The sequence below is a fragment of the Pagrus pagrus genome (genome assembly GCF_965226575.1).
Source record: "Pagrus pagrus genome assembly, chromosome: 16".
Lineage (NCBI taxonomy): Eukaryota > Metazoa > Chordata > Actinopteri > Spariformes > Sparidae > Pagrus > Pagrus pagrus.
The window spans coordinates 8876279-8931140 of record NC_140200.1 but is presented as its reverse complement, the minus strand read 5'-3'; the positions used below and the strand labels follow the sequence as shown (position 1 = coordinate 8931140).

The following is a 54862-nucleotide window of genomic DNA, read 5'->3' as shown; positions in this document are numbered from 1 at the left end:
AAGCTTTCTACAGCTGGAACATGAGCAGAACATTTTGATTTATTTGATCTTGTAGAAATATTTGACTTCTCTGACTGGGCTGACATTGAGCTTAATGCTCTACCTTCACTCTCCCCTTCAACAATTCTGTCCTCAGGATTGTCAACAACATCGTCCAAGGGAACTTCAGAAATTTTTGATCTTCTAGATGTTTTGGAAACATTTGACTTTGATGATTTTGCTGATTTTACTGACAAATTGCTTGGAGCTCTCTGTAATTGTTCCTCATGATTAGATATATTTTCTTCAGCTTGACCATCAAGTCCTTTTGACTTTGTAGATTTGGCAGAAATTGATGACTTTGCAGTTTTAGCTGACATGGCACTCTGTGCTCTATCTTGAGATTCATCTTCACCATCTGCTTCATCAGGAGCGCCATCACCTTTCCCAGAACAAACCTCAGACACATTTGATTTGATAGATTTTGCAGAAACATGGGACTTTGCTGATTTAGCTGACAAACCACTTGGTGCTCTCTCTGCAGACTTAATAGATATTTCAGAAATATGTGACTGGACTGATTTGGCCGACATGCAGCTTGGTGCTCTTTCTTCAGTTTGCTCGTTGTCATTTTCTTCATCAGGGCTCTCAAAGCTTTCTTCAGCTGGAACATGAGCAGAACATTTTGATTTATTTGATCTTGTAGACATATTTGACTCATCAGACTGATCTGACATTGAGCTTAATGCTCTACCTTCACTCTCCCCTTCAACAGTTCTGTCCTCAGGATTGTCGGCAGCATCGTCCAAGGGAACTTCAGAAATTTTTGATCTTCTAGATGTTTTAGAAACACTTGACTTTGCTGATTTTCCTGATCTGACTGACACATTGCTTGGAGCTCTCTCTAAATGTTCCTCATGATCAGATATATTTTCTTCAGCTTGACCATCAAGTCCTTTTGACTTTGTAGATTTGGCAGAAATTGACGACTTTGCAGTTTTATCTGACATGGCACTCTGTGCTCTGTCTTGAGATTCATCTTCACCATCTCCTTCATCAGGAGCGCCATCACCTTTCCCAGAACAAACCTCAGACACATTTGATTTGATAGATTTTGCAGAAACATGGGACTTTGCTGACTTAGCTGACAAACCACTTGGCGCTCTCTCTGCAGACTTAATAGATATTTCAGAGACACGTGACTGGACTGATTTGGCTGACATGCAGCTTGGTGCTCTTTCTTCAGTTTGTTCTTTGTCATTTTCTTCATCAGGGCTCTCAAAGCTTTCTTCAGCTGGAACATGAGCAGAACATTTTGATTTATTTGATCTTGTAGAAATATTTGACTTCTCTGACTGGGCTGACATTGAGCTTAATGCTCTACCTTCACTCTCCCCTTCAACAATTCTGTCCTCAGGATTGTCAACAACATCGTCCAAGGGAACTTCAGAAATTTTTGATCTTCTAGATGTTTTGGAAACATTTGACTTTGATGATTTTGCTGATTTTACTGACAAATTGCTTGGAGCTCTCTCTAAATGTTCCTCATGATCAGATATATTTTCTTCAGCTTGACCATTGAGTCCTTTTGACTTTGTAGATTTGGCAGAAATTGATGACTTTGCAGTTTTAGCTGACATGGCACTCTGTGCTCTATCTTGAGATTCATCTTCACCATCTGCTTCATCAGGAGCGCCATCACCTTTCCCAGAACAAACCTCAGACACATTTGATTTGATAGATTTTGCAGAAACATGGGACTTTGCTGATTTAGCTGACAAACCACTTGGTGCTCTCTCTGCAGACTTAATAGATATTTCAGAAATATGTGACTGGACTGATTTGGCCGACATGCAGCTTGGTGCTCTTTCTTCAGTTTGCTCGTTGTCATTTTCTTCATCAGGGCTCTCAAAGCTTTCTTCAGCTGGAACATGAGCAGAACATTTTGATTTATTTGATCTTGTAGACATATTTGACTCATCAGACTGATCTGACATTGAGCTTAATGCTCTACCTTCACTCTCCCCTTCAACAGTTCTGTCCTCAGGATTGTCAGCAGCATCGTCCAAGGGAACTTCAGAAATGTTTGATCTTCTAGATGTTTTGGAAACATTTGACTTTGCTGATTTTCCCGATCTGACTGACACATTGCTTGGAGCTCTCTCTAAATGTTCCTCATGATCAGATATATTTTCTTCAGCTTGACCATTGAGTCCTTTTGACTTTGTAGATCTGGCAGAAATAGTCGACTTTGCAGTTTTAGCTGACATGGCACTCTGTGCTCTGTCTTGAGATTCATCTTCACCATCTCCTTCATCAGGAGCGCCATCACCTTTCCCAGAACAAACCTCAGACACATTTGATTTGATAGATTTTTTAGACACATGGGACTTTGCTGATTTAGCTGACAAAGTGCTCGGCGCTCTCTCTGCAGACTTAATAGATATTTCAGAAACATGTGACTGGACTGATTTGGCTGACATGCAGCTTGGTGCTCTTTCTTCAGTTTGTTCTTCGTCATTTTCTTCATCAGGGCTCTCAAAGCTTTCTTCAGCTGGAACATGAGCAGAACATTTGGACTTCTTTGATCTTGTAGAAATATTTGACTTCTCTGACTGGGCTGACATTGAGCTTAATGCTCTACCTTCACTCTCCGCTTCAACAGTTCTGTCCTCAGGATTGTCACCAGCCTCGTCCAAGGGAACTTCAGAAGCTTTCGATCTTCTAGATGTTTTGGAAACATTTGACTTTGCTGACTTTGCTGATTTTACTGACAAATTGCTTGGAGCTCTCTCTACACGTTCCTCATGATCAGATATATTTTCTTCAGCTTGACCATTGAGTCCTTTTGACTTTGTAGATTTAGTAGAAATTGATGACTTTGCAGTTTTAGCTGACATGGCACTCTGTGCTCTGTCTTGAGATTCGTCTTCACCATCTCCTTCATCAGGAGCGCCATCACCTTTCAACTTAATAGATATTTCAGAGACACGTGACTGGACTGATTTGGCTGACATGCAGCTTGGTGCTCTTTCTTCAGTTTGGTCTTTGTCATTTTCTTCATCAGGGCTCTCAAAGCTTTCTTCAGCTGGAACATGAGCAGAACATTTGGACTTCTTTGACTCAACTGACTGTGCTGACATAGAGCTCACTGATCTGCCTTCAGTCTCCCCTTCAATATCAATGTCTTCAGGAGCATCACTGCAGTTTTCAGAAGGAATTGCAGAACCCCTGGATTTCTTAGATATTGCTGAAGCATTTGACTTTGCAGATTTAACAGATGTAGTTGACATATTACTTGGAGCTCGTTCTCTGTCATCTGTATGAGCTGCAATATTTTCTTCAGCATAAACATCACTGTGCTTTGACGTATTAGATTTGGCAGAAATATTTGAATGTGTTGATTTGACTGATTTGGCTGACACGTTTGAATGTGCTGATTTTACTGATAGCGCACTAGGTCCCCTCTCTGCCTCGTATTCAGTAATACTTTCTCTGTCTGAACCATCACAGCATTTGGACTTGCTTGATCTTGCTGAAATATTTGACTTGCAGGATTTATCTGACATGCAGCTCAAGGGTCTCTCACTGGTCTCCTGTTCAGCATCTTCTTCATCACAAATATCATCATGTTTGGGAAGAACTTGAGATGATTTTGTAGATAGTGCAGACGCATTTGACTTTGCAGACTTTGCTGACATTGCACTCGGTGCTCTTTCTGCAATCTCCCCTTCATCGTTGTTTTCCTCAAAGCCGCCTTTAGAGGCTTTTGACTTACTGGATATTGCAGATGATTTCGACTTTACTGATGTTACTGACATGGCACTAGATGCTCTCACTCCAGCTTCATCATGTGTGACTGAATGTTGCTCAGCCTCATCACTGCAGCTTGGTGCTCTGTTTTCAGTTTGCTCTCCATCATTAACATCCTCATGATTGTCTTCACTTTCTTTATTTGCAACTTCAGATGATTTTGATTTTCTAGATTTTGCAGATGTTTCAGATATATCTGACTTGATAGACCTAGCTGACAGTGCACTAGATGCTCTTTCACTTTCTTTATTTCCAGAGTTTAATTGTTCAGATTTTCTGGACCTTGCAGATGCATTTGACTTTGTTGATTTTACTGACATGATACTTGGAGCTCTCTCCACAGTTTCCACTGCCTCCTCCTCCTCACTGTCAGCTTTATTTGATGACACATCTGACAAAGCACTCGGTGTCCTCGCATCTGTATCCTGCACTTCCTCAGAAGTTTGTTGAACCTCAACATTAGAGGTTTTAGACTTTGCTGATCTTGTTGACATGGTGCTTGATGCCCTCTCTTGAGTATCTACCACAGCATTTTCTTCATCTTGAAGCTGAGATGCTTTTGAATGTGTGGATACAGCAGAGGTATTTGATTTGGATGACATGACACTTGGCACTCTCTCTTGATCTTCTCCTGCCTCTTCAGCTTCCTCAGATTTGTCCTCTGCATTTTCTTTGGGTGGAGCTTCAGAAGTTCTTGACTTTGCAGATTTTGCGGAAACATTTGACTTCACTGACATTGCGCTTTGTGCTCTCTGTCCAGTTTCATCCTCATTTTCTTCAGCTGGGTTTTGAATGCTCTCCGCTGCAAGTGCTTCAGATGCTCCTGATTTAGATTCTGCCGAGGCATTTGATGTAGCTGACATGGCACTGGGTGTCCTTTGTTCAGTTTCCTCCTCAGCTTGTTCTTTATCTATGCGAACAGAGACTCTTGATCCCTTTGATTTAACAGAGGCTTTGGATTTTGATGACATGGAACTTAATGCTCGTTCTTCATCAACATCCTCCTCCGATTTTTGTTGTTCAGCTGCCATTTCTGACTTCACTGATTTTTCAGATTTAGAGGATTTAATGGAGATGCCACTTAATGGTCTCTCTTGTGGTTTGTTGTCATCCTGTGTTTGTATTTCTTCTGCTGTAACATCTGCAACATCGGATTTCGATTTTGTCGAGGCATATGAATGAACTGACATGGCACTTCGGGATCTTTTCTCCTCTACATCTTCAGACTTATTTGACCTGCCAGAGGCATTTGATTTTACAGACATGGCACTTGATTGATCTCTTTGTATATCACCTTCTTCTTCAGCTTGGGCCTTGATTTGTCCTTTTGTATCATCCTCGGGATCATTAGACACACCACAATTACAAGTGTATGATTTTTTGGATTTTCTTGACTTGCTTGAGCTCCCTGAAGCATTGGATGCTCTGTCCGTAGGGCTCAGGGATAAGTTTTGCGCAGGTGATGCCGCATCCGACACTGCACTTGCAGCACTCGGTGGGACATCAGCCTCCTCATCATTTTGATCCTCCTCTTGGTCTGTTAATACCACAGAGGAAGCACCAGGATCAGATCCTGTGCATTCTTCTTGCTCTGGTGTTTGAGCAGTTTTGACGTTGACCTGATCATTTGGGGAACTGTCAACACACACTTCGCAGTTGTCCAGTGTGTAAGATTGCATATTGCACTTTGGTGAGCACGCCTCACTCCTGATGATGCAGTACTCTACAGTTTCAGCTGCCTCAACAGTCTGCTCCACACAACTCTCAAGCACTTGTTCTGTATGGTCGTCGCTTGATCTAGATATAGTTTTCCTTTCAACCACTGTTTTTCTGGAGAGCATTTTATGTGAGGACGCACTTGAGCTGGAAGTTTGAATGCAGCGCTTTGCTCCATGGGCCTCTGGGACATTTTTCCAGATGTCATAACCCTGGCATTGACTGCAGCAATGAGGACAGTGAGGCTCCTCTGTATGTCTTTGATTGCGCCGTGTGATGTAAGCCTCGTCTTGCTCACCAGCAGAGATGTTTTCAGATTCTGAAAAACTTTTATCACTAACTTGTGCAAAATAGGGGTTACTGTTTCCTTGGAGGTACTCAGTGGTATTGCCAGTCTTTCTTACTTTTGTTGACCAATGTAATGTTTCGTCATTTTGAAGCCGGAAGCGCACTTTCATTTCCATCGATAAACTGCCATCTTTATTAACCCGAACCCGTTTCTCTATATCATCATCTCTCAATCCATCACTGGTGCGAGGGCAGGAATCCACATTATCCAGGGAGTCTGTTCCATCCGGTACTGACTTGTCAGATGACAATGACTGCCTGGTATCTCTGGGGTCAGATTCCAGTTTTGGACTAATGCCACTCTTCTTTGTTGGTACTCCTTTACCATTGAGACACAAAAAATAAAAACAATAGATGTCATTGGTCTCTTGCTCATTATTATATGTACAATACAGTTATATTGTATTATCCAAATAAACTGTGCTTATCATGTGATTAATATAATTAAAATAATATAATTAATAAAAAAGTCTGTTTCAATAAAATGTTTGTCATACCCCCAACTCCTTCATTACACCCGCTGGGGCTTGACCTCACACTCAGCTTGGGAAGTTTGTCATCAGATGTTTTGCGAAAATTCTCCACGAAGGAGGGGTGAGAGGGCTCACGTCCTACACAAACAAGGAAACTGGGGCACTGCATAAGACTCTGAACATTGTCAATCTGAAACAGAAGAACAGGAAATATTAGTTAAGAGTGAGTCTGCTTACTGAATAAAGTGTATTGCACAATATAGGTAATAGGTGAAGGGATTGCAAGCATGTTTGATTTGAAGCAGTTTGGATTAAATCTCATTTAAATGCAGTAATTTGAAGTAGATGGGGAATTTAACTAGGCAGATTTCAGGCTATTTACTTATACTTACTTATTACTCAAATAGCAAGAAGTCTAACCTTTATGTTTTTTAATATTGTCATATATATTATTATATGATTAATATTGAAAGTATCCAGACAGTAACCAGTTTTAAAACTTAAATGTGTTGGTCAGATGTCTTTTTGTCATGAGGTTAGTAAATGTGTGTTCTTTTACTAAACCTATAGGACTATGCCAAATAGAAAATACTAATAGAGAAACATTTAGAAAATAAGTGTTATGGTGAAGATATTTAACTGGGTCTTGGCATTGTCCCCTGTTTGGTGCAGGTGGGTGCCCTTAATCCCTTCAGAAGAAAGCCGTGAGTCAAGAGTAATCCAGGATGATCTCAGGGAGACTTCACAAGATGACAGCGCATGCCTGCAATAGTGAGCTGTCATTTTCACTTGTAACAGCTATGGGTATTGCTCAAGCCTGCCGAGTGTGTTACAGTAGTAAACCAAATGGTTTAGATAAGAAAATACAGTGGTCTAAGCATTGTAATCCATTAACACAACAGCATTACTCTGATTTATTTTGCTACAACCTACATCTAAGATTTATTATGTGACAGAAACAAGAAATCTCCCTTTATACTTGGTAATAAGGTGCTAAAAAAAAAGTGGATGACTAACATGATGCAGGCGAATTATCATCATCATCATTACCACAGTCATCTCTCTCACAGGTGATTAGCCTGAATGCTAATCTAGGGGGTGAGTGTGTACTGACCTGTTTTCCCTAGCATCTCCTGACATGGGCCTAGTAAATGTAGCTTCTGAATTTTGTTTCCATACTGATAAGGCTTTGGGATTACACTTTTTTTTTTACAAATTGCTACTCATAAAGCACTTTAAAATGGCACTGAGTTGTTAAAAAATGTACTGTCACTATAATACTGTATCAAATCGACACCTATGTATAATTTCTATTGGATGTTTTTATTCTTTATGCGGTGAAGTTGTAAATCAAATACTGCTACTCCTATCTATTTAATTTATGTAAGTGTGCTTTTACATTTTCAAGACACTTGATATTGAATACTGCTGCTTCTATTCACTTCTGACAGCTTTGAAACTCAGAGAAGACATGTAGACTGAAATATTGAGAGTTGTTTTGATTTTATTTTGCTCATGAGCAGTCAGTTTTGATGAAAGTGCAGTTTTGAATCTTAAATCCACTGTTGGTAAAGACAGATGAATGGCTTCAACCGTGGTCACACAAAGCCCAGGTGAAGATAATTAATTGCCACTGTGGAAGACACATTTCTGAGACACCCCTGGTATCAAAGTAGAGGGAGTGGAGTTTCAACGTTGACCTGTTTTTCCTCTCTCAAAAATAGCTCTGATTTGACCAAGATTAATGGGGTTTGGGGAGAAACATACAATCTGTGTGTGTGTGTGTGTGTGTGTGTGTGTGTGTGTGTGTGTGTGTGTGTGTGTGAGGGAATATCCCTATTTCATTCCCTCATGCACACACTCTAAATACTTATCCCACTAGACTTTGATTGTAACAAACTAGTAAGCGCCAACTGAATTAAACAGATAATGTAGTGTTAAGTTGTTGTGTAAATGTTGAAGAATTGCACATATCTAGTTATAGTTTTTCTTCCTAAATGAAATTACCATGCTGCTCAAAGGAGCTAAAAAGAAACAGTCAAACACACATAAAACAGAATATTTGATTTAAATGCTAACAATATCAGGTATTGGGTGTCTCATTTGGATTTTAGTGTGATTTTAGAGCACAGAAGAGACTGTCCTGCTTCAGAAATGCTTTGGAATTTCAAAGTAAGTATTGTAAAAATGAAGAGTGGCACCTTTTTAAGAGGGTTTAACAATCAAATGTCATTATTCATATCATTTTTTTAAATATATTTTGTGTATTTTTTTCAAAATATGCCCAATAATACAATACAGATAAGGTATCTGTGTTAAATTGTTAAATTTGTCATAAAATAACTTTTTGAAATGTATGTTTGCAGTAGGGCTGACACTGGGATTCAGCAGGGAATCGGTCCTGTCACTAGAGGCCTCTCTTTCACTCTGCTTTTTAATCTCAGGCATGATTAAAAACACTGGAGGAGCACTTCACAGCAAAATACATTTTAGAGTACATTTTTAAAAGCCAAATTAATTACAAACGATACTCATAGTAAAACTGTTAATTTCAGTTTTGGCCATCCTTTTCAATCTATTAAAACACAAGGAAAGGAATGTACTATGGGTCAAGGACAGAAACTTCCTCTTGGAGAATAAAGTTTCCTGAACACATAAAATAAAGTATCATACAACCCATGTACTCCTAAAAGCTCTCTCTGCAGGTTATGTAAGACAATACGGGGGGGAAAAAAACACTTCAAATAAACTTCTAGTTCCAGGTGTTTATGAGCTCACCTTGCGGCCCTCCAGAGTGTACAACTTCCTGATGTGGTACTGCATGAGCTCCGAAACTTCCTCTAAGAAAAGCCCAAAACTGCGTAGACTCCTGCGGTGCAAGACGATGGTCTTCCTGAAAGAGGGGTCGCTATTCTTCACTAGCACCACCCTCTTATTGTGCCTGTGATGATGAACGTGGCGATTGTTGCCTGAATGTGCCACAGGGTGTTCTTCAGGCCTGATGGGTCTCCCGAGAACATACTGGTGTGGATGGTGGTGGTGATATGGTGCATGAGAGTGATACAAAGGCGTCTCTAACGCTTCCAGTGCCTGAGCGTGTCTATATTCCGAGCAAAGGTAGCATTCCTCCGGGGGTTCGTGATTAGCCACCATGCCATGTTGGGGGATCCTGGGGAGCCGGACGCTGTGATGCTTGTAGGAGAGAGGAGACTTGTGGGAGCCATCACCCCCTACAGCATTGAAGCACTGGAAGTTTCGTTTGTGGGAAGACATGTTGGTGGGTAGTCTCCCTGCTCTGGATGAAAGATGGTTTCAGCTGAGCAGAAGAAGAGGGCAGGTCAGCACTGGCAAACAGGTACAGGGGGCTGTCATGTTTCTCCTACGCTGCCTTGGGGAAGGTGTGGCACCACACGTCTGCATGGCTCCCATTCATCCCAGGCTGAAAAAAATAAATAAAACCAGAGTGATTAGTTAAATGTTAAAAAGAAATAAAAACATGACTGTTTCCTTGACATGCAACTCAGCTAACCTGCGTGCAAACAGAGACTTGCCCTTGCACTTTTACGCCCTTTTTAGCTATTCCTGGTAACCCAGCACGACTCCTTGGCATCTTCTTTAAACGACTTAAGCCTAAAGTAGTACCTGAACATGTTTGATGAGGGCTGACATAAAGCTCGTCTGAAAAAGAAAATACTTAAAAGGAGACACCATAATGGCAACGTCGGAACCCATAGGCTATTGTCTCATGATGATTTACCCTCTGGGGGTACTGCGGGTGTTTCGGGGCTTTCAGGGTAGCCTGTTGATATCTGGATAATGGATATTCAGGCTAGGACTTCCTCTTCCCTGCACCAGTTATCGTTTATAATGTGATTTGCCAACATAGTATCACAGCAACTTCAATGAATTTTTAATTGTTTTTGTGACTCTGTACGACTATCTTTTGTGCCTGTGCCACGTTTCTTTGAATGAAGGACACTACATTACTGAGCACTTTGGTTAAGGTTCATTACTAAGTAAGATCATTACTTAGGTTACATACAGGCTTGTGAAATAATGACGAAATGTAATCTTTAGGACTCGTGTACATGGAGAGATATTTTCAATGTTATAATCGTGCTAAGTGATGCAAAAAAAGGATAATGCGTGCACACACAACTTTACAAATTTATGTGATACTTGTTATACTTGGTTGGATAAGCAACTTGAAACTCAAAAAGGGGCGCAAGGCAGCTTTTTGGCCTATCTCGATGAACGGATACCTGCTTTTTTGATTTTTATAAGCTTATTAAAAGCCAAATTGTCTTCAGACAACAGCCGATGGATTCCGAGATGCATTGAGGCTAATTTGCACAGTTTTTACCTGCATGTAACCAAAGCCCAATAAAACCTGATTGGTTAATATTACTCTTCATTCATATGCAGATATCTATTTATAGAGATTACCTTTAAGGCTGTATTACTCAGTCAAAGGCAACTGGATTTGCTGTTTTATTCTTGAAGACAGTAAACACTGATCTCAGAATCTTCTTCTTCAGTACTTCTACACATCTTAAAGCCTGTATACCTATTATAGATTTTTATAGTTTACACTACTGTCATATTTAGGTTGACACAAAACAGACAGATGTATCCACACGAAGAATAGATGTATTCACTGTTAAGCAGCTGTTGCAAATATCTGCTACATATTAAAACAGGATACACACGACATGGTTGTTCCATACTGTGTGTTCAGACTGCTGAGAAGATCAAAGAGTACATGAAGACGGGGATAATGAGGATACAGCCACAAATAAATCCTCCAAGTGACTTTAAATAACGAGCTTAAGTCTCTGCTAGCAGTGAAAGTGGACACTGCCTCGGTGATTGTCACTGAAGAAAAGACAATGTTAACCAGCTTTTCCTGCAATCAATAATGCAAGGATTACCTATAAAAAGCAGCAATTTCTGCAATAAGCACAATGCATTCTTATGACAATACTAGGAGGTAAAGATAATTCATTGTTGCCTGATGGAAAGGGACACGAGCCCATTATGATATGCAAATAAAAATGAGTCAAATTCTGAGACTCAAAAATAGGCCAAGCTTGACTGACACATATAAAGAACAGGTTTGGCTGTTGTCCTTGTTGTTGTATTAGCAATATTATAGACAGTAAAGCAGCAAATGTTTGCTTTAGCTGAGCATCTTGGCAGAAAAAAGGAAAGTAATGGATTCCTGTAAATACTCTTACATGTCTTGTTGCAAGCCTCGGCCTTTAAGTCTCCAGGTTGAACCTAAAGTATACCCATTTATAGCCGACGAGCATTTTGAGTCACTGTAACTCGAGTAGAAAAGGTTGTCTGCCCTCTGTAATCCAGGATTATAAAGGTAAAATTCTATTTCAGCAAACTGAATTCAGAGATTTAAAACATTCTTCTGTCAATGATGTTACAATATCAATCATCATCTGTAACCATATGTATGTATAGCCACACTGGATGCTGACATAATCCATCATATGTTTCATTACTTCAGGAACAAGCCAAACCTTAAGATCAAATATAAAATAACAAAAATGCATAGCTACTGAGCAACAAATTCTTCTGTAAAAATATGACTTTAGAGATGCTTTCTTGCAGGAAGCCAGCAGATGGCAAGGGTGATAATAACAAAGGTATATTTGTATGTAAAGGTAAGTCAGTGTACTGTAAGGTTGCACAATGTAGTTATTTCAAAAACATGGCAGGGACAATTATTCTGCAAACTAGCTGCTGCTAAGCAAATGAATTGCCTCTTTCTACTCAGTGGATTACAATTGCAAAAACTATTTTCTTTACTCACCATGACCAGGAAACATATGTGGCCTTGGATCCCTAGAATAATGCTATTTATCCCTAAGGTGTCATGTTTGCCAACGGAGGCTCCTAAAAAAAAAGTTAAAACAAGGAAAATAAAAATCACATCCTGCACACAGGCCAGCCGGGGTTCATCAAGTTCAACATGGATTATTGCACCCTTTCTTTGTTCAAATAACAGAAACGACTACAAAAATTACTTAAATTCAAACACAATTTGATCTTTTGCAGGTGCAGTTTGCCGTGTCATTATGTCTGTTGTAAGTGCATGCCTCTGCTGCTATGCAAATAATACTTAATGCATTTGAGATAAAGCAGTCCAGCCACAATATGCAGACAAAGTATGAATACTCACATGATCCAAAATCAAATAAGAGCCAAAGTGAAAATAAATAGCTCCAAAGCCATAGCATGTAAGATGTAAACTCCCACAGAAGCACCCGAGCTGTTGCAAGCAGAGTAACAAGAAACCAGTTCAAAAGCCTCCCTCCAGAAGCGGGCCTACCTGCTAATCAGTTACATGGGAAGCTAAGGATAGAATGAAAAGCCTCGCTAATCACTCTGAGATTGGACTGAAATCTGCTGAGGCTTTGGACACATGACTCGGACTTCACCATTGCATAAAGGGAGTTAAACACGCTTTTAGAAAGCACTTGAAGGCTCAGTGGCAATCTATGACTAGGCATAATTGTTCCTTTCTTTATCTGCCACTTTTTGTCCCTGCAGTCATCTTAATGTGGCTGCAGTTATTGCTCTGTTTCGTCTTGAGCAAGATAGTACAACAGATACAAAATGTGAAATGATTCTTGTTAAAAATAAATGTTCTTGTGACATCGCCTTCAAAGCAAATTTGTGATATTGGATGATACAACAAATCACATTTTAGTTTTGCTTTCTTCATTTCCCAGAATTCCCAGACTTGCACAGCATCCACAAACCTCACCTGCTTTAGTTGGATGTTAGATTTACTGCTGCTGAAGACTGCAGCAGTAAATCTACTGCTTTTCATAGTGACAGCAGTAACAAGATAGCAACAGGTTACCGTCAAGAAAAAGCTAATTTAACTCGTCACTGTCAGGACACATGCTGTGACCTGAGTGGTGGGTTTGTCGCTTAACACTTGTCAAAAATGTCAGTGAGTTGAGCCCATTTCACACCAGCTCTCCTGTTTGCTGCGTCACGCCTTCTAACCATCAGCACCAAAACAAAGCAGACACAAATTTGTGTACATTTTAACAAACACCCGACAGAAGAGTTCTCTCAAGGGTCATTTCAAGATAAATGGGCGAAGATGTCATTGTTTAATTTATCTGTTTATTGCCCAGGGCACTTTAATCAGAAGCTAATTAGCCTACTTCAGCCCAGCTGCCTGGTTGGCGAAGTCTCACAGCTTGTGGTGACAGAGAAATGCTCCCAAGGCCCAAAACATCAGATCGTACATGTTTGACCTGCTATTACATGGAAAAGGTACAGTGTGTGGAAGTATTTTAGAGACTTTCCTCGTCTAAATGTCACCTGGGGTTGGCCTGCTCTGTTCAATGACAAAGGCCACAGAATATGTGAGCGGTTTCCCTTATCAGAGGCTCCCAGCCGGCATGCCGATCCCTCCCTGTGATACCACGAGTTTCAAGAAATGCTTCATCACAAGATAGCCCACTCCCACAAAGCCTACACACACACAGTGGGGCAAGCCCTCACACTGCCATCTGTCTTGAGTCTTAAGGAGCTTGGTGGGTCACAGTGGGGTGGGGTTGACTCGAGGTGGGCAGATTTATTGTGTCCTGACTCATGGGAGAAAACAGCAGAAAGACCCCCTGCTGAGTCACGACGGTGAGTGAGAGTGACTCAGAAGAACTGCTGAGGACGAGGTTTTGTCCTCTCCGCTTTGAGCTTTCCTGTGCGAGGAAGGCGCCTCTCCTCACTCCTCAGAGTCAGTCTGACTCATCAGGAAGAGGAGATTTATATTTTAATTAAATTAATTCTGAAACTATTATTTTTCCCATTTAAGGGAATCCACTGCCAGCCTCTCAGTGCTCAAAGTGCCACAAAGTAATCAATTCCCAGAACCTGTAGTCTACATTAAATTGAATTAAATATGATTAAAAGGCATTCCAGTCTGCTGTCAGCTGTCTAGCCTCTACCATGTGAAAGCAGTTTGGATCACAGTCGCAGCGGGACGCCTCGAAGCTCACCATCCGTCAAGCTCGCACGTGTGCACTGCTGCTCAGGCTTAGCACCCCCCCCCCTCCTTCTTGGCTGCAGTTAAAATATCAGGGCTAATTAGCGTGCAACCTGCTGTGCAGCAGGACTCCTGCGATGTTAAATCACAGTCCTCAGAAATCTTAACACCCAGGAAGCTGAAACCTTGATAAATGGTCCCAGTTAAAGGGTGAAACTTGGAGGTTTAAATCAAAGTTGAAGACTGAATACAAGATGTGATAAATGCTCTTATTTAAATGGTTCACCGATGGTAACAAACAAATACCAACATTGCTGTATGATTTGATGCATTGATACATTAATTTAGACAGCATCAAATTTTTCACATAACATGTAACAAGAGAAATACAGTTAATCTTCCACCATGAAATATTAAATAATTATTAAAATTATGGCACAGCAAAAAGAAAGAAATTGCAATTAAACACAAAAAATACAAAACATTTTTTTCTGATATCAGTGTTATGTATTTTTTCTGTAAGTTCAATGCAGGTGCAAGTATTTTAAAGCATCAAAAAGTAACTTCCTGGAGATTTTGTTGCTTTATACTTAATTTGAAATACTATTTAGGAAGAAAAAAACGTGCCACTAGAAAAACAAGGAAACCTCCCTGAATAGATCACTTGTCCCTGCATGATAAATAAGAGATGATGAAGATACGAGGAGATATAAAACTTTGTCTCCAGAGTTTAATCTATACGTTAAAGAGCCTGTGCCAATCTCATGATAATGACTGTCCAGACAGGCTTCACCTCTGCTTCGCACACTTTAACCTTTACCTGTCACACTGAGGGCACACTGAGGATCACAGGGAGGGAGTATAAATATAACTAAGAGAAGGAGCCTCCTACATTAGCAGGCCACGCTCTGGACAAATCCTGCTGTACTTCCAGGACACCTGTGAGAATGCTATTTTAAATGTCCTGTTGTAATTGTCCAATTGCAGCTTTGTTTGATTTCTTTCTTTCTAAGCAAATCTGTAAGTTTGGGCTTTAGCCAAGCAGAGGTAACAGATTTGGCAGCACCTCTCTAATTTAGTGTCATATATGTGATGTAATGAAGAGGCTACATCACAGTTTAACACACAGTTTTGCACCATTTGTTTAACTTCACCACATTTTCTGCTGCTCTCAAATAGCAAGAAGTGTAATAATTTTTATGTTTACTATCACTGATTGAAATGAATGATTTCAGACAGTGTCTGGCTGCATAATCACTGTCAATGAGCGTTCTCATTATTGCTCTGTCATTTAACTAAGTCTCCAAAAAAGGAGCTGCTAAAGAAAATGGTAGTAAGTAGTGGTTTTGAGCTTTTTTTAATTATTCATTTTATTGTTTATTATTTTTTTGTAATGTAATTATTTATGTATGTATGTATTTTTTGGAAAATTCTGTTTGCTGAAGTACAAAGTTTGTAGCCGTGCACACCACATTACTGTGAAAATAAGCTCCGTTTAAATGATCATCCACTTGTCCTCTTTCAACACAACACTGCTCCTATGTTGGGAAATAATAATATAGAGCCGATACTGTGCTTCTACTCATGTACATCAGCGATATAAAAACATCACGAGTGTAACTGTGAGACCAGATCCGATCAAAACATGCGAAAAAGAGATGTCTGTCAGAAGTGGGATTCGAACCCACGCCTCCAGGGGAGACTGCGACCTGAACGCAGCGCCTTAGACCGCTCGGCCATCCTGACGACGATGTTCGAGGTGTTATTACAATGTAACAAAGCACTACATGGCAAAGGCCATTACAACGTTAATATAGTGATAGTGAACAGTGCGTCTACCACACGACTGCGTATACATGTTATTGATGTCACTTTAGCTTAGGTGGCTAATAGCATAACACGCTCTGATGTAGCTACTTGTCTCATGAATCCACGTCGAGCATTCATTTCAAATCAGTCTCGGATATTTTTGTGCAAGTAGCAGGTCTAAAGTCCTCGACTCTGCATGTCAGGGACTTTCTGCTTCGCTGAGGAATAAACCGGAGTCGGAGGGAGCACATGTCGTGCCGAGCCTCATGAGCATGTTGAGGCTCCTGCTGCTGCAGTTCCTCTCAGGCCCACTAGATGCTAACTTCTGAAGAACTGCATCGAGCCACTGGAAGACTGCTCCAGTTTCTCCACAGTCCACAGCCAGGGAGGCGGTTTTAAATTGTGACAACATGGTCATCCCTGCAGCACTTTTATTGTGAAAGACAGGAGGCAAAGCTGCGAGTTAAAGACAAAAACACTAAGTTGACAACTAAGCTTGATTAAAAACATTTTCCCATGGAGAGTCAAGATAATGACATAAAAATGTATAATTATGAGATAAAAAATCAAAATGATGATATTATATTCTCTTAATTATTGTTTTTATGTCATAATTTCGACCTTCTATCCCATTATTATGTCTTTGTATGTAGTAATGGGTTTTTAAATCTAAGAATTTACTTTTCATCCCATAATTATGACTTTTTATCTCATAAAAATGACTTTTTATCTAAGAATTATGACTTATAATCTCATAATTATTCCTTTTAACTCATAGTACTGATTGTCAGTCTCATAATTGTGACTCTTTATCTAAAGATTATGACTTCCTCTCTCATAATTATGACTTTTTATCTGAGAATTATGTCTTTTTTATCAAATAATCTCAATTTTCTATCCCATAATTATGAATCTATCTTAATTCACAATGTTTTTTTTCTTTAATTGGCATAATGGCCCTCTATACAAACCAAACCAACTGCCTGTTTTAGAAATTACTGTAAATTTGAATAGGTCCAAAACTCGGGCAAATCTATTTGCAGCTGTAAGCATTTAGCAGATGTAGCCCATGTATGAATATGAGCAAAGTCAGAGCATAGTTGGACATATTCTGCAGAAAAACAAGACAAACAGACTGTTGAGATTTTGTTTTTTTGTTTTTTTGGGCCTTTATTTTGACAGAATAGCAGAGAGATGACAGAAACGGGGGTATGAAATCAGAGATGTCATAAGAGAAGACTTTGATAGATTATACGATTTGTAATGATTATATGGTTGTCTATCTATCTAGAGAATAACTGGTCCAAAAAAAGTCATGATTGATTTCCCATAGTTTAGCACGTGCTGATGATGGTTACATGGTAGTGCAGCCTACATATCTCATATTAATGTTTAATTTATATGTTTTAGAGGCACTCTCACTTGTAGAATCCCACACCTAAGCAGAAATCGGTCAGTTTATAAATGGCTTAAGGTAGCCCATAAGGTCATGGGCTATTGTAATTAATGAGTTTTTATAGATTCTTAGTTTTTAAAACACCTTGGGAAAAGTGCCCTGCGAAAGTGCTAACTGTGAAATATTTTGCAGAAGCAGAATTTACCCAACTACAGGGTCAAGTCTGAGTACAATGTGTGCTTAACAGAGTTGTAATTCTAGAAAATGGCTTCGTACGACTTCAAGCCTCCACTGATGTTTGGCCTTTTTTACAGTGGAGGGTTGAAGTGACAGAAATCTCTCATTGGTCTTAAGTTGAGACTTTTTGTTACTGCTGATGGTGCGTGAGTTCAGTCTTTGAGTGCCTACTTACACGACACAGTGGATACGTGACTGCAGCTGCCTGAGTTGCTTATCAGAGCTTTCAGCTATCACTTCTCTTAAGTATTCCGCCATCTGCAATAAACATAGACCTATCCAGCTCATATCCTGTTTTGAACCTGTCAACATGGTACTTTGGTTGAAGTGTCTGAACTCTGGGGACAACTGTGTGAGTCATTTCCATGTGTCTCATTTTTGATGTTGAGTCTTTAAGGAAACGGGGCTGAGCATCCAGCAGGAAGGGATTCCTTCAAGCTCAGACATCAACAACATCCCGAATATTACACCCATAACGTAAGGTTGGAGGAATGGGAGTGAGCGTGGAAATGATGCCAGAGTGGCCCGGTGCCAAGGTCAGTCAGGAGCTTACCCAGAAATTCTGAGTGTAAACAGTGTACATCAAGGCGACGGAAGTGCTGTGTGTCATGACTGACGTACTTTATTTCTGCATAAGCGCTGGTAAATGAGGCTTGTTGTTCCTGCGTGTAGGAACTTGCATCACTGATCAGTCATCATTACTTGACTGTTTTCAGGCCCCTGGGTGATGGAGACTTAATTATATTTTCAGCTTGAGTTGTAAACATTGATGAATAGTGCTGATTATTAAAAAATATATTAATTAAGGCTGCAGATAACATTTATTTGCACTATCCATCAGTCTGCAGATGATTTTTTTAGGTTAAGTGAGAATCATTTTGTCTGTAAAATCAGCAATCAGCACATTTTGAATGCGCACTGCTCTCATTACTCAAATGATTCATTTATTATCAAAGATGACCAGCTTAATTTCAGCTCTAATATTAGAAATAACCAAAATTCAAAACGAACTGCATGCCAGTATAGAAATTCTTTATGAGGCATTTCTGCTTTTCAGTGGCTCTTAACCAACCCAGTCAAAGGTTGGCAGGGGGGAGGGCAGCTTTAAGTGTCTGAGGCAGACATGTTTGTGAGTGGCATACTGACACACTGCAGATTTATGGATGTGACTGTATAGGCAACAGAACTTTAGGTTATGTACACATAATCAAGTAGATTCTTGATGGTATTTGTTTCTACAGGTGTTTGGAAAAAACTCCTGCATTAGATTTTTTTTTTCTCCTGCTCTAACTGTGTCAAAATAGGCAGGACTCTGAGGTCTGTGATTTTTAACAGGGGTTCAGACTAATAGAAGGGCGGGATTGAGAGAAAAAGAGGTCCGGTTCAGTGCCACATAAAATATCTTATTTTCTGTGATTTGATTGATTTGAATTCTCGTACATTTATTTCAATGATGTTATTTGAATTTGAAAAGTAATATTTGATATGCATCACAACCAAATCCCAAAGGCTTTTTTTCGATTCCCCTGTATGTCTGGTACATGTGGAGAAATTGACAATAAAAAACTTGAAACTTGAAACTTGAAACAATGCAAATCTACTTCACTGAATAATAGAGCGATTCAGCTCAATTCAACTCTTATGGGACTGATTACATCAGCTTTACAATCTGATATAACTGTTACATTATATCCACGCTCATTTTCTGAATGATATATGCTGAAATATTTCAAACTTAATGTCTCTCAGTGTGGCTCACGAGCTGTCATCAGGCAGCCTGCTGCTTTGCTTTGTCTATCCTCCACAGTAGCTGTTAAAAGGGACTCTCTCACACCGCTGAACTTATAACATCACTCATCTGAATCATTAGTGCGTCTGCTTTTCAGGATGCGCGCTGACTAAACTGTGTTGGTGCAGGATGACGGGGCCAGGGGCATGATGGCAGTGTGTGGGCCCACTAAAATGGAAAAGATGGGGAGTGACCTGAGATCAAAGACGTGCTACGATGTCCAAATTCGCTTAATGGCAGAAAGAAAACGAAAAGACAGCAGCTTCGCAAAAAGACGAACAATTTTAATTGTTCCAAACTTTGCGGGAATTAGCCATATCCACGTCTTGCCCTGGCCTTGAAAGCTGTCAGAAAATGAAAACATTGCATGAAATATTCCAATTATCTCAATGAAAACATGACTCAAAATATCTCTTCCAGTTATTCCCACAGTACATCACACACGTAAACAGATAAGGATGTTCTATCTCTTAAATGGAACAACCACATTGCAATTAGGAAGCACAATAGGAACATCCTCCTCCACATTGAGGTGAAGAGTTACACCACCCAGGGGAGAATCTGCAGCAGTCAAAAACAAGCCCGATAGCACTGCAGCATTCATAGACCAGTGCAAGCCATGCTATTAGAGAGAGAAGGAGAGAGAGCGGGATACCAATGCAGGCCAGGCTGTAAAAATAGGACATGCACTGCAATTTTGCATCACATGTTTGAAAAATAATAAATCTGTGCCATTCGTTTTGACTTTTTCCAGCTGTTTCTGCTTTGAGTGAAACATTTCAATACACAACCAGAAAGCTCTTATTAAAGCGAGGAGTTTACTGAAATGCATAGTTCTGGAAGCGAGCACATTTCTCAATCCTTTTTTGTACATTCTGCAGCAAAGCCTGTGCCGATTTGGTAATCAGGCCGCGCTTATGGGTAAATGGAAATCTAGCCTTCTCCTTCCCTGGGTTGGCAGCCATGTGCTGGCCTCCCTCTGTGCTTTTGCCGGTCGCCTGTATCTGCTTAGAACAGGTGCCGGATCCCGTTCAGCTGCAGCATTCACAGCACAGGTACGGGTGGGAGGCCCTTGGCCGCGCGTGCGGTCCCCCAAGTTTTCCAGGGGTCCCCATCTGTGTCCCCGCACATCCTCTGCCACATGGCACCTGTCCCTCGACGAGTCTGGTCCATTCTTCGTCCGGCGACGTACACGCCTGCCTGCCACCCCACACTCTGCCTGTTGTTGAGCCACAATGAGATGAAGAATAGCTGCACCCATAATCCCTTGCTGTGAGATGTGTGTGTGTGTGTTTTTTTCTTCCTTCTTTTCCTTCCTTTGGCCAGATTTAGGGCCAAGTACAAATTGTAAACAGGTTATTATGCTGCTGTAACACACTCCAACTGGAAATGCACTCCGACAACATTTAGTGTTTACTGATGTAAGTGTGTCTTTATCCGTCGCTCGGAGTCGTTTAATTTGGTGTAAAGTTCACTGCATTTACTGTGATGAGGACGTTGTAATTGGTTTTGTTGTTTTCTTTTTGCAGAGCCTAACAGTAAAGATGTGATTGTTCCCCTAAAATCACTATGAACGATAACTTTACTTCATTCGGCTGCATGTAAATGGTAATTAAGCGATCTACCATCCACAAGACAAAAGCTAACCCTTGAACACACCGTGACGTACAGTATCTATAGTATGTAGGTTTAAAGGGCATCTCACGCTCAGACAATGATATGCCTTAGTCACGTAGTTCAAATCAGCCACTTCCTCCTGACCTACAGTTAATACGCATAGACCTTCATATAGCCCGAACGGTCGACCTCCACATGTGACGTGATTGGACGCTCCCTCTCCGGCTACACAATGGACGCTGGACCAACCAGACAGTCAGCCTCCTCCGAGCCCCCGGAGGACACGATATTTAAAGTGATCACTGCTCACCTCGGTCCCGGCAGATGGATAATACTTTACACAGCTGTGAGATCTCCGCGCCCCATCCACACACACAAACACACAGAGTCGTACGCTGTTACCTTGACAGTCGGTGTTGAGTTCGACCGCCGAGTTGTTTGTTTGCTCAGGGAAGTGACATGACGGCAGAGGAGGAAATAGGAAACATAACAGACTACCTGACAGACTCATTCCACGGGCTTGACCTGAGACTGGAACTGAGCCAGTCAGCAATCAGAGAGAAATAACAAGAGGAGGCTCTTTTGTTTGTTCAGCCTTTATCCTTGTATTCGCTAAATATTGTAAATCTTGTGATCCTGCAAATGTGTGAAAGATTCAATTAGTCAAATTAAAGAGATGATGCCCTCCCTTTTCACATAAGACGGGCGTTACAGACAATTCCTCCAAGTGCATGTGTGTATAAAGTGTAACGTTGACAACAACGTCACGCCAGTGTTTGTTTCCTCTCTTGCTGATTAATTGCTGCTGAAACAGCAGCGATGGCTGTCTCAGGTTTTCAGCAGAAGGCTCTGACTAAAGGTTACCATGACGATGAGTCAACTTCTAGAGAGGAAAAGATTGAGGCTGATTCATGAAAACGTCACAGGATCCGCGATTCTCTTTAAATACTCCTGTAGAGCTCCTCTGGGAGAGTGGTGAACCGGTCAATGATTGGTAGTTTTTCATTGGAAACAGTTTGGACGTCAAATGTTGATAAGTAAAGGTTGATCACAGCAGAACCATTGAAGTAATCTCAGTAGGAAATGAATTATATTATACCCGGACTGTGAGAAGTCAATGTGTAAATATGTTCCACATATTTGATCCATCGTCCATCTCTGAACTTTGTTGATTTTGAATTGTGCAGATCATCTGAAAGGTGCACTGTGAAGCTTCGAGAGGGAAATTTAGAGGAGAAAGAGAGAGAAGGAGAGAAGAGAAGGAATCCGTCATGATTGATTTTCATGACTGAATAAATTGAGTAAACAAACTGTCCCCAAAAGACAGCACAATTTCATACTGTTTTACTTTGTTTATATTTGCAGGACCCTTCTAAGTAGTAACATTTGTAGCTTTAAACAGCATTCTCTGAGGACAGCTTGTTTATTTAGTTGTGGAATAAATACTAATGATAACATAATAATAAAATATTATTAATATTGTAAATGTTAACTTCTGAGTTTTCATTTCTTTTCCAAAACTACACAGTGTCCCTCTAAGGACTTTGTGTTTCTTCGTGGTTTTTCAAAATAAACCATTAAACAAATTTTGGATTATGTAAAAAATGAAATAAAGAAAAACAGAGTTTTTCTTAGCTTTTTAAGAGTTGACATTTTGGAGATTTTGAGCATTTTTAACAATTTCTTGACATTGTGAAGACTGATCGTGAAATAATCAGCAGATTAATCAGTAATGAAAATAATTGGTAGCTTCAGCCCAAGTGGCCATAATGAGTTTCTGAGACATCTGGATGTGAAATACTAGTAGGATATCAAAAGAAATGGAAATGATATGAGTCGTCTGCAATGCTCAGGTGCCTGTGTGTATAAGTCTAACATGATGATGCTTTGTTGACGCTCTTTGTCGACGAGTCTTTGTCCTTGTCCGTGCTCCAGTGTCCTACCCTGAGGTGATTGTTGACACATTACAGGGCGTTTTTACCAAGGGAGTCTACAACAGCACCCTGACCTGACCCTGATGACTCCGGGGTTGATGCGGCCCCAAAGACTATGTTCTCACCCTGCATGCCTGGGGCACCACCCTCCCAAAATACGGTCGCACTCAAATGGACCCTCTGCAGAGTTTTGAACCCCTGCAGGCACAGAGGGTAATGATCTAACCCCGAAGAAATGAGCACAACGTCCGCCAGCTGCAGACACTGGTACTTGATGAATGTTGTCGTTCAGGTCAGTTTAATCACATTCGCAGCAAGTTGTGTCAAAAGCAAAGGATCGTGGTTGAATATTTGTACTGAGATGTTATGTTTGGCGCCTCGTGTTATTGTTTTGTGGTTTCAGAAGCAAAAAAGGGCTGTGTGCATGTTTGTGGTGCGTCTGTGGTCAAGGTACGACAGGCCAGGTTGACAAAGCCTCTCTTGAAAAATGGCGGGTGAGTAAAGACGGGTAAGTAAGATGCTAATCAGCACGGCAGTGTTTCCTCCCGCTCGCTGAACAGCGGGTTCCCTTCCCTCTCTCTGGCTCTTTAATGCAGGGCCCAGCCAGGCCCAAACATCCTGACGGAGAGAGGCTTTTCCCTTATCAGTCAGGAAACACCGCTCCTCCGCCACATCCTCTTTACAAGAAGCACGACTCAACCGTTCCCAAAAAATGCAGGAAGACCAGCCAGACTCCAGGATTTGTCAAAAGCCCCCTGAATTCCTTTTATCGAAAAAGAAAAATTCAAGAGAACAGAGCGGGTGAGAGGGGAAGAGGAGGGGGAGAAAGAGAGAGAGAAAAATGAGGAGGGTGTAAAACAGTCAACGAGGCCCTGGGATTTATTTTTTTATTTATTTTTGCACAGATTACGAAAGGTCTGCATCAGCAAGATAGAACAGGGGGTGAGGGGGGTGGGGTCCGGAGTGCCTAAGAATGGCACCCAGAATAAGACTCCGGGAAAACAAAAGGACGGTGGAGATGGAGGCGGGCGGCGACGGCTGTGCCTGTTTTACACTAATCCTCTGAACCGGGATGAAATGAAAGCGAGAGGAGACGGATGGAGAAGGACGATGTGATGGAGGGTGGAAAAAGCAGCAAGCAGGGGAGTGGGTGTCAGAATGGGCCAATTGCAGTACAGCAACTAGACAGAGCCCAAAGTAGAAGAAGGGACAAGTAACACACACCATTTTCATCCAATTTGTGTGTGAAAACTTATAGTGTGAAATAACTCGAAAATTGTTTTTATTCATGAATATGATTGTATTAATTTGGTGCTGTGTATGGAAATGATAATGGTGCTCCTGCGTGATGCCTTTAAGTGTATCAGTTATTCCCAATATCTCCAATTTAGGTGTAAGAATGAAATAATACAAAGTAATTCCTCTGCATTTATATAAAAAATGAACTTTATTTTAAATTATTGTCTTTCACAAACCTAAATCAGCATACAGTTATAGTTACCATTATTATTTTCCATCGTAGAGGTTATGATTATATATTATTAAGTACTTGAGAGGAAGTATAAACGCCTTTTTTCTTCATGATACACCGTTTTGTTAAATTGCATAAGAAATGTCCAACGGAAACCTCATTCAATTACAACTACTGAGGTAAGACTCCCAAACTAATGAGAGCGAGAACATGTATGATACAAACATTCGAATGGGAAAGCGTCGATAATAGCATTACAGTTAGCATTTATGCGAAACATCAAAGGATTTAAATTAGCTTCTAATGAGCATCTGTACACGCCGCGGCGGCGACAGTTACTGGTGACATTTACAAGTGGACGACAAGTCTTTTTACGATTGTTCTCTGACAACTGGAGGTGGCATACTATAGTATTTTGTGTCTGCATCCCTGAGTTGTCCATCTCCCCTTTCTTCAAATTCCTCCGATTGGCTCTTTGTCTTTTCCTCGGCTCCGGACAATCATATTGCTCAGTAATCAGTTCAGGTTTCAATCATGGCGGGAGGAAGTTGCTCATAGATGCTAATACGAGATCTGAATAAACAAACGAGAGCAAAGAAAGCTTTCGTTACTAGCACCCAAATGCAACATCGTCCCAATATTCTTCACCCATTTTAAACCCTGAAGTGTCTCTGATCAGTCACAGGTGCAGTGGGTGCTTATGAGATGCCGTAGTTGTTGTAGTAGGCCGCCGTTGCGTCCGCGAGCACCGAAATGAGGCTGGTTTCTGTGGTGCTGCTGGGACATGTGGTGGCAGAAGCGGTGGCGGCAGACGCCACCTGGATGTGTCCAGTAACAGTCATGCTGCCACCCTGCTCGGGATGGAAGCCAGCCCCAGTGGAGTTCAGGTACTGGTCGAACTCATTGCGGTCCACCTCGCCTAGAAGCTCAGCCTGGCTTAGCTGGTCTAGTGTCTCCAGGTGACCATGCGTCTCTGGTGGGGGGGACAGCTGACCCAGGTGGCCCTGATGGAGCCCGTGGTGCATCTGGGGGAAAGATGAGGTACTGTAGTAAGACAGCTGAGGGCCGGGGATCAGCCCACCAGGACCACTTTGGGACATGTGAGGGATGTGACCTATGTGTGCACCCCCACAGTGGATTTGGGTCTGAGCGTAGTCAGTGTGGTAAGGAGGCGGGCTGCCCATGTGTGTCTGGTTCTGGTGGTGCTCGTCGGGACAGGAAGCCGAGGAGGAGCAGGAGACGGAGGAGCTTCCAGACGTTGAATAATAAGAGGGAGGCACATGCTCGTGGTCCATGGCGTCTAAGGGGGACATCTCAGGGGGGGTGGGCAGGCCGTAGGGGTAGGTGTCAAAGCTGCTGTTGGAACCGGCCGGGTCTCTGAAGGTTCTGACGCTGGGCAGTGCAGGACTGGGGCTGGAAAACCTGCTGCCGACACCACTGGGGCTGCCCTCGTCTTTGTCGAGGGGGTGACAGAGGGCGCGCTGGTCGGGCAGGGCGTTCTGGTCAGGGGCCAGGCCGCTCAGGAGGAAGCCGGGGTCCACTCGCTTGCAGATGCGTTTCAGCTGCTTCTTCCGGCGAGGCCGATACTTGTAGTTGGGGTAGTCCTGCATGTGCTGCACCCGAAGCCTCTCCGCTTCCTCCACGAAGGGCCTCTTCTGAGGGGGAGTCAGGGCCTTCCAAGACTTACCTGCAGGAAGAGGAGACAGGAGATGTTTTTAATTTTAGGTGAAAATCCTCAAGTTGGTTCAAGAGATTAGTTTGCAATTTACTTCTGCTTTTTTTAATTTGATGTTTGAAATCTATTATACATACACAATAATAAAGTGACTCACACTGAAACAATTTCTACAACTTGTAAAATATCAATAAAATGTTCTAAATCGTTTTTACAGATGTAGGCTCCTGTAGCTTTATTGGATAAATAAGATATAATTTTTTTATGAATGGTGTGATTACGTGTTTTTCAAAATTAAACAAAAGTTAAATAGCATATAAACAGACATAGCCTCACATAAAAAAAAATATTAAGGATAGTCTTCCTTTACTTTATAAAAATGGCATGACATTGAAAAAAAGAACATCTCCATTAAAACTTTCACCTCAGCCTGAGCTTCCTCTCTGGTTCCTAATTACATTTAATGGACTTATCTTCAAGTGATGAACGCACTAATTCAAATTAAACACAAGTGCCAGTATTACCTTTATTTATGAAGCGTATTTTACATGTGCTGCTGTTCCCAAATTGGCTTTAAAATGCTTCCCGAGCTGCGTGAGTGCCAGATTTTGAGCTTAATTTAACATTAATCCAAATGCAACGCAGAATGAACCATTTCTCTCTTTTCCGTGTCCACAGTGAACGAATTTTACGGTTATTGGCGACGTGAACTTTTAAATCCAGGTGATTTTGGCGACGCGCTTCAGGGAAGTTATGTAATTAATTGAGCTTGTCTAACGAACTGCGCGTAAAGACGTCGTTTTGTTGTATTTTCTAAAACACATTTTCTTTTTTAAAAAGTTTTCTTAAGCTAGATTTGAATTATTTCATCCTTTTGGCGTTTGAAACAACCTGAAAACTTTTGTAAAACAGCCGAGGCCTGGAAACGCAAGGGTGTGAACTGTTTAATTATAATAATAATAATAATAATAATAATAGGCCTAATAATAATAATAATAATAATAATAATAATAATAATAATTAATAACAATAAAGCAAGTTAAAAGTTGATCTTACCCAACATCTTGCTGAGCTCGGCGTTGTGCAGGTCTGGGTTCTGGACCGCCAGCCGTTTGCGCTCGTCTTTGGCCCACACCATGAACGCATTCATGGGCCGTCGGATCCGCGGCTCCGGCGCCTTGTCCACGGCCGTCCTGTGCGGGCCGTGTCCGTCGGCCACGTCCCCGTCTCCTGGAGGACACTCGAAGGACTCCGGCCACGACGAGTACGCGCTGATGAGGGCTGCCATCTGCGCGCTCTCACCTCTCCAAACTTCACGGGCGCTTCTCACCTTGACTCTGACAAAGTTCTCAGAGGAAAGTAAACTGCAGGCTGGAAGGAGAAAAAAACTACAGGAATCCACACACACTGACTGGATGAGCAGAGCTACAGCAGTCAGATGTCAGTAGAGGTTTGAAGGGAGAAGCCACAGATGTGCTCAGGCAGCGGCGCGCTCCTCCTTGTGAGTTATGATTCAGTCTTTCCTGGTGGATGGGGGGAGCGCTTTATATTTGAGGAGCAGGTTCCAGGAGAAGCCCCGGAGGACTCTCGGCTCCTCCTTGATTGCAAGTTGAGCCCCGTGAAAAGGAAGAGAGAGAGAGAGAGAAGGCAGCATTTCAACACTACTAACTACTTAAATTGGCCTCACAACAAAACAACACTTTCCACTGACACATGAAGTCAATGGACGTGATTATTTGTGTAGGCTTCTCAGTTATTTTTCTAAACTCACACGGGACAGAGATTTTATTTGCAGATATTTGAGAAACACATCTCTTATTCAACATTAGGGCTGCTGTGGTGACTAAGAGACGTTTTGCAGCTTCACCCTGTTTTGGTCGACAAGGAAATCATCACCTGGCAAAGTTATCTAACCTGTTCTGCATCCTTAACAACACTGCGTATCTAACTACACTGGTTAAGTGGCATTTCCAGTGAACTCCACCAGGGTTTTTGGCTCAGTCTTGGCATGCAAATGAAAACAAAACACTCCCATCTTCAAAGAAAGGCTTTTATTTTCTTAAAAACATTTTTTTTTTTAAAAACCCAAAAACAGGAAATATTGCTTTCTAAATTTTTTCCCCACATGATTCTATGACATGTCAGTGCAAAAGCTCCTCTTTTTTTCTCAGCTTTGGTTGCAGATCAATTTTTAGGATCCTCTGATCACATCTGTGTGTGAGAGCACAGATAAAACCCACTGAACACACACTACAAACAAATCAGTTTCCTTCTGTGGCCAGAGGCCGGGTGCATATCAAATCCAGGAGTTCCTGTTGACAGGATACTCTTGGGCTGCAGCCACGGAGTAGCTCGCACTCTCACACACACAAGGGGCACACACAAACACAGCTCAAACACAGCTACCCATCACAGGTCAGACAGTATTTTGGTTCGTAGTATTAATAGAGGAGGGAGTAACCTGACGAGAAACTGTGGTTTTTGATCTGGAAATGAAAGAATTTCCAACTTTTTTCCTCCTCCACAGGCAGCATGGATGTGAAATTGTAATCAGTGCCCACACACACATCAAACTGAAGTGTCAGCTCAAGCTTTTTTGTCAACCTTGTACACCCACCCCCCCACTCACACACACACACAGGAACAGGATACGGCACCTGAAGCCACAGATATCAGTGATATATAGGGCCACGCTCACTCTCGCTGTCCTGACATACGCCCCACAGAACAAGTGTTGCTGCACAGTGCAGTACAGTGGGGCAGCAGAGCGGCGGCAACATGTCAGACAAAAGTTTCACATCATATTTGGAGTTGTGCATGTGAGCGCTTTGAGCAGGGGGTTTTCTGAGATGACTAATAGCTCTGTGTGTGTACCGCTGTGTGGGTGGGAGCAGTATCAGCCTGCTGTTGTTCACCCTTTCAGTGTAAAAGACATGTGGCTACTGGAGACTTGAGGAGGGGGTTTGTCTCCGTTTGTGCCCTACGAAGGGACATTTCACCGTGGTTGCGTAACTTTATTTAAAAACAACATCCAAAACTGTATCAATGAACTCCTGTGTTGAGCATCATCAGGCTCAACCAAAACCTTTATCACTTTTCTTCTATTATTTCTCTCCATCATACATAACCTCCTTTGCATGCAGTCCAATGTGCTAATTTTAATGTGATTTTCAAAATAAAAGTCAGCAGCATTATTATGTGCAAATATTACAAAATGGTGACTTTTTCAAGAAATAAAATGGTTTTATTTTTAGAGAATGATAGATACATCATTGGAGAGCCAGAGTTTTTGTTTACAACATGGTGTTTTATTGTCTTATTTCATAAAATGTTGCAGCGTTGCCTCAACCTTTAACAAAATTTAGCACAAAGGTTCAGTTTCTAAAGCATTTGTCTATTTTGTGGCCATAACGTTTTATTTAATCTTACCTTATGAATTAACTAATGTATCTTATTATAAGCTGAACTGAACCTGCAAGACCTCACACTAATAGTCAGCATGACACATGAAGAAAACTACTACCAATTTTGACGAGTAATGCTGTGTTGTTTTGACTGGACAGCTTCAGTCTGCTTTTTCCTCCTTTGACTCACACCACCCACTCTTCGTTGAACAAGAATAGCTTGTTAAGAACTCATCTGTCAAGTCAAAGAAAAGATTTCGTAACCTTGTAAAATACATTTGGAAGTGGAAAAGGTGACTGTTTTTATTTTTTAAGATTACGTCAAGAGCTGATCAGTTGAAGGAAACCTGCTCCAACTCACCACTCGGTTTTATGTTCACATACATTTCACTCGACCTGAAGGAATAAAAAAAGACATCACTAAGGCGTGCATTCATGACTATTTGGATTTATTAAAGAAATTATCTGATCCTGCTAATGAACAAACGTTTGTCTGTTTTCTTACAGCTCATGAATGTGTCAGACAAGTTTTAAAATTTCCATCAACGCATCATGACATTAACATCGATTCACAATCGTCAGTTCATAAAACATCAGAGAAACTGCAAATATGTTTTCTTCTGTTTTTAGACAGTCTTAGTCTCTGGGGTCGCTTGAATGAACAATCTGAAGAGTTTCATTTCATAAGGAGAAATCCAGTGTCTAAAGATGGTTACAACTAACGGCTGCCAAGTAAACGAAATCCACTGTGAAATATTGCTTCAACAAACAGTGGTTTCTAAGACAGTTGATGATAATTGAAAAAACGCATTTTAACCTTGTTGGCAAAACATGAAATAACATGTTGGTGGTGTTTTGGAAATTAATAATCGGCCCCTTTTTAATCAATAGGAAAAGATAACCTCATGTCAACACTGATGCAGTCATTAAAAAGTATTTCAACTCATGATGTCTACATTTAAGACATTACAGAGAATGACACATGTCGAGAGATAGATCAGTCTAATTGATTAAAGGAGAAGGTCATCATTTTTGGAAATGCACTTTTACAAACAAGTTGGTGAGAAGAACGATACCACTGTCAATTGATTATGAAGCTATACACCCAGCAGCTAGTTAGATTATCTTAGCATATAGACGTTAGAAACACTTGGCATGGCTCCATCTAACACCAACATCAGCCAATCAGCCCCTCTAAAGCTCACCAATCGGCACATTGTGGCTTTCATAGTGGAAAAAAAGGCATGTTGATTTTACAGGGACACTAACTTCATATTTACTGTAAAAACATGAGGGTGGTTCTGAGCTTATCATGTAATTCTTAGAAAGAAAGCAAATATGTATTCCCCACAATGTCTCAATTCTTTAAATCCAGGTACTTCTGCAACTACGGTGATTCCCAGTGGCTTTATGGGCAGCTTTGAGGTTTTTAATGTCGTTAAACTTCCTGTTTTCCTTACTGTAGCAACATGTTTGTTATGAACAGGTTATCAGGTTGTATATATACACAAAACACATTTACTCATAAAGGCAATGACTCCATGACATGTGTGCCCCCATGATCATGTTTAGGATAATGGGAGAATGAGTATCAAGTCCAACTTCTGGGTTATTCTTGATGTTTCTTTTTCTTTTTCTTGTTCTTTTTGGATTTCTTCTCCACCACCACCTCCCCCTCCTCTTTTACCCCATCGTCCACCTCTTCTCTGTGTTTCTTTTCCTTTTTTTGAACAACCTCAGCTTCTACAGTTTGATCCTCTGTTGACTCATGTCCATTTTGTAGCTCAGTTTCCTTGTTGTGTGTTTTATGCTTCTTCTTCTTCTTGGATGGAGGCAGCTCCTCAGAGGTGGAGCTACAGGTCTCATTTGTAGCTTCTTCGTTTTCGTCCATTTTCCTCTTCTTCTTCTCCCGACGCTCCTGCTGTTGATCCTCATCATCCTCTATTATGATGGGAGCGTTACTTTTCTCTTCTGTCACTTCCGGCACATCTGCAGACTCTTTGCCCTTCTTCTTCTTCTTCTTCTTCTTTTTCTCTGGAGGCCCCGGCTGTTGATCCTCATCATCCTCTATTACGATGGGAGTGTTACTGTTCTCTTCAGCCACCTCCAGCTCATCTGCAGACTCTTTGCTCTTCTTCTTCTTCTTCTTCTTCTTCTTTTTGGGCTCTTCTGAGTCCTCGGTGCTGGTGTGGATGGGACTGGGTTCCTCAGACGGACCCGCTGTTTCGTCGGCCTCGGCCTCCACTGAGGGTGATGCACTCTGGGCCCCTCCGCGAGCCCTCTTCAACTGAGCCATTCGCTGTGCAAAATACTCCTGCATACTGAGTGTGCTTGTCACAGTATTGGCGATGGACTCTGTATCCAGTTTAATAGGAGTAAGAGCAGATGTAGAAGTCTCCTCCGTCTCACCCTGAGAATCACTGCCATTGCTCTCCTAAAACAAAAAAAACAAAACACAAATAAGAGGACAGAGTTAGGATTTAAGGCAGCATGTAGAGAATCTACACAAAAATAGACAGAAGACAATGGTGGACTGAGGAGCTTAAGTGACCGTCAATCATCGTGCAGATTAACCAGGCAGATTTTGGTGAGTGAAAAGAGCCCAAAATAGGATGTTGATGTAACAATAGGTGTTAAAGGATCACCTTAAAATAAGCATCTGACATTCATCATCATCTTCTTACAACATCCAGCTGTGTGTCCTTGCACAGTCAGCTCCTTAACTGCCAACCATCTCCAACAGCCCCTCACTACTAAAGCTTCCCAGTGTGAAACAATAGCATGTGTGCCTGATGAAGGCACTGGTCTGACAAAACACATATATATCTGATATATAAACCTTAAGTGTTGACAGTTTACACAAGTATTTCATTTATCATAATAAATTACATTTTTTAAATAATTGCATAATTGCCAATCGTAAAATCAGTCACCTAAAGTTTCTTTTTGGATGAGCCACTTTAAGTATTTATTCTAGGCTGCTAGTCTAGGCTACTACTCTTAAAATAAATGGGGAATTCATTCAAAACAACAATGACAACAAGCTATACCCTTAATCATTCAGTGCCTTTCTGAAAACCATTTAATGAAAATGAAATGTTTTTTATAAAATACATTAATTGTGCTGTAATTGGCATTTTGCTTGAATTAGACATTGCAGATACAGACAGGAACCGTAGGGAGCAGAGGAGGGTACGACATGCAACAAAGACCCTCCAGCTGGAACTGAACAAGGAACACTGGTCATATCGTATCGGTCTTAACCACTCGGCCAGGGGCTACCAAACTGTTTCAAGTCAGTGACTCCCACAATAGATGCCAATTAGACCATGGATGCCCAATTTTAGTGGATGCTGTCTCGAGGAATCCCCTTTGAATAATGTTTCATCTAAAGGTTTCAAGATAAAGTCTTTGTAGTAAATCAGTGAGCTCACCAGGATCTCTATAAATCACCATCATCAAACTACCAATTCTTTTTCTTTCCTTTTCCTTTCAACTTCCACAAAAATGTGATAAGAGTTAAAACCCTAATCCTCCTCCTGCTGGGGAACCCCTACAACCCACTCAACTCCACCAATATCTTTTCATTCTAACAAGGCAGAGAAGGCAAGAAACCACAGTTTATCTGGCCACTGTTCTGCTTTGCAACATATACGTGATTGTGCAATGTCCTTGCCAATCAGCAATGCAACATCTGATACACATTTTGTTGGGAAATGATTTGCTAAAAGACACACTGAGAATAGTTGTTTAAAAAAGGAGGAAAGAGTGTCTCCACGTCTCCAATCTGGGGACACGAGTCAGTCCGGTCACCGACGCAATCTCTCTCTCTCCAACCTTCAGGCTACGTTCTCAAACGGGGCCAACTTTACAACTATGAGGTACAACACAGTCTAGATTTAACACTACAGCGCCAACAATTTGTCACCTCACCCCTGCGACCCATTTGTCTTCATTTTCCTAATGGCCTACTCAATGCATAATGATTTGTCCAGAAGAATACAGAGGCTCCTCCTGAGATTCGCACTAAACAATGCTGCCGCTCTGTGTATTACCTCAGAGATGGTGAAGTGGACGGCATTTTTCAAACCCTTACAGATTAGAGATGAATTGAAAACACTGTGTTGTGCCGACTCACCTCTCGGTGTGGCCTTTAAGCTTTTACATTCAGATTAGGCCACTTTGACCCTCAACACTGATTGAGATAGACAAGCTAACGGATGGACTAGAGAAACAATGTGGATGTAGATGTGAGCAGGTCTTGTGGGACATGAATAGACTAAAATGCAGAGTGACGTTACTACTAATGTGCTGGGCTTCCTCTGGAGCTTCAAGTGCACTGTATATTTATCTATATATACCAAAAGTGTTGTTTCTTTTAAACTAGCCACCAGGGACTTCGATGAAATCCTCCAAGCTATTAGTCTTATCCCAGTTAAAGGTTCGTCATAATCAATATATCTCCATACCATTGTTTTTGCAACCTAATATATTGATAAATATGGGGAGAAGTGATTGCTCTGCGAATAAAGCCTCGCATCAATTTTTCTTTTTGGCCTGTAAATTATGCATGTAAAACTAAGATTTACAGGGCTCCAGGATTACTTTTTCCCCACCACCGCCCTGGAGCCATCCCGAAAAACAATCATAACCGTCCTGGAGTGAATGTAAAACGTCCAAAAATCATCATTTAAAGTACTTTTACCTCCTAACTGTAGTCAGCTCACGAAATTTAGTAAATTAATTCAATGTGTGAGGCTTTGTGTTCTCTGAACAAAAACTCTGTCTTGCTGTGTGTTTGGCTGTTAGTTATATTAGCTTTAACAGCTTCAGAGCCATGTAACTAGCCATACAAACCGCAGGAATGTGCTACCCACCAGACAGAACTTTCTACTTTAACGTCGTAGCCGTTCCTTAAACCGTCGCTGCTTAAAGTCTTTAGTAACCAGTGATGACACATTTCTGTGGAGAGACATAACAATGCTCACAGCATGCAACGGTAGGCTCTGTTGTAGTCAGCACTTGGCTCAGTTTGTCAATTGCCAAGTGATAGTTTTGAGTACCCATACGTACAACCTTCAATTGTCACCAGGACGATGGGACATCGAGATCTGTGAGAGTATTACATGAGTAATTTGTTGACTGTATTACATCTAAAAAGGATGTATTCAGAAGCTGTCAGGAAGCACATGATTGAGGCTAAATAAGAAAAGCAGGTGTGTCAAAAGGACAACAAAGTTTTCTGCCACCTCAGACCTCGACTAGAAAGAACCCCCCAACTTCTAACAAGGGGGATCAGGCCCTTCAGGTGAGGTGCCATTAAGCAAAACTTTCCAACTTCCCAGAGAAAATCTATACTCCCTGTTACCGCACAATGGCATCCTCTCTGCTTGGGAGAGTGGAGATGGGGCTTAGAGCTGACAGCGCCAAACAACATGTAACTGGGATTTGGGAAGATGGCTGGGGGCCACTTTAGAGCTGCCTGTGAAATTACTCTCAAGAGAGGGAGAGAGTGTGAATGAACGAAAGGGGGAGAAGGAGAAGGAGAGTGACGGAGGGAGAAACATCTTCTTCATCAGGAGGGGAAGTGGCTGGAACTCGGTATGTGGTTCATTCCTCACTGCCTGGGGATCTCCATTAGACCCTGATCCGACAGGAGGGAAAGTGCTGTGCTGGACACACGCACGTACAGTATTGGTAAACCTACAGATCCAGTCAGCATTACTGGCAGCCCTGGAGATTTTTGTTGAGGGCAACGTGTTACTAAGAAACAACTCGGCAGTTATGTTTCAGATCTCGTTTCCCTATTTCCAGGTGTGTGATATTTTCTCTGGCCTGTTATTATCAGTCACCACTTCTGTTTGAGTGCCAGGATGTAGTATACAGCAGGCATGAGACTCAACCTGCAGACTGTATGTACTCAGATACAAGCGTCATAATAAAAAAGGGACAAAATATAACCATCCAAAAGGCAATTTAAGGAATATATTATATCAAAATGGAAGCACTGCATCAATATTGTGTCATGCCTAATTTCCAGGATGGGAACAATCACTACATAAAACAAGAATATGAAAATTTTCTGTTAGTGACTTTGCTTTTCTTCATGATCACCAACATTTTGTCATTTTAAAATTTGGAAAGGGTTGTCATGTATTTATTACATAATGTCAGTAAAAAGACTAGTTGCTAGTTTACATTCCTGACTGACTCACAGTGAAAACCCTTGCAGCCAAGAGAATTACTCAAGGCTTTTTTTAAAAACAACTGCACTAAGCAGTCTTCTTCTTAAAGATCAAATTATATAAATTTTCAGAGACTGTCCAGGTCCATTTCACTCAAATCCAAGGACCCAACACAACAGATTTTAAGACATGGATCATAGTTAATTACGGTTAAAACATTGAGAATTTTTATAATGAGTATGAGCGGGTTTACAGAAGCTCAGCGACTACGATTAAAAAGAAAGAGAGGCTTGAATGTGTCAATTGTGCTGCTGAGTTAAAGTGATGGCAGAAAAATTGCAGGAGACGCACGCAGACAGCGGATCCTGGCCTATTCACTTACATTAATTGTTCATATTTTTGTGCAAGAACAATTAAGTTATTTACATTTTTTTGTTTTTACTTAAAGCCCTTTCAATGACTCATGCCTTTGTCTATTTTCAAAACCCTTCAAGGCCTTAAGTTTTTTCCTCAAATACCAAATTTGCATTGAAAAAGGTTTTTCAAAGTACTATGAGAACACCAGAAAAGACTTTAGTTGTAGTCAGTGGTAGCTAAATGCAGATAATTTTTCTGCAGAAGTTTTAAGTCCATTTCTAGTTTTACTCACTGAACTGGTTTGAGGTGAAGCCCTGGCAATTAAACCCTTCAATATACAGTGCATAATAAAACCTTGTCCTGATAAAAATACCATAGTGGCTTAGATTGTTTTTGTTGTAACATAACGCATAACAAAATGCTGAAGAGCAAACTTTATTTCCTGTAATAGTAAGGGCATTTTAAAGAAGGATCTGCCTTTTAAACCTACAGCTCAAGAAAGGAAAAATCTCATTTCAAATTTCTAAAATCAGTTTACATAATTGCTGGAACAAGGGAAGGACGATTGAAAAGGACAGTCCCAGGCTAAAACACAGAGGGGTTGAGGAGTGGAGGGTTGGAGAACACACCTATATCCAGCCATGTCTACTCCTCCCCCTCCTCCTCCTCCAGGACCCAGAACCCCAGGAAAAGGATGCGCTCCGTGCACTGTGTGCAGTTCTGAGATAAGGCTCCTTCGGCAGAGGAGCGGTCTGGCTGGCTATCGGGCCCTTCCTGCTCCGCTCTCTCCCCTGGCGGGGGCTGGGGCTGGGCAGGGAACACAGGGAGGGTCCGCAGAGGGTCCCAGAGAAAAGGAGAGGGTGGGAAGACATTCAACAGGCCGCCTCCTTCAAGACACTCCAGTTCTATCTGTCCCTGCTAATGTAGCCGATGGAAAGCCAACGGTAAGACATGTGCCAATGTGCCAAGATACTGAGGCCAACACATTCAGGAGGAGAGTCGATCAAGCCAGCAGAGGGACGGTGGGAAAGGTTCACTGGAGTGCATGTCAAACTTTTCTGACTCAACACGATCAGCAGAAACATTTATTGAACTTTATTCTATTAATTTTCAAGATGCCTACATCTGAAAACTTTAGCAAGCAAACCTACTTTGTGTCTACTTATTTCTTGAGAGAATAAAATTCCAAAATCAATACGTTTTTTGTGTTTTATATCCCAATCCAAAGCCTTTTAAAATGAGTCTTTGCTATTCTTTTGAATTTTCCCATTCACTTATCAGCTTCACAGTGTACATTAAGTACTAGAGTATACAACAGTAGCCTACCTAAAAAGTAAATCAGTCAAACAATCCAGGTCTTTGTGAAAGCTGAAGGGCTGTACATTAAAAAAAATATAGCATTTTATATACAACCTGTAGAGGGTGATTGCCAATATGGCCACACTTTGGTTTGGACCAGATTTAAACTGGTCATGTGCCTGAAATACTAGCAAAACATAACAGCGCAACAGGACTCAGTTGGCTGTCGGTGTGGATTCCTTTGACCGAAACTGCTGGTTGCTGTTAATTTGTTTATAATTCTCAATCCTTTACTATATGAAGTACCAGCATACTGTTCCAATGTTTAATAGAGTGTATGGACCATTTTTGACAACTGACTGGAGTCAGCGCACGATTAGTTATAATAATGAAGTAAGTAAATGGCCAAGGAGGTCCATTTAATGCCTGGATCAGTCCTTATTCAGCTTCTGCCGACTGGCATAGGACATTCCTAATATTTGTACTAGCAATACTGAAGGTTGTGGGCACCATCTGACGATAAATCCTTTGCTCTTCCAAGTGAAGTGACAGGAAAGCTCAACATTTCTGACATTTAAATTGACTAGCCATAGACCTGTAGACTGATTGATTGAATACAAAGATATACTTAACAATTATGAACACTGGTTAGTTGTGGCCTTAATCCAAAGCATTAACAATAAAGCGATTCCTGATTGTCCATCATCTGGTTATCATCATCACAGAGGTCCTGTAAAATGTGCAGCAAAGCATTCAGCAGCCTTGTTTCCTCGATGCAACGATGAAACTGTGTGTTTGCTGACAAAATGGGCGTAATCTGGGGTTAACTGAGAGGTTTTTATGGATAACCCAATTGACAAGTAATGAATTACTTTTTGTTTAGCCATCTTGTTGAAAAGAGTGTCAACTAACAATTCATTCATTAAATGGCTATTCAATGGTAGCTTTAAAGCAGACTGTAACAAGGTCAGCCCTCCCAATTAATACTAACCCTATAAGTCATTCAAGGTGTGGGGATGAGGTTTAAAAGTAATGGAGATCTAATGAACAATGGTGTCTGGTTATACTGTGTCTACTGTATTAGTCATAAAAAAATCTGAACCTCATACACTGGTGTAAAAGATTCAAAAACAAAGTTGGGAGGTTAAAAAAGTTACTAAAACAGGTGATTATTACAGGTTATGTTCAACCAATCAGCTCATTCAAAAGTATAAAGTCACCTTCTTGCTCACATGTTAATTAGCATTTGACAAAGCTGCAGTTGCCCATTTATTTTCTTAAAAAACTGCCTGTTTGCATTACTTGCTGTTTTTTTTTTCTTTCAATAATTTCAAGCCAATATTGGTTGGGTCTGTAATTGCATGAGTGTGCCCTCATTGTCCTGCCACAATAATAAATTTGGCGATACTCAGGGTCTATGGATCAGGCCCTGATTAGCCAGCTGTCTCTCCCTGATGAGCACACAAGTGCAGCAGCCCATCCTTCATGAGCCTGATGTGGGCGGACATAAAAACAGGTTGATGCCTTATTCCCTGGTAAATAAGCAAACCATTCCGCTGACCATCAATATTTTTATAAGTAATGTCGCTGCCACGAAAGTGATACTAATATTTATCCTTGTCCTCCGCAAAGTAATATTCACACAAATTAACAAAGTCAGAAACCGTAAAATGATGTGGCATAAAAACATTAAATGCCACACATGGAAGCTTCCACAAAGCAATACTTTTGCTAAAGGCATACTTTCTGTGTGTAGTTAGAACAAAAAAAAAAGGGTTTTGAAAAATTGCGCTTTGTGCCCGGTGCAAGAACGTTTATCATAAGTAACAAATGAAGACAACATTATGCATGCAGCGTGACTGCCCTGTGCTTGTTCAACACTGCAAACGCTTGCCGACAATGCCCCCCCCTTCAAGAGCATAGAGGTCCCCCCACCCCGACCCCAGAGAGGGAAGATACAGTGATTATTTTCCCCAGCTGTGATTTATTAGATTAAAGAGTCAGTGATTAAACGGTAGTCGGTGGCTGTAAACAGCCGAGAGGGCTGGAAATCTTTGGGCGGTTAGCTTCACCAGGCGGTAATTACCCCGGCCCCATGTATTCTAGTTTAGGCCTGTAACTAAGAGACGGACGCCCTCTTTTTCTTTTTTGTCCTGCGCTAATCTGTAAGTGTCAGCGAGCTGGCATGGCCAGGAGGGAGCCGTCCACACAACTGCCAGGGAGGTAGGTGGTGTGTGTGTGCTGCGTGTGTGTGTCTTTGCAGCAGGGGTGTGTGTGCGTGTGTGACTTGGCGGGTCTTGATATTTTCGGAGGTAGAAGCAAAAGGGCCTGTCAACAAACATGCTCAAGAAAGGGAGAGCTTTTGCTTGAGGCAATTAGATGTTATCTGAGAATGAATTAGAGCTCCTCGGCTTCACAATGAGCCCAGCACTCATGGGCATGAGTGCACAGGCCCCATTCAAAGTGATCCAACCGCACAACGACAACGTACGTTTACACTGGCGTCCCCTTTCAACAGATTAGTGCTGCAAGTTGATGGACAAGTGAGCCAAAAAATTAATTCTCTGCTCCAGTGCCATATTTCTATTTATACTGTCAATTATACAATACAGTGGAACTCTGTAGCGAGTAAAGAATAATCCTGTTACGTTCCTGTTGTGACAGGACAGACCGCTAACCCTGTGAAGAATAACAATACAACAAATTAAAATTAAACTGCTTCAGGGGTTTCCCTACAATTCTAAGGCATTTTAAGTGCAACACCCAAGTCCGTTTACACACCGTCTCAGTCAAATAAATAAAAAAATCAATGTGGGGAGCATCCAAACTGACTAAACGACTTTTCCTGGATCTAATGGTTGTAGTTACTCCCCAGTAGACTTGGTCCAATGGTCCAAAATCATGTCAAATTCCATTATTTTTTATTTTTAAAAAAGTCAATGTCTTCAGGAAGGAACCTCGAACCCCCCTGCCCCAAACTGTGCAACTAAATCTTCCACAAACCTCACAAAAAAACTGTGCTTGATACAAACAAATGCTTTGATAAATACAGCACCAGTCATCTGAGCAAGTTTTCATTACTTAACGTCTCTAAAAATAGAGCTCTAAAAATAACAGTAATGGAAGTTATTAAATGGTAGAGGAGTCGTCAGTCTGCATACGTACCTGAAGTTAAACTGAAATAAAAAATGTCTTACTCTTAAATGATTACACTAAAGTGCGACACACTTTCCGAATAGCAATTCAACACTACCTCCCTTTGCTGTTCACAGGCCTCAGCAGCAACCTGTGAAACCCGAACAAGAGTGCAGACAAATTCTGTACCGAAAAGACATTTTGCTTCTGCGCCGTCAGCAAAGTTTCACTGTTCGACTCCGCCCATTGGCTCCTTGGCGCCTCGCCGACGCATCTGCCAAACGCTCGAGCCCCCAGCCCAGGCCTCCCCTGTCCCATATTCCTTAAGATTGTGGTATCGGGGGAGGCCCCGCTGACGTGCGATCCTTCATGTGGACGACGCGTGGGCAGGAAAAACTTGCAACAGGTGCCACCCGATGAGGCTTGATCCTCAGCCCTTTGTGCCTGAGCAGGAGTGGGAGTGGGAGAGGCCGCAGGGGTCATGCTGACCCGAGAGCAGGGTGCGCCATACCAACCGTCTGACTGGAAGGTTCAGACGTCAAAACAAGCCTTGTGCCAAATTGTGCTCAACCATTTTTCTTCCCTGACACTTAAGTAGTACAAAACTAATGAACAGCTCGGTAATGTAACAATATTGATGTTTCTAATAGTGAAACAGTCGTATCTGTAAGATCTACTGACCAACTTGATTTATTATAGATACAGAATTTGTTTTTTTAACTAAGTTGATTGAAAGGCTGAAGCAGTAAACTTAAAATGTAATTTAGTGACTGCATTAAGCTAAAGTAAAATGATATGATAAGTTATGCTGAGGATTCTTAACAAAAATCTTTTTTTTTTTTTTTTTTTTTTTAGATTTATTACAATGACGAAGTGGCATTTTCCTACTAAGAAATGTGTAATTTTAAATAAAAATATGAAGCTTTTAAGGTAAGAAAACCATCGCCCCCCCAAAAATATATCTGAATTTTGTCTTTTTCAAAAACACACACCCCAAAAAAGAAATACAGAGGGAGATGTAGGTGGAAAATAAAACCATGGCTTGTTTCCACCTTTCATCTGAGCTGGCGGCTTTAAAAAATGACTAACTTTTGTTGATGTATGAATCGGCGGGGAGTCTATTTATCAGCAGGCCCTCTGCGGTCGCCCGCTTGGGTCCCTCAAGTCACAAGCCGCGTCGCTCCCCTTTGACTGATTAATTAGCCAATCAGAGGACATTTTTCACTGGGCGGCAGAATGGTTTATTTCAGCTAATGCCGGGCTTTCGAGCTGAGGCCCGTTGGAGCCTCGTCGGCTCTTTCGGCCTGCCTGAGTGGCCGGGCAGAGGGGCAAGGGAGATAAATCAAGCCGGGCTGGCCCTCCATGTGGCTCCCCTAACTAAACCCCCTGAGGAGGGCACGGTGGTGGAGAAGGAGGGGGAAGGAGAGGGGGACGCAGGACGGCCAGGGGCACTGCTCGCCCGCCGATAAGCACGGGGAGCACAGGGCTGCCAAAGTGGCTTCATTTAGAAGTGGCCGGGGCTTTTTGATATCTCGGCAGAGAGAGCCTGTCGTTTGTCATGCCGTGAGTAATTGTGTGGAGGGGCACAAGAGGAGGCAGGAGATGGAGGGGACTCGCAAGCGTGGGATGGGTGATGGATAACAGAGAGCCATGTAGATGGACAGGTGCTCCACCATAGCTTGATAACCCTCACTGGTCAGGGAGTGTAAATAATGGTTTTAGGCATACATTTTCAGGTGGCTATGAGGTAAGGTGGAAAGAGGTTGGGGATGAAACAGTGGTCATTCATTTATCTTGTAGATATTGGTTTGTATTTAACAGGTAAATACAGGTTTAATTGCACAAGCGTAAGGTATACACAGAGGTGCACCTGTACACTCAATACAATTTGAAATACAACAGCTCAGCCATCAATTCCAACTTTCAAAAAAAATTATAACGTTGAAAATGTGTGAAATAAACGATATCTTTAAAGGGCCATAGTTAGCGGTGGTGCTGTACATGACTGGAGTATGTTGAGATGAGTTTGCAGTCTTTGGTCCTGTCAATTTATGTACACATACATACCACAAACATTATCTGCGTAACTTAGGCAAAAATGTTCACTGACGAGGTAATGTATTGTTTTACAACGACCAAATAAACTGTTACCTTGAATAAAATGTAATATCACTCCGGGTTTGATCATTGTTAATGACTTTTGGGTTTATGTGATACAACATAGGTCATTTCAATACAGACATGTTATATAATGATCTTTAAGTGTGTTCTAAATAAATAGATGATTGGTGTGATGTCAGTGCTTAAAGTCAGTGCTCTGTCATACATCGCGAGGAAGGAATGAATTGATGTGCTTTTAATATCAACACTCACTTAGCCTTATTTAATTATAATCTGAGGATCGAAATTAAATAATTTTTCCTGCCAAACGTGTCTTTCATTTAGAAATTTAAAGCCGACTGCAGAGACAAACATGCACTTTTAATGTTTGAAAAGACCATACGAGCACATGGGACAGATTATTAACTCCTTCATAGTAATTGTTTGTATACAGGTAGCCACTAAGTCTCAACCATTCGAGTGTTTCATCTGAACTACTACAAGGAGGAACGCTTTTTAATAATTTCGGAAACCAAAACCGACAATTGCAGTCGTCCAGAATGCAGTAGCTGACATAAGAAACATGCACTTTTAATGTTTCTTATGTCAGCTACTGCATTCTGGACGACTGCAATTGTCGGTTTTGGTTTCCGAAATTATTAAAAAGCGTTCCTCCTTCATTCTAGATTTAATTTAAAAGACATTTTCATGCAAAATACATCATACATTAAATGGAAAATGTTTGAACTTAAAGGTTAATTGAGACAAAGGGAAGTTTACCCTACAATACGGCCCTTGGGGCTCAGACATGAGGTTAACGCCTAAAGGAAAGTAGTTCAGATGAAACACTCGAATGGTTGAGACTTAGTGGCTACCTGTATACAAACAATTACTATGAAGGAGTTAATAATCTGTCCCATGTGCTCGTATGGTCTTTTCATCACATTAAGTACTGCCTTTGATGAACAGAGGCATGTGGGACAGCTGAGTGTGTGTATGTGTGTGTCTGTTTCAGGGAGCGTTGCGAGCAGCGATAAGAGGCCAGCAGGAAGCACATCACTGCAGGAGGAAGGAAAACCCCAGCAGTGGGGGACTGGTGGAAGGGAGGCTGGAGAGACAGCAGTGGGTGGTGGGTGAAGTGCTGGAAGATTCATGAGGCGGGAAGGAGGGTAGTTTTGGAGAAGCCGATCCAGATTTGGTCGAGTCTCCTGGCCTTGTTGGGATGCAGATATGTGATAATGCGTCCAGTGGCAGCATGTGCAAACCCCTGCACATCAACTCCAACGCTAAGAAAAACCTCCTAATGTTGATATAGTCACTGCTTAGGAACACAATTCTTTGGGGTATTGAGATAATTCATGTGAGTATATACAGGAGTGTATTTACAGGACTGTAAGCACAGATCAGGGTGCAGCGAGGGTCACTGGCAGTGTCACGAACACACTCACAGGAGATCCTTCACAATGCCTAGAGCTTGATTGGTCCATCACCCTCTTTACCTCTTCCCAGCTACCTCAGATGTTGCTGGGCTTTAACACAGGGCCTCATGGGAAGCCATTGTAATTGTGTTCAGTGTTTTCGATATGGTCAATGGTGTCCCTCCTGGCTGAAAAATAACAACCCATAACCAAACGATTAGGGAGAAAATGATGGTGTGTATTGCTTGCATTTCCAATGTTAATCAGCTAGGGAGCAGAAGCCATTGTGATGTTATGGCTCGGTATCTGCAGGGGAATAGAGGAGGTTTTTTCTCGTGCAATTTATGGATTTTTAAGATGCCAATTTCTTCAAGCTAAATGCTTGAGATAAACAGAGGAAGCCAACAAGAGGCTTTTCTGTGTGTCTGAGTCCAAAAGCGACATTTGTCATTGTCCTTCAGGTTCTGTATGGGGTCGGCAGAACTTAAAGAAATGAAGACCGAAGAGAAATGAAGTGAATTTATTTTATTTCATAAAGTAAACAGAAGTTCAGTGTCTGCATCACTTCTCAGGTCTTTGATGATAATCCTACAGTTAGGTTTTTCTGATGTTGCATGAACATTTAAGTCGAAAGTCTGTTTTTGAGTGTCTACAAAATAGTCTTACAAAATGTCACTGGTGGGATTATTGTGATTTTATGAAAGACTTTCAAATGCACAAGTTTCATTAGCAGATATTTGAAATTATTTTTTATGTTTAATGTTAAAAAACTGAAGATATGGTTCTTTAATTCCAAGGCAGGCAATTTCTAACCACAAAGCTTATGACAAATGGAAGAGACATTACACAGTCTAATTTAAAAATAGTTATGGTTATGTTTTTGGTAAGTAGGCCAAAGGAACTCACTGAGCCTGAAATGCAAGTTGCACCTGTCTCAGCCTGTAAGCTACGTTTCAAAAGCATGAGAGCCAGCATAACGCCAAATGGCAAAGTGACGTTTGAAGTGACCAGCCACCAATGCCAAGAGCTAAAAGAGAACTTTATTTTGCAACCGTCATCATTTCAGATTTCTGCACACCTCACCCCAATTTGGATTTGCCTTTAATAATGCCCGCTGGCATTATAACTACCTGATGTGAGCGCTCCAAGACAGACGCAGAGAAGAGAGGGAAGTGCAAAGAGAGGAGTAGGGGGTAAGAGTGCAAATCCTTTAACTGGATTTAGGTGCTCTTGCCGCCATCAGTGGCCCGTTGGCGGTGTTAAAGCTGCACACTGTGACACAACTAATCTAGGGCCACAGGGTGCTCAGGAGCTAGGAGCAGAAGGATCACATGATATTGCAGCGACTGATGGAGGTATCAGCACCAGTGGTCATCCTTAATTACCAAGACAGAGGCAGATAAGCTGGAGCCACCTGGACAGAGGTATGCTGCCACCTCATCCCCCAGTGCACAGTTGACATTGACTGGGTTAAGAAAGATCAGAGGCCTGCCCTCTTTAGGAAACTACTGTTTCACTGCAAAAAGAGTAACTTACACCTCGACTACACATATTTTGTAACGGGAAAGACTGACTGACTGGATCATATGAATACAATACTGTGTAGATATTAGTCGTGATTACATTTCCTGGTTTGGAGAGACTGACAGGTGTGTCTGATCATAAGATCTGACTGAAAGATCCCAAATAATTCTGCACCTTGTCGATAACTTAAACACACTTTCAAACTATGAAGAAGTTTAATTTTTTTTTCAGGCTTCAATTATATGAATAACATTTGTTTGTTTTTGGATAGGTGTTCTTAATCTTAATTCACTAAGTGTTAAAGTCAGTACAAGTTCTTGCATATTTTAGAAAATGTTGGATTTGCCTTTGTTTGCAGGTCAATCAAACAATAAAAAGGAAATGTTTGATTGAATTTGAATTGAATTTGCTCTCCAAGTTAAACTTTGAAGCAAACTGGGTAATGTAAATCGTGACGTCTCTTACCTGCTCTTGCTCTTTGGCAGATCTTGCTCTCTTCCCAAAGATACAGTTAAGGTCGGTTTCAGTACGAGATGACAGATCCTTCCCTAAAAGGGGGGAAAAAAATCACTTCTTTTAAAAACCACACACTAAATTCAAATTCACTTTAGAAATTAGGCTAATTTAAACAATTGTGGAATTTTACTTTTGCAAATGTGCCAAAAGTTGACTGTAACACTTCATAGTGCCATTTTCCTGCAACACACACCCTCCCACCGACAAAACACATCACATAACATATTAATACATTTCAATTTCTTTTAATACAAACAACTTAAGGGCAACTGTTTTATCAAGACAACCCTGAAAGCAGTTGAAAACATTAGTTTTGTGTGTCGGGGGGGTCGAAGGTAGGAGGAGGTTGTCTCTTCATTAAAGAAAAGGAGAGGTTTGCGTGGCTTGCTTCTTGCTTCAGGGATAAAACAGCAAAGAAAAATAAACCAACGGCGAGGTCCGCCACGCCACGCCTCCGGATTCCCATTTTCAAGCCGGGCCTCAAAGACTCCTGAAGCATACAGTCGTCTGTCTCAGGCCCGGGTCCTGTTCGTACAGCTGCATCCTCTTCCTTCAGTGGGGCTCTGATAACATTTGGTTATTTATTGCTTTTAAACCTCTATCTCCCCCTTCTCTTGGCTTTGAAAGTCGCTGCACATGCACGTCTAAGAAGTAAAACCAAGAAAGTACGCTGAAAACTAAAATAAATGAGGAGGACAGGAGGGGGGGGTGTGGTGTTTGTCATCTGGTGAACACAGGTCAAAAGTAAAACTATGCCCGATCTGACCTTTTTGCTGTTTGGATGAGGAAGTACCTGTCAAAATTCTCTGGCTTTCAGGTGAAAGTGCAAATAACAGTGTTCTGATAAAAAGGAGCTTAACACTTCTTTTCCCATAAACTTTCAAAAGGTGGCTGAATACCATTACGCAAGATGAGGGCATGGGCGCTGCTCGTGTGCAGTGGAAACTGTTAGTGAATACATGCTGGTTTCCAAGGACACGGCTGAAACGGCAGCAACTGTCAGCACTGATAACTGGTCGAACCAGACCGAGGAATCACTGAGGTTGTACAGAGAAATACACAAATATGATCAACTGACAAATTACTACAAAAAAAAAAACCTGCTACATAAAATTCATGGTGAAGAGCTGCAATGATTAATCAATTAGCTGTCAACTAATCAATTTGGAAAAAATGATTTCTGGTTTCTTTACTCCTCTTTGACAGTAAAGTCTTTTGGTTGTGGCCAAACATTTTATAGACCAAACAACTAAATCGATTCATAGAGAAAATAATTGACGGATTGATCGACAATGAAAGTAATCATCAGTTGTAGCCCTACTTAGCGCCAGGTCATATCAATGTCACCAAATTAAACACAAGACTGGAGGTAGACTATATATTTTTAGAAGAATGAAAGAACACAACTTAGTAGCTTGATAATATACTATAATTTATAAAAAAGATTAAATGCATTAAATGCAAAAATGTGTTTTGTTAAAAGCCCAAAGACTGCAATAAAGGCAACCCCACAGAGCAGCGGATGGAGAGCTGTAGTTAAATTCTGCATCAACCACCCTTGCTGCCCTGACAGGTGATAGATGGAGGCAGCAATTAAAACTGGGTTACTGGTTTATGCTGTGGGCCCCCGGACCTAAGCAGCGGAGATTTTGGTGCCTTTCCCCGCAAACAAAGGCCATCAATCCTCAGTGCTGGCAGTGAGGGAAGCAGCCAAAACAGGATATCAATAAAGAGCAGGAGAGAGTAAGGAGGCGACCTGCACTGAGACAGAGAGCAAGATGTTTCCAAGGTCCTAAGATTCGACTGAGGGCACAAGATTTGGGAAGCAATGTGCGATACGTCATCAACGCACTGGCGCCAGACTTCATTACTTATATTAAAGCATGCAGGGGCTGGAGACAGATGCACCTGCCAGTTTGACTGGAGTCACTGCTTCATAACTTCTTGTTGAGTCATTTACACAGATTGAAAAGATTTCAGTGAAGCACAGTTGCATCCTCCCTTTGAACAATTTAACTCAAGCAATATTCTGCTCTCTGGCAGTTTGGCTTCTTTCCAGTCTAGCGTCATTTCATGCCAATGATGGCACACGCGGACATGAACAAGTTGCTGTCAGTGTGAGTGTAAAAGAGGAATTAAGCTACATGCCTTCAAATTTGGTGACACGGACACCAAAATCCAGTAAATAAATACATAATTCCTTCTTTTTGTCCTTTAAGATGTGTTTTTCTTATTCAGTTTGACAGACATTGTGATCTATCACAGATGATTGTCTTGAAAAATATGTCTGGACCCCTGCTATTTTGATCGTATCATGAGTTACTCTGTGAGTCCAAACCTAAATGTTTTACAGATATAATCTCAAGGGCAATTAACCAATGAATCAATAATAAACGACTAGCCAAACTAGTCTTAAAGACAGAGTCAACAATATAATTTTAAAGTCTCTCACTGTATTTTTTTATCTTACTGGATGTGCAATCAGGTATTTAATGAAATGTATTTAAACTGTTGACCTCTGTTTGTTCGCAGATGATCCGTTTACATCCAGAACTATGAGAGTAGTACATGACTTTTTCAACCTCTCATGTAACGAGCTTAGCAACACTAAATCTATTACCAAGCCTTAACTTGGCAACAGCTTCACAGGGAGGGCAGCCGACACTGGAGCGGTCGGTGGAAGCATGCAAACAGGCGTGGCTGGTTATGTGTTTGCCAGGTAACGCTTTGGTTGCCCATGCCAATCCAGACCACAAGCTGCTGCTGGACACACTAAAGCTATGTCAACAATGGGAAGAAGATTCAAACGATAAAAGATGAATAAATAATTAAGAATTTCCTGTAGGTGTTGCTGAGGACCAACAGTATTTCCAAAACTATCTCAAAACTGTTTCAAAGTCAAAGTGCATTGACAGTTTATGCGTGTCAGACCACTTGAGGCAGGCGGAGTACTCAACTCTCAGGTTTCCGCTTAAGTTATGAGTCGCTAATAGACAAACGAGTATTGCCAGTGTCCCTTCTGTTGCATGACAACAGTTTGCAGCCTCTTTAAGAAGAAACGTGGTGTCACGTTGCCAAAAACGGTTTAGTTGACGGGTCTGACGCCTACAGAGACAAAAAATGTCTGAAGATTGAATTCCAGTGGAAACATTCCCACCTGCATATCCTCTTAACTGCCCCTAACTAACCCCTCTCTGCTTTTCTGACAATCTGAGAAAATAAAGATACAGAAAGAGACTGGACGTCCTATCTGTCATTCGCTACCTGCTGTTTAGTTTCGCCTGACATTTATAAACAGCTGGTGGTGGTAATGGAAGGGATCTCCTCAAATGGATTAGAACTTAAAGTCCTGCAGGATCAGACTTCATCAGATGACGGCCGGTCGGGGTACAGCGCATCCAAATGCAAGGACAATAAAAGAGGCCCAAGTTCACCGTCAACGCAAATGTCCAATGACGAACGACAGACAAATGTGGCCGCTTGAATTACTCGTGAGCAGGGTATTGTTTGTGGTGCTTTTCATGAGGTCAATGAGGTTGTTTTGGGGAAGAGGGAAACATACCAGTAAGGGTGGAGAGGTCTAAATTGAAGTGTACCAATTCAATGAGCTCACAGTTTAGTGTAGGGGTGGCAGATCTGGCCAAAAAATAATTTTATATATAAAACAATTATTAACATTCAAATCATAATCCAAATTAATTTTCACATGTGCTGTAGTCTGTAGCCAAACTGGAAATAGCCGATGAATTTCTACATTTGCACCATTACAAAGACAATACTGCAGGAAAGATAGTCCCTCCTCTGCCTTGCTGCTAGCTGTAACTCAGGCTAGGCAGACATCCCTGGGCTAATAACGGACATATACTCTGATGCTTGCATTCTCGTCAAGGTAAGGTGATATGCTGTCATTCAGAAGAATTTTAAAAAAACAAAACAACTATGAACCCAGTTGGAAGTAGAATGGCACTAGTGGAGCCCATACCTTCGCCAAGGCAGTCCCCCTTTTGTAGTCAGTCATTGATACCAGCTACCTAATTACAACCAATTTTTCCCCTGAGAAATTAACGTTCAACGCCTCCAATGTGAAAAAAAAATGTGAGAAAAACTCCCTGGATCCGGTGCAAAGTTAAAATTAAGTTGCAGGCCTTCGGTGAAGTAAGTATAAAGAGTGAGGGCAGGAAGGAATACGTATGTGCAATCTTGTCTGGTGCATCTCATCCATCAGGGACGAGGTCTTTTTCTGGCTCCTGCCAAATTAAGATCACGAAAACAGGGTGAGAGGGTCTGGGGGAGAGACTGAGGCCACGTTTATCTGGCAGGGTCATCTGATGGGCCACACAGCCCCTGGGAGGTGTTGTTGCTCGGGGTGGGGGTGGGGGGGTGCAGTAAATGGACATGCCAGATGCCCCAAACAGGAAACAGGAAGTTGCTATTGAATGACGTAAAATAGAAAAGGCTTTTCCAGGTGAGGCAAGAGTTGAGATATTTTGTTTTCCCATGTATGCTGACCTGATGAGGTACAATTGAACTCTATACCAAAAACGATTATAGATCAAGCACTTTACCATATGTTAATATTTGATTAGCGTGCACTATTTTCTTACAAAGAGACTTCCTGCAAACCGTGACAATCTTATTAAGAAACTGAGCCTGTAATCACTGAACTATGCTCCAAGTAAAGCAACTCAGCAGTAAAATATGGGCTAGTGGTTATTCATTTTGGTCTCCAGTGGTCCTGAACACTAAAATTCCTCCTCGTGCCTATCAGTGTACCGGCCTTGACCAGCAAATCTTGACTTCCTGACGTGTAAAGGAGTAATGAAAGTAGAAGGAAGAGTTATTAATAACCTCCCCTAGCACTGACCGGGCCAACTGACCCGGCACAGGCCCACAGATCTGTGATCAGCATCTGTGGTCTGAGCCAAATGATCAAGGCTCAACCCGGGCTAAAGGAGGCCGTCTGTCTGTCTGCACACTTGAGCTGCTGCTAGGGAAAAAAAACTGAGCTGAGCTTAAATCAGTATATGGTTGTCCTGAAACTGAAAAATGCAGATCCATTTTCAGTGGAGAAAATGCTTACAACGTGATGAACAGTTGATGCAGTCTGGCTGATACTACAGAGACAGTTTTACAGGTAGTTAATGTAATGACTGATGAGAATGAGAAAGGAAACAACTGTGCACACGGAGAACATCTTCCTGTTTATCCCTCTGCTGTCGGTCTGTAAAACCCACCTTTAGTGAACTTCATGTAATGGACCCTCTTTCTGGAACTCTTGGATTTCTCTTCCAAGCTGAATCCTTTCTTCTCCTCTGGTGGAGGTTCTAAGGAAATGTAAGAAATAAACATAAATGTCGTATGTAGATACAATTTTAATAAGTTATGCAGCATTTCACCTGTTTGACAGCTTGGAAATAACAGTATTCTATGCTTGCTTTGTGTCCAAGAACAGTGATAATGAAGATGTTCATTGTATGACAGTGACAGTATTCAACGGGTTTTTCTCTCCTAAATGTTGCAGTGCAGCGCCCTCCAGTGTCCAAGTAATGGAACAACAATCATAACAAACCACACTAATTTTTGAAGTCATGTGTCTTTTGATACAAAATCACAGTTTACTCGCAAAAGTAAGTGAGTAGGATTTGCAAAGTCTAGATAGATTGATTGATAGATTGTCTAATAAAATTGCACAACTGCAACAATTAAAGTTTACAGAATTGCTTTTTACCAAAAGCAAAGAATGTATACTACCACTTGGTTTTCTTTACCAGCCAGGAGACAACAAACAAATATGAAAACTGGATTGTTTCATTTCAAAAATTCAAGAGTTTTGGTTAACATGAGTGATTGTGTAGACGAAACCCAAGATTATGTTGAAAAGCAAACATTTTTCAAGGATTATATTCACATTCCTGACCTAAAAAATAAAATAAATATTTCATTGACTACTTCGTTATTACAACACAACAAATTAAAGACAAATAAATACTGAATAGAAACAGTTACGTTTCTTTTTACACAACCAAGGATGATTAAGTGCTTGAAAACACGATGTCAGCTGTGGTGGAAGGACTGTTTTTGGTTTTCTACTGAAATAATTAAGACAAAGGAATAATTGGTTTGTTAAGAAAAAGTCACGCAGTTTTGAGCAGTACACAGTACCACCCTGTGACTTTGTAAACAGTGCAGTATATATACACACATTAGACATGTTAATTATGCTGTTTTTACATACCAGTGTTTTTGTTGTTGTTTTGGCCATGGTGGTTGTTCAGTTGAGCAAGAAGCTCATTGAAATCATCCTGGTGTGCGATCCAGTTGTCCTGTGAACACAGCAGATCTTATTATTTATTTATTTATTTGTTTATTTCGGGCATGTTAGTTAGACAGTCATCATCACATATCATCTTAGTTAAAATCATATAGTACACATGGCCGAAAGGAAGAGGCACTATGTAACAATTTGTGGCATTTTACATTTATGAATCACTTTTTTAATGGTATGTACATATGTGAGTGGACTGTAACTTGACATGACAAATTAGACCTTCCCTGTCTCTCTCGGTTGTCTGTAGACGATTTGTTTAATGTGTTTAATGCTGCTGGACTGAACTTTGTGCATGTTCTCGGGTATTGCATCTCAGTGCCTCTCTCCTCTCCGCTAACAGAGAGCAACAGTAGCTAACACAAGCAGAACTGCAAATATCTGCAGGGGAATTAATCGTCCTGTAATTATTTTTGATAGTAATTCACTTGAAACATGACATACGTTTTTGGGAAAATGACTGCAATATTAGCATAATATTACTATGGTGCTAGTATTTCTGCAGCAAAACCGTCATTAAAATCTGTACTGAAATAATTGCAATTCAAGAGGCTGCAATTTAACTCATGAGAAATTATATGTTGTTTACAAACACAGCACAGCACTGTGCCATGCATTTAAACCTACAAATAAACTTGAGAATAATGTGCTGATTATATATTCTCATCAGCTTCACACTCACAAAAGTAGACATATTTGGTTTTAGGGTGTAATAACATAAGAAAAGAAACACTGAACAATGAGCAGGGAAATAAATGATTTCAGTCAAGTGTTACATGTGTGTACCTCATGGCTGGCGGTGGTTCCCAGACCAAAGTTGTCGTTCTTAACCTTCACTTTGATGTGATCAGTGGAGCCTTGCTCACTTCTGCCCAGGCCCTTAACATGAAAACAGAAGAGAGATCACGTGAGACTGATGTTCAACAACCCACCCATGCAGTACACTGCCAATGTTCACAGACACCTGAAACAGTAGAGGTCCGTCTCAACACTCACCTTGCCCTTGGACCAGCCCATTCGCTCCAGCATCTTCTGGCCAAATTTGGAGTCATCTTTACTCCAGGCGCTGTTCCTGGGGTCGACAGACCACTTCTGTTTCCTCCGGGCTGGACACAGAGCAGCAACATCATTACATAACAGCCATCGAACAAAAGACATTACGTATACGATTAGGTCAAGCCACGCCAGTCGAGATAAGATAGATACTACGTTTACATGCGCTGTAATAATTTACTCTAATATGATGTCTTGTACATGCAAACACATTGACTGACAGCTGTCAACATTACGGGAAAAGGAGCAGTACACTACGACCATTCGTTAAGAAAACCATGTCACAGTTTACGCAGATTCAGTGCATGTAAATAAAGCAATATCCAACCATTAATGACAATAAAGTTAGCTGTAATGAGCTAATAACAAGTGACTGCAGTAGAGGTACAAAGTTAGAAGAGACAACACGTGTTTACACAGACTGGTGATGCTAATGCTAATGCTAATGCTAGCTACGCGAATACTTGAAAAAAACACAAACTACTGAATATTTTCGGAGGAAAGTCTCTTGACAGGTGGTAGGGGTGTTTTTCGCGAACACAACACATAGAAACACACATTGTTACATTGAAAGAAACATAGAAATATTCATAAAACACTTTAGAAGACTTGTACATACGCTCGGCAAGCATGGACATCCTGGGGTCCTTAAACAGCTTGACGACAGTCGAGTAGGGTTCCTAACAAAAATGCCTGAAGACAATGCGTTGCCACGTTGGTTGTCTGCGTGAATATATCACTATAAGAAATTCATTGTGTGTAGAATTTCCACACGGATAAAAACTACTTTTAACCATGAATATTATCGTTATTTTTATTCTTATCACTGCAAGGGATCCTCTTCGCCAACAGAGGGCGCCACAGCCACACATTCACAGCATAACAACATGCAACGTGTGCTGCTGTGTTAGCCAGCTCCAGTGAACCTAAAACTACTTAGCAATTGCCCGACTGTAACTGGGTTTCTGTGTCTAATACTGATATACAACTAAAGAAAAAATAGATGGTACCAAAAATATCAGCAATATTAATTATTGTATTAATACACAGACTCTTAAACCATGTATTAGAGTCGTGACTAAGATGTACTGAGGAAGGATTTTCCATAGGTGAACAATAACATCACTTATGTATAATTGTATATCATATATATATATATAAAATACACTTTTTTTTAATTCAACTAAAATTCAACAATGACAATTAATAAGACTAGATCATAACTAAAAATATACATACCATAAAATTATATTATCCATATAACAAGAA

At 41.1% G+C, this 54862-nt stretch overlaps 2 protein-coding genes across 2 annotated transcripts; both read right to left on the bottom strand.

Annotated features, from left to right (window-relative positions):
* Positions 1-24555: 24555 nt before the first annotated feature.
* On the bottom strand, positions 24556-27777 carry sox7 (SRY-box transcription factor 7). Its single transcript, XM_084377462.1, has 2 exons — positions 27334-27777; positions 24556-26289 (listed from the first exon to the last, which is right to left on the bottom strand). The coding sequence occupies exons 1-2, from the start codon at positions 27563-27565 to the stop codon at positions 25301-25303; spliced, it is 1221 nt and encodes a 406-aa protein (XP_084233588.1). The 5' UTR covers positions 27566-27777; the 3' UTR covers positions 24556-25300.
* A 2332-nt stretch (positions 27778-30109) lies between these two features.
* Positions 30110-54315, bottom strand: pinx1 (PIN2 (TERF1) interacting telomerase inhibitor 1). Its single transcript, XM_084378209.1, has 7 exons — positions 54213-54315; positions 53537-53646; positions 53327-53419; positions 52451-52538; positions 51450-51539; positions 46165-46247; positions 30110-32115 (listed from the first exon to the last, which is right to left on the bottom strand). The coding sequence occupies exons 1-7, from the start codon at positions 54229-54231 to the stop codon at positions 31291-31293; spliced, it is 1308 nt and encodes a 435-aa protein (XP_084234335.1). The 5' UTR covers positions 54232-54315; the 3' UTR covers positions 30110-31290.
* Positions 54316-54862: the final 547 nt, after the last annotated feature.

Coding starts and splice junctions, on each gene's coding strand:
- sox7 (XM_084377462.1), bottom strand. CDS start 27,565: ATGGCAGCCCTCATCAGCGCGTACTCGTCGTGGCCGGAGTCCTTCGAG. Junction 26,290..27,333: donor CGAGCTCAGCAAGATGTTGG/GTAAGATCAACT, acceptor CTCTTCCTGCAG/GTAAGTCTTGGAAGGCCCTG.
- pinx1 (XM_084378209.1), bottom strand. Junction 46,248..51,449: donor TTACATGAAGTTCACTAAAG/GTGGGTTTTACA, acceptor CCCCCCTTTTAG/GGAAGGATCTGTCATCTCGT. Junction 32,116..46,164: donor CTGCCAAAGAGCAAGAGCAG/GTAAGAGACGTC, acceptor TTTTTGTTTTAG/GAGAGCAATGGCAGTGATTC.